We start from the raw sequence: 72,089 nt of genomic DNA on the forward strand, positions 1-72,089 counted from the left end.
TTTTTCTGTCAGGTTCATGGGCCGATGCTCCTCTGACTGAGTGACAACACCACAGTGTTTGGCAAGTAAAGGTTCCTGGGAAACCAGCTTGATGTCTGTCCAGTATTCGGGGAATAACTCGGGATGTGGGATAGAATTAGGAACAGACTGTTATGGCGCCATGCAATGTTTGAGAACATTTGAGTCGGGTCAGGTAATGCTTGTTGGGAGAGGGGTGGCCAACTGGGAGCTCTATTCATTGGACTGCATTATTTTAGGGAATGATAGCTGGCTTAGTTTGAAAACGTTCATAGATAGACATGTCTAGTTTACAATTAACAATGGCGAGGTCATTTAATTATGAGATGTCAGTGAATTGGTCAATAGTATTGCCATGAAGGTTTGCAAACCTCTTAGAGGTTTTACTCCAAATACAATAGATTACTGATATAAAAAAACAGATTAATGTTTGTGGGATATCTAGATTGAGAGTGCACTGGGATTAGACATGTAACACAGTATTCTAAACAAGATAGTGCAAATAAGTCAGCTGTGATTAGAGTGGAACTTTAAGGCTACCCTAGCCAGTGACTATTGGAATAATAAAACAGCAGTTCCACAAGAATACTCTGTACACTGGGTATAATGAACAAGAAGTTTGCAGTATTCATTAGAGTGCAGTAAAGCTGGCGATGTGAATGAGTATAACAGTGATGAAGAAGAAGACATTGATGCACAGATGAATATTGTAACTTAGACTGTTTTTAAAGGATTAATAAAGGGCTGCCCTCATGAACTTCATTGAATATCACATTTCTAGTATGTTACTTGCATTACTGAGCCATTGTTGAAATTGCTTTTGTTCACCTCCTGACTCTGGTAGACTGGTGATTTGAAATCCTGATTGCTCATGAATGTGCAGTGACTTGGGAATATAGTCTATCATCCTCCACAGTAAATGGTCAACTTCAATGAAGACCTCCTGCAAATCTTAAACTCCAATAACGGTCCTTATAGCTCTAACCTCATGGTAGTAGATGTCAACCAATGGCTACGCATCCCAGAGATAAGGAGGCCATTGCCCTAGAAAAGGCTCTTCAGGGTGGTGATTTCAAAGTGGAGAACAACAAGCCAACAGCGATTTCTGCAAATATCCTTCACTGGGTAATCTCTAGAAAACATAGGGTGGACATAAACAGCACTGTGCCATGTATATGGTCTGACCACTCCATAAATGAGTTCACCATACTCCTAGAAGATATAGCCAAATCCCCACATAAACCTGCCACTGTTGTTTACAATCGCAACTTCAAGAAGGTGAAGCCCCACCACCTTCAGATTTGCCTTAGGGATATTATGACCATCACAAACTGTTCAAACTCCCCCAAATTCCTGGTGGAAAATTACAGCAAAGCCCTGACTAACCTACTGGATAAAGTTGCCCCCATGACAAAGAAATTAGTGAGAGAAAAGAGCAACCACAAAAAATGGTTCACCCCTGATCTCAGACTATTGAAAGGACAAAGGAGAAGTGCTGAACTTGTGTTGTGGAAACATTCTCCAGTCCTGAATAAAGAAAAATGGAAGGCCCTTGATGTGGCATACAAAGCAAAAATGTTCATAGCAAAAAACATCTTTTTTGAGGAAGAAATCCAGGGTGCCAATAACAGCTCTAAGAAACTATCTTAAATCTTGAAGCTTCTAGAGAAATCCAGAGCTTTAGTGCAACCTTTTCACACCACTAACCAAGATTGGGATGATGTCCAGCAAGGCTTCGCAAACAAAATTAGAACAGCCCGAGACAAAATTGAGAAGGACCTAGGAAAAGGCCTGGGCCAACAGACCCGTCAATGGCCATCGATATACAACAGAAAAGACAAACAAAGTTTGTGTTCAAACATGTGACCATGCTGAAGATTAGCTTGATAATGTCCTCAATGCATCCCACTTCGTGTCCAGTAAATATTCTTCCCACAAAGCTAATTTTGAACAAGAGAAGTTAACTTGCTCCATTCCTTACCAGACTTGTTATTTCTTCATTCGACCAGTCTTCAATTCCAGAAAAGATAAAAGCTGTCACAGTAAACCCAATTGGTAAAGGAAGCAGGGTTGGATGCCCACAAACATAAGGCCTTTTGTAAACACCAGGTTCTGCATTAATTCTTCATAAAGTAGGGACAAATCAATTACAGGCCCACCTGGAATCCTCAGCTATCCCACATGGTAAGCAATCTGGGTTTAGAGTGGACTAAAGCACAGGGACAGCCTTCCTCAATCTGCTGGCTACCATGTTAAAGATGGTGGACCAGGTGGAAAAGCAGGCCTCTGGTCCTTTTGGATCTGTCTGTGCATTTCGATCTGCTAGACCATGATCGGTTACTCGCCACCCTGTCAGAAACCGTGAATTGTGCTACAAAAAATACAAGTGGATCAAATCCTTTCTGTTGGCAGACAATTCTCAGTTTCCTGGGAAAGTGCCTCTTCAAACCCGCCCCCAATCTTCTACAGAATCTCACACGGAGCTTGTATTTCACCTACTCTCTTTAACCTGTATTTAAGAGCCCTCTGTCATCTGTTAGAGACCCATGTGGTTGCATTTCCAAACTACACAGATGACGCTCAGCTGATCTTGGAAATGTGCAAAGATCATTAAACAGACACAAAGAGCTTGGACACAATCGATGGGGTCATCAAACAGTGGATGACTGAGAACTCACTCTGCCTCAATATTGCAAAAACCAAACTATTACTCTTCGGCAGCCCAGGGGCAAGAGCTAAATTGGGGAAAGCATCTGATAACTTTAACAATACGAACTATCCAATTGCTGTAGCAGAGAAACTGAAAAACTTGAGGGTCTACTTTAATGCCTCCTTGGGAACCGAGACACAGACTAGCTACCTATGTAAACATTTTAATTATTATATGAGGTTCTTGAAGAACATCTAGCAATTTATCTCAGAGACAATTTGTGCTGCAAAAAGACAAGCTAGTATTCTCTCTCGATTAGATTACTGCAACACTTTGTTTATAGGTGCCACAAAAAATGCTTACACCAATTGCAAATGCTCCAAAATTATGTCTTTCGTATCATAAAGGGCATTTCAAGAAGAGATCATAGTTCATCGACGAGGACCTAGTTACATTGGCTTCCAATTGAGGCTTGAGTCCACCTTAAAATAGCCACACTGATTGATATATGCCTCTATGGAAAAGCCCCAGAATACCTGAAGGCTTGCATTTTTCTTTATACACGTATGCATGCCCACCGATCTGCTGATCAGGGAATGATCACAGTTTTGAAGGTTTAGAAGAAGTGGCGGCCTTGGGAGGGCTTTCCACACAAGAGCTGTTCGAATGTGGAAATCCCTTACTAGTTTCATGCGGCTAGGCAAAAATGTGTCCTCCTTCTGTACATCAATACAAACTTTGCTTTTCAAGTGAACATGCAAATTCTGAAGGAAGTTAGATTTCTTTGAGAATCACGGTCTATATGTGTGTCTCGTGTTCTTCTTTGTTGAACCTTTGTGTTTTTGTTTGGCACCCAGATGCCTGCGGGTTCCCAGCACGGTATATGTGAATAAATAAAAAATAAAAAAAAAATAAAAAATAAATGAATACATAAAAAATGATTAATTGATTACAAGTGTGTTATATGTTTCCCCATTAAATTTACTTCAAGGATCAGGTACGTCATTGGATTTAAATGTGCGCTCTGCTGAGGCAGTACTTCTGTGTGAGGCTTCAGTGGTCTCTCATGGTATGAACAGTAAAGACTGAAGACTTGATCAGGAAATAGTAGAAAGTTACAATTACGTATGAGGTGAAAAATGGTGATCCTGATCGTCATTCAGGCGGGAGACTTCCAGAAGAGTCCAGCTCAGTGGATGAGCAGTGCAGAAACATCTGCATCAACGACGGATTTGTCTAACCTATGCGCTGTGGTACCTGCTCTCACACACTCAAAAATAGACCATAGTGTTTGAGGGTCTTCTTTATTTTTTTCAGTTTCACATGGGATTGAGACCTCAAATATGGAGGACAGGTAGGGGGACAAGCTCTTCAGTGATTGGTCTGATAAACTTCTGTAGCATGCCTTTCAAGACAATAAATCCGACCCTGTCTGTTCTCCCTCCTGAGCATGATTGCGTGAGCTCTGTTTTTCTGGCAATGAACAATTTGAGATTACTGTGCCTACTACTTAAAAAATACACTTCAGCAGAGCATGCAATTAAGTTCCCTTGTTAGTCATTCTTTTGCATGTGCATTCTTCTTGGTATGCATGATAAAAAACACCAAATTAAAAAGTTATGACATTAAGTCAGCAAGGAAACATAACCAATAGGACTTTACACAAAACAAGCATGCATCAAGGAAAAGGACAAAATGCAAGAATACATTAACTCTAAATACGCAATAAGTCTTCTCCTGCGAAAGTTGTTACAGCACATTCTATGTGTACTACTTTTCAAGTACTGTTGAACACAATAAGAACACACTAATGACATCAATAAAATGGATCTTTGTTTATCCAGTAGCTTGTGAACTTGCAAGCTATTTGCTTAGTAAGATAAAATGTTGTTTAATGGAGCATATCACTGTTACGCAAACTGAGGAAAAGAGACTTATTTGCATATTTGTATAAGAGCTTGGCTTCATTTTGTCCAAGGCCGACTCTTAATATCTAGGATCTTACCACATTTGATCTCTTGTTAAAACTGCTGTATTTTCATTGCAGATCTCCTATGTATCTTTGCCATTCAAGCCATCTGTTTTCCTGAACTCGTCTCCATGCATCAAATTAGCCCTCACAAGTGAAACGTGTGGGAGGTAACCTGGTTCAGTTACATTCGAGGGTGAGAACCAGCACTCTTCCTCAACGCACTGCTGCCATGGCATCACTCCACCTTACCCCAGGACCCCAAGAAATATTTAATCCTTTGTATCCCTTTTTCAATTCCAAGTGCCAGAGCCCTGGAAATAGAAATATGGTTTAATACGCCTCAATTCCATATGAGGAACTGCCATGCTCTATTATGGAGTGAGGTTTGTTATTGAGCTTTTGGGGGAAAGCAACGTCATGTCCTCCTTCTCGGGTTCCTAATATTTTACCACTGAGTGGCCTCAAACTGTTATAGTCAAATCTCAGATAAAACATGTAAAGTTTCTGAGACTCAAAACATCTAAAAACCGGGTTGATTGAGATATGCCTAAATGGGGCAACCCAACTCTTCTTGTAACGCATCATATTACAGACAACCACATACCTCTTTTGCTGCCATTGGTGACATTCCTAAACCTTTTCAGGACTTTATTTATGAGACCCTAAGATGCCTGTCCTTGTTGCTTGTCGCTTACTCCTCATAACACACAGTGACCCAAGCACTAATTGGCACCCCATAAATGCTTATTTCATACTGAGGACTTCATGACTCGTTTATTAGCACATGGAGATCCTTATTGATCTATCAGTCAATCAGAATGTTTAAAGTGCAGCCAATAATTACTGGTATTGACTGCATGCTAAACATTCTGTTTTCAGAAGCAGACCAGGAAACAACAATGCAATTCCCAAGCTTGATGTTTCTCAGCAGGACACTTTGGGCCTATTTCACAGATGTGTTTTATAATGGCAAAACCCCATTGGAAAACTCTCTGTGAATTAAGCCCTTTCTCTTTGTGAGGAACTTGTTTTGCAGTAACATGCTATTAAACAAGTTAAAGAGAAAGCTCAGAATTGGAAAATGTTTTCACTTTCTTATATAGAAACCGTTTACTTTTACTTGACACATGCTGCAAACTCATTTTAAACTGCTGCAGTTCAACCAAGTAGCAATTAAAATGTTTAGTTTATGGGGACAACCATGTCATTTAAATACTAAAGGATAAAATCACATTTAATTTATCTCACTCTTAAAGTAGCATTTTTACTTGACCACAAAACTCCAAAACAAGGATTCCTACTACCACCATGTGCTAATAATAGTTGTATAGTCTTTTGCTTGGGATAAAGTCCCTTCCCTTAACTTGGCGGTGGGTTATTATCCTGCAGTAACCTTTCCATCAGTCTATAAGGCTATATTATTATCTCTGTTAAAAGCAATGACAGACCTATCGTAGTCAGTTGCAGATACACATGCGTTACTTTGCACGTGATCAGTGTTTATCCATTTTATTTCTCCACGTAGTCTGATTCTATTTGCAAGACGCACAAGTGCGGCAGCACTTGTTTTAATAGCATAGATGACTTTCTAATCATTGATCCAGAGGGAGAAATAACTTGGTACTATTTGCAAGAAGCTTGGAAAATGCAAAGCTGTTTTGGTTTCCAGCCCTATGAGAGACTTCCCTGTCATTGTTTATAAGCGAAAAGGCTCTGTTGCTTGTTATCTCGTTTGCGTACAGCAGAGCATGCATATTAAAAGCTCAAGTCACAAAAGAAGGAAGTAAAACAGACGAGAACATAATTGAGGATTTGCCACTGTGGGAAATGCAATATTTGCTAATTGGTAAAGGCTGACATTTAATAAGGTATTCAAACTGTTAATGTGCCGTGTGACCTAAGCGTTTGTATTTTCCTAGTTATTTTTTCCTCCCATTAGGAAAAAAGGCGTACCTGCAACATTGTGAAACCTTTCAGAAAGAACGTTAACAAGATGAACATTAACTCGTGCAGTTCTCCACCCAATTAAGCGCTTTGAAACACATTGTGTATAGGCGCTATATAAATAAACAATCATATCATATCATATCAATACAGATGTATCAAATTGTTTGTAAATATGTGTGCATTCTTCCCCTGCATCTTATTATAACTTTCAACTGATGATTGTTCATGGACGATGATCCTAACGTATCTTATTTTGTTTATTTAATATGTTTATAGGAGGAATGAAGATAGGCTGAATAATCTTGTATGTGTCAGAACCTATAACACTCGGATTCAGGAATAAATAAGATGCAGAAGTCAGCTGGCATACAATAGCATCCTTCGTGAAGGAACAGAATTCACTGCCTCTTGGAATATTTTTCAATTGGGGAATTTGATTTCCATTTTTCATAAGATCGAAGGAATGAGCAGCGACGTCCCACGTGTTTAATATTTTTGCATGATTCACTCGAACCCCTTTAGTATATAATTTAATGTAGGAATCATACATATTAAAGCAATAGTTCTGCTTGTCCTTGCAGCACAAGCAAATAAGGAAAGACAGCCTACAAGTGGGTTAGACAAGTTCCAAACTTGGCTTGTTTACATACACATAGATTTAATTCTGCATTGCACGAGAAACTCTTCTTAACGAATAACTGAGGCACTATAAAGACAGCTGTTCTTCCTTAACATCTATGAATAAGGATTGAACTGTAATGTGACCCAACATTTTGGGAGCTGGTCAAGTTTAACATTGTTTGGGAACATATTTATTCTATAATGTGTAAAAAAAAAAAAAAAAAACAAGGACACACAGAATCACAAGAGCCACAACAACGATTGAATATTATGAACAACCCGGTAACTTCCACCAGCATTTTTTAATTACTGATTTGGCAAAATTGTAAAATGAATGCAAGGACTTGGTTGCACTTGGGAAGATTACATATTGGGCACTCTGCATTACCCTTCAAGTACCTGATTTACCACTGTTCTTATTCGGTTTGCCATCATGAAAAAGCCCACACATATTCAAAACGTGTCCCCCTTTTCCTTACTTAGTTCTAAGCTTTAAGGACCTTCACAGCCTATCTCACTTTCTGTTGTGTGTAGGGGTTCTCTCAGCAATGGTCCTTCTCCAGCAGGAAAGCCAGGACATAAAGACTGTGATGAGTCGGGAGTACAAGACTAATGTTTAGCACCATCAAATAATTCCCCATTACCTATCACAGATGTTTTGACTCCCTTGATCGATTCCCATTGACTATACATGGTAGGGCTGGTGGGAGTTGTAGGCCAAAATATCAGTAGGCCCCAAGTTGGCCACTACTCACGTACGAACATCCCTTCCTTAGCACAGTCCTTACTATTAGATGATGTTATGTTATCTTTGCATTTATACAGAGCTCTATATATATAATTGGTATGAATGTGGGAGGGTGGCTCCAGCTTCGCAACCATGGCCGCCACCTTCTGGAACACGCTCTTGGCACAGATTAGGTTGATTGACTCCCATGCAGCCTTCCGGGAAAGCCATTAAAACTAGGTTCTTTGTTTGAACAAGCTTTTTATTTTCTGTATGTATCGCTGTGATTAACCATCATCACATGTACTATGCAACGTAACCTTTTGTACCAAGCATTATCCTGTTGGGCCGCATTTTTGTAACCTTGAATTAAGCCTTCTTACGTTCCTCATAGCGCCTCAATGCCTGTGGGCTGCAGTGCGCTTTATAAATCCAAAAAATGAAAATAAAATAAAATAAATAAATGATCTGAAAGCGCTGGTAGGTTGAACGCCCTTGGGAACCACATTTCTGGTCAGTAGAGAGATGGTGTCATAGGGTGCGTGGGTGCACCAGTTATGTGTGCAGCTGATGTAATTGCTGTATGGTAGCTGCATCCTAGCGTTAGGTGTGGTGTTGAGGATATCAGTTGGATGTGTGCATTCTGGTGGGTGGACATCCAGACTGGGTTTGGCTGTGTTAGGCCTGAGGGACGCTTATGTGAGCAACTAGGCCGGAATGACATCGGATTGCTGTGTTTTATTTGGGTGATGAGGTGTTCATGGGGGAGTGTTTGTATGTGAACGGCTAGGTCGAATTTATCAGGGGTATAGCTGTCTTTTAGTTCAGTGATGGTGTATAGTAGAGAGTAGGCGTAGTGATGTGACATGATATGTTGGCTCTTCCTTAAGGGGCCCAACACCAGGCACGTGAACAGGATGGCAGGGAGCACATCAACACACGGACACACAGTGACAGGGGCACAGCTTACGTAGTATGTTTTACAGCAAAAAGACCAAATACAAATATCTTACAAAAAGACATATTGATGTATGCAAACAAAAGGACTATTTTTATGTACGGAGAAAAAATGCAATCAAGATATGCCAGACTGAAAAAACTTGGATCCAAAAATCAATGACAGGCAATCAAAAGTTGCCACATACGTTGCAGCTTTGCAGGCAACGTGAACAACCACACCCTGTGTTGCAGGCATCTATGCTGCCATTGCTCGATGCTTCTGCTCTGATATATTCCAGGTAAAGGAAACACAACGTGCATATAATCTTCGGAAATCACAGATCAAATCGATAGATTCTTGCTATTGTGTAAATCTCCTTAGGCCATACAATGAGACTCAAAACTCCCGAAGCCATTCAACATGTCTTCCTACGTTTTGGAATACTCTGATGATGGCCATTGACTGTCAATGTAATGGTAATTGAGGGTTAGAAACCCCCCACGGGGTACCACATTCTGGTATGAGCAGAACACATCTTTAGCACAGAAAGAGTAAGTATGTTTTCTGAAACACAAGAAGCCCCGATTTTTCAATAATGAAAACTGCAGAATGAAAACGAATTTGTTGAACACACATTTCCGAGCCACTTTGCTCTCTCGTGTGTAGGGTGCTCTCAGGTATTGCCTAATGACCAACGGATTGTCCCATGGCAGTGCAGACACATATCTAGTGAGATAGTGCAGGTTAACTTCTTCACAACATGACAAATACAAGAAGATGTGAATAAATAACTAGGTTCTCTGAGAGGTGCAGATAGCCTCCCGCTGTGACGGTAATGTCAACATAGCCAAACATAATGAGGTGCAATATCATAAGAAATGCAATATTTTTTAGGGTATGCAACAGAAAATAACAAGTTTCTAGTAAAGAAACAATGCCTGAGATAAGCTGCCTCAGTCTAGAGGTCCCAGGATGAAAGTAAGGCCAGCTTCTTGAGATGACATGGATTATTGGCCTGATGGATAGAAGATTTAGGGTTGAGTTTCAATTACATAGGTAATCAACTCTTCTCTCTCTTTCTCTCCTCACATCATGGACCTTGCCTAAAAGGCCCACTTTAAAATTGTAAAATTATTATTAAGTATTATCTGGTATTGTATAAAGGGGTTTAATAATTACTATGTACGGATTTTACATTTCATTTTCTAAATTGGGGAGTTGTGAAACATTAACATTTTTTATATGTTTTGTGAAAGATCATAGTTTTGATCATAACACAATAACAAAACATTTTTTTTTTTAAATGCTCATTTTCAACTGCACCTCCTCAGAGGCATTCTCCCTTTCCTCACCTTCCCCCAGAAACTCATTGTCTCCAGTGCTCTGGTCCTCTCCAGACTGGACTACTGCAATAGCCTCTTTCTCAATCTGCCTAACTCCTCCCTTCTCCCCCTTCAACTAATCCAGAATAGGACTGCAAGACATTCTCGGCCTCAAGCCCAGGCACCACACCTCTCCAGCCCTAAAATCTCTCCACTGGCTCCAGGTTGCTGTGAGGATCAGGTTCAAGACCCTCTGCGTCATCCAAAAGGCTTTCTTGGGCCTGGGACTCACCTTAAATACCTTCCTGCTAAAACCATTCAGTCTTCTAGTTCTCACTCACTGCAGATCAGTCGCTTTTCCAAGCAGAGAATGGGGGGTAGATCTCTCTCCTCCGCAGGTGCCTCCCTCTGGAATGGCTTCCTAGTCCCTCTCAGACTTGAACCGGACCTCCTTAGGTTCAGGAAGCTTCTCAAGACCCTTCTCTTCTATACTTCCTTCACTCTCGCCCTCCCTTGCTAATGACCCCATTTGCCGCTGTGACCAGCGGCTTTATCACTTATGAGTCTTACAAGGCATGAGGCCCACCTTGACCTATCTATACCAGCATTCCCCCAAGCAACCATTGCCCTTCCAGTAGCCCTTCCCTGACTAGCCTGGTGGGTTGGGCATCCCCTTCAAATCTAGTCCACCCTCCGTCCTTGCACTTAGACAGTGGTCCGCCCCCGGCATCGCCTGGCACTTTTCTAGCCCCTGGGTCCATCATTCCTTTTTCCCCTCCCCCCTGCATTTTTATGCCACCTCCCCTGACCTCCACTTACCACCACCCTCCTCCAGCACCCCTTCACACTTGTTGTTGTTACTGCACTTGCACAATCCGAATGTCACAAGGCCAAGTAGGACAGTTATTATTGTTCATCACCCCTGCCCCGTTCTCCCCCACACATTTTGTCTTGTGGCTCCTGGAAACAGCATTTTATTGTATAGTGCACCTTATAGATATTAAATTAACCCTTTAAGTGCCAAGGACGAGGTATCTCGTCCTTGGGATTACCTCCCCAGTGCCAAGGACGAGATAGCTAGTCCTTGGCACTTAAGGGGTTAATAAAGGAGAAAATGTTAGATGGCTTTGCATGGTGAAATACTGAAATGACCAAAAAAGACCTTGGCACTGGGGGGGAAAACCCATGGCAGTTTAAAAATAAATAAATGTATGATCTGGAACAAAGTGCTGAATGTTAAGGTTGTTGCACCCAAGAGCCTGCCCACTGGCTGCAAGTAATGTAATAGTATGTGTACAGAAGTGGACAGGGTGTGTGGTAGCTGGCTTATTGGACTGCCCCGATATTCTTGTGTGTATGACAGTCTGTGCAGTGGGTGCGAGTTATGTAATAGTATATGTACAGAAGTGGACAGGGCCTCAGGTGGCTGGCTTATGTGTATGGGTTGTGGCCACTGGGCAGATTCCTGGGTGCATGGCTGTACTATGCTGTTGTGAGTGTGGGCAGTCACTAGAGTCTTGGGTGCATGGCCAGAGGCCATGGGACGTAGGCCATCCACCCAAGAGTCTAGGGCCTGGCCACAACCACTGCAGCATAATACGGCCATGCACCCAAAAATGTGACACTGGCATATGGATTGTACAAACATGTGTATAGAAAAGCAATGTGCTGATTACAAAGAAGCATGACACCAATATGTGTATACTCACTGTATATATTGTTGAGACACTGTATACCTTTTTGGAACTCAGTGATAGAACACCATTGAAGTGGCAATAGCATATTTGAATATTGTGGCACTTGTAAGTGGTTTCAACCCAGCATTCCACCTAAGTCAATGCCTAGCGTGTGATGCACTTATATATTTGTGTCCATAAGTTCTATTATTTCGGAATGATGTACCATTATATCATGCCCCTCTCTTTGAATCCCCCCCGGTCTCACTGAACCAAGAAGAAGGTTGTTTTGCGAAGTTAAAAGATTTATTTTGTGAATTTGAACAATATATATCACACTTCTATGAATTTGAACAATATCTAGATATCACACTATTAATATTTATACAAAGATCACCAATGGGTGATATCACAATCAATAATCTATTTAATCAGTAGGAGTATGGATGAGAAGAATAATGTATCATAGTATAAAACTTAGCATGGGTTCAGTCAAATACAATGATAGGAAATTAATGCAGCACAGAAATAATACTTGTGTGTGTTCAATCAAATGCAATGTAACCACTCTTTCCCCATGATACTACTCAATCCCCCCTAACATGCAATATAGAGATGGAAGAAGAGAAAACAGGTTTCAGGAATATACACACTCAACAATGCAGTTTCAATCCCAATTCCCCCCAGCAAGCAGAGAGAAACAGGAATGATTTCAAAACAGGTCAAATGCTTTTGAATGTGGCTTTGAATCAATGGGAAAACACTGAAAAATGAATTTAATTCTCTAAATAGGATTCAAAACTAGTGGGAGCCGCTTTATATAGTTCCAGGTCAACACTAGCAAGGATGATTGGATAACTAGCAGATTGAAAATTAAATTCTGAGTTCAGATGCAAAGAATAGCTGTTTTACACGTGATGAAATTGAGCCAAATGCAAATCCGCAGGAAACGTTTCAGCGCACGAGAAACGCGATTACAGAATAACTACAAGGATTGTGGGGTTACTTTGGAAAGCTGAGTATGTTAGCTTCAATTTGACATTTAAATTTCGTTCTATCATGTGCGGTTCAGAAGTTACAGAGGTTTTAGTAGAGGTCCATTTTTCTCAGAAAGAGTCAAGATTTTCAAATGAAAGATGTGCTTTTGAAATTACAAACAGATTTTCTGTACACTAAGGAGTCTATGAGGCCACAAGCTACACTACAGCACAGCCACCGATTCAGTGACGCCCCCGGATGGTTTCTATCTGCCGAGACGCTTGCCTTTCTTCAGCAAATATATTAGCTCAAAGATGAATTTATCACTACAATTAACAAAGGACTATATGGATGAGGGAAAGATTCAGAAAAACAAGAAAGGTTCTACAATGCAGTTCTGGATATGATAGAATGGGTTGGATAGGATTACGTAAGGATAATATATTGGCTATGGACAATGCTATATTAAATACTCACAACTATGGTTTGGAATAGGCCCGTCAACGATCTGGTCAAAGGGTTCTGGACTGGAATTCTGCTAGCCCAACGGACAGGATTCATGTGCTTGGTTCTGCACTCAGCACAACACTTGGTCTCTGCACAGCCTCTGAACTGGATCTGACGGGTTGGTTCTGGGTTACAGCTATCTAGTTACAGCTCTGCTCTACTGGTTTGGATCTCTGGGTTCTGGCAAGAGTTTGTGGCAAGAAGCAGAAACAGCACAGCCAGGCTGTTCAATTTTTTATGTGCCCCTTGGAAGTCTGGGGGTAAAGTCAGGTTGCAAGATTTTAAAGGCCAAGCTGAGAAAGGTTCAGCTTTGAAATTGGGCCTTCTGCTTTCAGAGTTCTGGAGTCTTGGATCTGGGTTCTCCTGCAGAGTGCTTCGCCAGTAAATCAGTTGATGGGTGAATCTGTGTGTCTAGGTCCTAAAATGTCCCTATTTATGTATTTCACAAAGGGGTGGATAGGCTGATTATACTAAACCCACCCTCTAGGAATCTGATTGGTCAGAGTATTTCCCCTCTCCTGATTTGAGAAGGAAATCTAGTGTCATAGTGATGCTGCAATTTACAATCCAGGGAAAAACCTCCCCTTGTTCTACACAGAAAATCTATTTTTCATATAAAGCATATTTACAATATCACCAACTTGCTAATAATACATATTCACATCAAAGATTTAATAGAGCACGTATCCGTTCGAGTCCCATCTTCTTGAGGGTTTTGATTTAAAATTGACAGTTTTTCACGCTTTTGGTTGGTTACCCCGTGTCAGATCTGTACACATTTGTCCACATACATGCACATGACATCTGGGCATAATCCTGTAAACTTTCATATTCCTAGCATTATCACAATTGCTACAACATCAACATTTTGGTAGTCCGGTCTCTGAATATCGCACAGGGTTCAGAGTAGTTTCAAACTGTGTGCAGCATTTTCATATTAACAACCTATAAAACACAGATTTTTTCCAAGTTTTACACAGTTTTCTATGAGTCTTTTTCCAAAAAGATATTTCCTTGGAGTTTAATATACACATGTCTGTCTAGTCCTGCCTCAAAGGTTGGGCTGGGCCAAGAGCAACCTGGGCCTCTCTTCCTTTGGCAGTTGGTTTCTGTTGACACCCAAATTTGCATTTCCTTTCAGTCAAGGGAGTCTTTTGTCTCCACTCAGAGCAACAGGCCAAAATCTCCTCCCACCTCCATTAACAACTCAATGCCACTTCCTGAGCAGAGAGCAGGAGGAAGATTCCTTTGTTTGGGAGAAGCTGTGGAATGTCTTTGAAGTTCAGTGTGGCTGGCATTAGTTCACTTTTAAAACACTGTTTAAAATGGTCTTTTCTAAAAATAAAATTTACATTTTCTACAAATATACACACAGATCTCTTCATTCCAGTCTTTTTAAAACATAGAAATTGAATTGTAACAATCTATATGGCTTTTGATGGCAAGTCTCTTCTTTTCCACAATTTGATTTTAAGACAAAAGTTTTAAACTGACAGTATAAGTAAATGACAGCTTGGACACAGATGAGCGGCAGTACTGCGCCCATATCTGACATATTTTTCCCAGGCAAGCACCTTTTGAATGTGGATTTTTTTATGATGAAAGGTGCTTCTCCTGACATTGTGCTTATGGGGATTCCTTAAATAAGGTGGTGGTGAACACCCCACAAGGATGTTGGATCTTCTCTGCTGTTTGGGGACCATGATTTTGCACTTTCAACAGCCAAGGAAAAAACAGATTTTAAAGCACTTCTGGGTTTTCCTTTGGAATGTAGCACTGCCTTTTCAAGTAGTTTCATTTCACTCTGCGGGCAGCCCAATGATATGTTTTGGCAGTGTGGTCTCCTGTTTTACCACTAACATAGGCAAAAATAGATTTGGCAGCCTATTTTTCAGGTTTCCATGCACACTTCTCAGAGATTTTTAGCGCATAGGGCTTTTTGGCGGCCACTCTGTTGTTTTTGATGAAAGAAGCACACAGTGATGTTGTGGGGCAGAGCCGAGTGGGTCAGAACATGCCACACACTGAGGGCACATATTTTCTTTGTTGCATGTGGAAATGCAGGAGAAATCTTTATTTCATTGTCTGTGATTAAATAAAACATAACTTGTTGGGGAAAGTACTTCATAATTTGTATTGTACTCAATTTTAGACATTTATGTACTTTGTGAACACTCCTAATTAGTGCATTACAAGTACTATGCTTCAAACAAGTTTACTGTGCAATGTGCTCACCGCATCATAATACAGATATGCACTGAACAACGCGGTACTGGTATATGGTTTGTACAAATATGTATACAGAATGAAATTTGCAGATTACATAGAAGTATGACATCAATCATTGTATACTTACAGTTTGTATTGTTCAGGCCCTATGCAGTTTTTTGCATGGTATGTGGACTTGCAGCAGAAATTGTTCTTTCATTTTCTGTGATAAAAGAAAGCATAACATGTTAGGGTAGGTACTTCGTAATGTGTTATTGCATTGCATTCCAGTCATTTGTGTACTTTGTGGACCCTCATAATTAGTACTTCACAAGTAATATGCTTCAAACCCGTGTGCTGTGTAATGTGCTATATTGATGTGTTTGTTTGCATAATCATAGGGTCTGTGGGAAAAATAATCCATGCAGGATTTAAAATAAAAGTCTTCATTCATTTGATGTTATGTGGCACACTCTGTTTTATTGATGTGTGCAGTACTTACAGGAATGTTTACAGGAATGTTTAAGGTGCAAATCTATGTGGTCTTGCTTTTATAAACATTGTTGCAGTAGCAGGAATTGAAATGGTGTATGTGTTTTGCTTTTTGGAAGAGGTGGCGCTATGGTTGCAGTTAGATACCAGTTGGCATATTCTCACTGTTTATCTGTTTCCTCTATTTTAACAGTATCCTTTTATGCTGTTTGATTGCAGTTGGTGTTTTTAAGTACTGTACTATTTCAAACTAAGGGTATGTTTTGTAGCAGTTTGATTGCTGAAGGTCGATATGAGCAGTTTCACCGCTGGAAGTAACATTGTAGTACTGTGGGTGTATACAGGGATGTCGTTTCACCAAAATGCCAGGGGTAACAGGAGTGACATCACACAACCATATACATCTGACATCACAGGGAGTGATGTCATTTGACCCCACGCCAAAGTGGCATCACTGGAAGCGATGGAAAACAACCTTTCACCCCTTGACAAAACAGGAAGTGGCATCACATTGTATTGTTCCTAAGTACTCTAAGATAAATATTGTTACAATACCAGTGTAATGTGATGTGCATTTCATCCAAAAATGAATCGCCATATGTATCGTTAATATCAGTGTGTATAGGCCCATATTACCAAACAACTGCGAATGCAAGCAGATGTTATGTAATTTTGCATTTATATAGTGCTTTATATATCATTGGAATGACCTCAAAGCGCGTGTAGCGTGTAGCGTAGTCCAGGTCAGTTGAAAGAGTACAGTGTCGAAGGGTGCTTGGGTGCACGAGTTAAGTGGGCAGCTGATGTAATTGCTTGATGGTAGCTGCATTCTAGCATTAGGTGTGGCGGTTATGGTATCAGTTCTATGTGTGCTGTCTGGAGGGTGGACACCAAGACAGGGTTCTGGCTGTGTTAGGTCTGTGGGACGCTTATGTGTGCAGCTAGGCCGGTTTCTCGTGGGACATAGCAGTGTTTTATTTGAATGATGAGGTGTTCATTGGAAAGTGTTCATATGTGAGCAGCTAGGCCGAATTGATCAAGGGGCTGGGCACACAGTGGCATCGCGGCAAGCCAAGGGGTTTGGGCACACACATCAGCGGGACCAGGAGGTTGAGGGTGCAGTGACGAGATAGAAACTAGAAACACAGTGAAACATGAAGGTACACAGTGACATCAAGGGGAAACGAGGGGATGGGGCAAACAGCGACATCATGGGAGACCAGAGGGGGCTGGGGGTACATAGTGACAACACAGGGGACCAGTGGGGGAAGGAGCACACAGGGACATCGTAGGGACTAGCGGTGTCTGGCCATACAGTGACAGGACGTGGGACCAGAGGGGAACACAACAACATCATGGGGAACCAGAGGGCAGGGGGTACACAGTGGCAACACAGGGGTCCAAAGGGGCACAGAGCGGCGAGATCACAGGGATTAGAGTGGCAGGGCATAGAGGGCGGGGGCAGATGGAAACTAGAAACACAGTGAAACATGAGAGTACACAATGACATCAAGGGGAAACGAGGGATGGGGCAAACAGCAACATCACCAGATGATGTCGCAACAAGGGGAGCCAGAGGGCAGGTGGTACACAGCAACAACACAGGGGACCAAGGGGTTGGGGGCACACAGGGCACACCGTGACATCATGGGGACTAGAGGGTTGGGCATACAGTGACAACACGAGGGACCAGAGGGGTATAAAGCAACATTCCTGGGAACCAGAAGGGTACACAGCGACAACACAGGGAGACAGAGGGCAGGGGGTACACAGTGAGAACATGGGGGACCAAAGAGGTTGGGGGCACACAGGGCACACAGTGACATCATGGGGACTAGAGGGTTGGGCACACAGTGACAGCACAGGGGACAAGAGGGGTACAGAGCAACATCATGGGGAACCAGAGGGGTATACAGTGACAACACAGGTTACCAGAGGGGTACACAGTGACAACACTGGGAGCCAGAGAGCTGGGGGTACATAGTGGCAACACGGTGGGACCAAAGGGGTTGGGGGACACAGGGCACACAGTGACATTATGGGGACAAGAGGGTTGGGCATAAAGCGAAAGCTAGGGAAACTAGAGGGGTACACAGCGACTTCACGGGGAACCAGAGGGGTACACAGCGACAACACAGGGAGTCGGAGGGCAGGGGGTACACAGCAACAAGACAGGGTGTCAAAGGGGCTGTGGGGCAAACAGCGACATTATGGGGCACAAGAAGGGGGTGGGTGGAAACACACAGTAGTGATAACATATGGGACCAGAGGGGCAGGGCATATAGCAACATTACGGGGAACACGAGGGGGAGGGGGCACCCAGCAACAACACCCAGAAGCAGAGGGGCACATAGCAGCATCGCAGGGTTGGGAAGCCTACCTGAGGAGGGCAGGGAGTTGATGGAGGCTTTGTTGTGGGGCTAGTATGGTGAAGAGGCAGCAAGGTACCGGCATGGATATGTGAATATTAGTAGGGAGGGAGAATTCCGTGGAGTTATGATCTAAAGAGATCATTATTCTACATTTCAGGCAGGTGGTTGCTTAATAGCCAAAATAATGTGCATGTTCATAGATGACAGTGTTGGGAGTTTCATTGAACATTAGTCATGGGGTTGCTATGGTATCAATCACTTCAAAAGGTTGTGGTTGGTATTACGGAAAGAGTCACATTTTTAGACATTTGTGGAATGTTATATGGTCTTGGGTGTGTCGGAAGCAAATTCCACAGAGTCTGGGCCAAGGTTGAGAAGGGGGATCCTCCGATCCTGAAAGAGTTAGCGGTTGGAATCACTAAAAGGACAGCAGGGCTTGATCTTAGGGGGCAGGATGGTGTGTTTTTTTTCTTTTCTTGCAAGTATAATGGGCTGGTCTTGTACACTGCACTGTGAATGATGCACAGGGTCTTGAAAGTGGCCCTTTCTCCAACTGGGAACCAGTGGAGGGTTTGGAGAGCTGGATAGATGTGGTCTCTCAGACCCAGGGCAAGGAGCAGTTTAGCAGCAGCGTTTTCCGTTCTTTGGAGTTTGTTAAGATGGTATGCCGGGGCTCCTAGGTATAGGGAGTTGGCATAGTCCAGTCTCGCATCACAATACACATAACTGCGGCGAGTCTGCTCCGGAAGGAGAGATAGGGAAAGATGCGTCTGAGAAGTTTGAGATGGCAGTGACAACATTTTGACACATTGTTGATATGACGGGAGAGGGTTAGGCCAGAGTCCATAGTGCAGCCTAAGTTTTTTACTGTGTCGGGGGGGCAGTGACAGGGCCATGGGAGTGGAAAAGGTAGAGGGGCAGTGTTGCCGCACACCATGATTTTGGTATTAGTGGGCTTTAAGAGGATGTGGATGATTGTCATTCATTGATCAATATCTCGAAGACAGACTTCAAGGTCAGGCTGGGGGTTGGTGACAGAATTGGTGTTACGCTCACCTGGCTCCCACAGGGGCGTCAATCTGAACTGGACAGCTGTGGTCTCAACCAATGCGACGCGTAGTGACGAGATGATGGACTGGCCCACCTAGCTTTGTTTGCTTGGCCCGTAGGAATATTCTTCTGCAAATGGAGAAAGGGATTTAACCACCCGTGGAGTTGAGCCTTAACCCCCCACTCCCACTGTTCTCCCCACTGATCACCTTTGATGTCCCCTCTTATAGTCTCACCTGATGGTTTGGAAAGATGAGCTCTCCATCCTTCATTGAGCGCAGGGGCGCATATATAACCAGTTGCTTCACTGGCTCGAAGGAATTGGTGAGTTCCATAACAATATTGACTCTGAGATTCCCGGCATGACGCCGTAAGTATGTAGTTCGTAAGAGTTCAAATGTCTGACTTTCACTCTGTCCGATTCCTTGCAGGTTGCAGCTTGACCCTAGCGAAGAGTTCCTCGTGGCAACCGGTAATATTCAGGTAAGGATTTGTATTATCCAACACAGTTCGATAAAAAAATAATGTCAATATGTAATCTGTTGCTTTCTCCTTTATTCAGGCACTGAGAGAAAGTATGAAGTCTCGGGGAATAATGCCTCCGGCGGTAAAATCAGATAAGTCTATTGTGGTGAGGATGTTTCCCCTTGTTTGTCCCTTTGTTTCATCTTGCTGTCCTTTTGTTTCCCCTTAGTGGCTGGGTTTTGGCGAGGATGCAGTGGAAGCTGCGATGACCCGTGAAGAGGAATAGTACCCCCGGTGGTAAAATCAGGTAAGTCTATGGGGGGTAACTAATATTGCCTTTGTGTATTCCCTTGGCTCACCTTGCTGTTCTTGTCTTCCCCTTACGTGCCGGAGTGCGGCGGGTACATTCAGAAGGAAGCGGTGGAAAGTAAAGATGCTGCGAAGGCCGGTGAGTTCAGCGCAGCGCTGCAGCAGGCGAGGCGACGCGCATAAAATAACTTTTTTCTTCCAGCTCGAAGGCGGGATGGATCGGGAATTCAGGTAAGGATCAAAGGTATTGCTGTTGTTCTAACCTTTTCTCCTTCTTTCTCCCTTTTTCTAGGAGCTCCAGACTCGAGGCGGGCGTGGCAGAAGACTGGATGCAGACTTGCAGGCACGGTGAGCGTTACGCTGCTGGATGCAGAGTAACGCGAAAAGTGTGCTGCTCTTCGGGTGTGGTTTAAATAGCCTCCTAAGTAGTCATAGGTAAGTATTCCTCCCCAGCCCCACCCGAGTAAAAAAAATAGTCCCTAGGTAAAGTAGTCCCTTCCAAGCCTCTTTTGGCTTGGAGCTCTTGCAGCATGGTCTGCATCAGGTACGTTTGCAGCATGGTCTGCATCAGGTAAGTTTTAATCTATGAGCCTGGTGCCTATGGTGCCAGGACTGACTCTCCATATGAGCCTGGCGCCATAGACGCCAGGACTGCACAGCAGGGGTTGTTGGGCTTGCTTGGAATAACTTGATGCTTGCTTCCTGGGTTGCTGGACTTGGTCTGGGTCCCCGGGGGTAGGCATCATGACAGCACTCCCCCCAAGTCCCCTCCTAAAGTCATTCTTCCCTGTGGTTTTGGTTTGTCTGGGAAATTTCTGTGGAATTTTTTCACCAATCGGAGTGCATGAACGTGGTCAATAGGTTCCCATGACCTTTCCTGTGGTCCGTAACCTTTCCAGTCATTTAAATAAAAAAGTTTTGACTTTATCAGCCTTGAGACCAGGATGTTTTTAACTTCAAATTCGGGTTCGCCGTCTACAAGGATGGGGTCTGGTGGCTTGGTTAATCTTGTCCCTGGTTGCACTGGTTTCAAAAGTGACACATGAAAGATCGGGTGAATTCGCATATTAGCAGGTAAGTCCAACTTGACAGCCACCGGGTTGATAATGGTCTTAATAGAGTAAGGTCCCAAATATCTGGGGTAAAAGGTCTGTGTTCCCTTTAGAGGTATATGTTTTGTGGCTAACCATACTTGGTCCCCTATCTGGTATTGTGGAGTATCACTTCTATGCCGATCAGCATCTTTCTGGTATTTTTCTTTCACCTGTTTTAAATGTGCAGTTGCTTCCTTAAAGGCTTGTGTAATCGTAGCGTGCAGATGGTCCACTGCGGGCATTTTTAAGTGTTGGTGCGAGTCAAGGTCTGAGGTTCGAGGATGGTGCCCATATAAGGTATAAAAGGGGCTTTGTCCAGTTCCACTATGTACTGAATAATTGTATGCATATTCGGCGAGCCAAAGAATGTCTTTCCAATTACTCTCAGTCTGATGTAACATACAACGCAGGTATTGTTCGAGAGTCTGGTTGGTCTTCTCAGTTTGACCATCGCTTTGGGGGTGGTGATTGGTCGATAAACTCACATCGATTTGCGCCAATTGAAACATCTTTTCCAAAAATGTGACATGAATTGACTGCCCTAGTCAGAGACCAATACGGACGGAAATCCGTGTATGCAAACAAAGTTTTCGAGGAACTCCTTGGCCAGGATTGAAGCTGAAGCTAATCCCGTTAAAGGAATAAAGTGGCCAATCTTGGAAAAAAGATCCACAATAACTAGAATGGTGTTAAATCCATTGCATTGGGGTAGATCATGCATGGGGGTAGATCAGTAATAAAGTCTAACGATAAGGTGCACCATGGTGTAGGCGGAATGTCTAAAGGTTGTAAGAGTCCAGCTGGTTTTTTCTTTTGACTTTTGTTTTGGGCGCAAATGCCACAAGACATCACAAATGATTTAATATCCTTTCACCAGGTGGGCCACCAGAATTGTCTCTTAATTTTAGCTTCGGGTTTTGCAATACCTGGGTGCCCCAAACATTAGGGTATCAAGTTAACGGGAAATGACTAGCTCTTGTAGTTCCTTGTGTGGCAGAAATAGCCGCCCTTGGTAATAAGGCAGGTCATTGGTGACAGAGTAGTCGGGTCCTTTCTTTACCCAGTCCTGCAGGGCTGTAGGATCAAAGAGTTGCTGGATCTTTACATGAATGTCCTCTAGTGTCTGTAGAGTAGTCATGCCAAGAATCCTTTGTTCGGAAATTATAGGTACTGGTTCTGGGTTCACTTCTGCCTCTCCCATCCCTATTCGGGATAAGGCGTCTGCTTTACCATTCTTACAACCTGGTCGATAGGTTATCACGAAATCGAACTTGGCAAAGAACAATGCCCATCGGAGTTGGCGTGACGATTGGGCCTTGGCTGTCTTTAAATACTGAAAGTTCCGGTGATCGGTGATCACAGTAATGGTATGCCTGGCACTGAGAAGATAGTGCTGCCAAGCCTTGAAGGCGGATTTGATGGCTAATAACTCCTTGTCGGTAACTGCATAGTTTAACTCAGGTGCCGAGAACTTTCTGGACCTAAATGCTACTGGGTGAAGCTGGCCAGTTTCAGGGTCCTTTTGAGACAGGACAGCTCCCATGGCTAGACTGGATGCATCAGTTTCCACTATGTATGGAAGTTCAGGGCGCGGGTGCTTTACTACAGGTGCAGACGTGAATTTCGCTTTCAGCTCTTGGAAGGCATTTTCTGCTTCTTCAGTCCACATAAAGCATTTATTTTTTCGCAAGAGTGCTGTGATGGGATGTACAACATGTGAAAAATCCGGATGAATCTGCGGTAGAAATTGGCAAAGCCGAGCATGCTTTGTACTCCTTTAGCTGAACTTGGTGATGGCCACTTAAGGATTGCGTCCACGTTTCGTGAGTCCATTCGGACTCCTTTTGGGGACAGGATAAATACAAGGAATTCAACTTCTGTGGCATGAAAAACGCATTTTTCCAGTTTTGCATATAGTTTGTGCTGGCGCAATTTCTCAAGGACTGCTCCGACGTGCTTCACATGGTCAGATTCTGAAGAGGAGTATACTAGAATATCATCGATATATACGACAACACAAACGTCAATGAGTTCACGAAGGACATCGTTCATGAAGTATTGGAAGGCCACTGGTGCATTGCACAACCCGAAAGGCATCACCTGGTATTTGAATAACCCATACTTAGTGCGAAAAGCAGTCTTCCCTTTGTCGCCCTCTTTTACACGTACCAGATGGTATGCCCTCTGGAGATCTAATTTAGTGTATATGCAAGCGTCCTTCACTTGGTCTAGTAGTTCAGGGATCAGAGGCAATGGGTATCGGTTCATAAGAGTTATCTGGTTCAATGCGCGGTAGTCTATGCACGTTCTGAGGTCACCTTCCTTTTTGGGCACGAAGAACAAAGCTGAAGATGCAGGGGACTTGGATGGGCAAATGAAGCAGTTAGCAAGGCACTGGTCTAAGTATTGTCGTAGGTGAAGGTTCTCAGGTTCCGTAAGGTTGTAGATCCTGCTACAAGGGGGTTGTGCACCGGGTATGAGATTGATTTGACAATCATACGATCTGTGAGGTGGTAAGGTATTTACCTGTTCTTTTTGGAAGACATCCTGGAATTCTTGGTATTCTGGAGGTAGTTGCACGACTGCTATGGTTACTGTGGCCAGGCCTGCATTCAGATTTTTCTTTGGGTAACAGGTTTGTGCACAATCCGGGAAGGTTATTCTCTTCTCTCGCCAAGCAATACAAGGATTATGTGTTTCCAACCAAGGTATCCCCAGTATTATTTGGAACTGTGGTGCTTTTATTAGATCAAACACAATAGTTTCTCGATGCCCATCCTGACCCAATAGTGTCATCTCTGCGGTGGAATGAGTTACAGGCCCAGAGGCAATTTCAGTTCCATCGACTGTGGTGATGACATCTGAGGTGGTTTTTTGTCAGAGAGGTAGATTCATCCTGGAAGCCAATTCGTAATCCACATAGTTTCCTATGGCCCCGCTATCAATGTATGCCCTTACTGCGTGCATACGCGATGGCTGCCTTGGATCTACGAGGACCATTGGTATGATGAAATGAGAGGTCTGAGTATCCTTCTTAAAGCTCGGCAAGTGGACCTCTACGCTTGTCGGGCGTGGTCGTTTCCCGAGTCTGACTCCATATGGCTTTTATCAGCAGCTCCTACCACCTTCTTGGGTGGTTTTACAGGGTAATCCCATAGAAAATGCTCAGAAGTTCCACAATATAGACACAATTGCATTTGCAGTCTCCTTTCTCTTTCCTTCTGGGTTAAGGGTCCTTTAACCCCTCCGATTTCCATGGGTTCTGAAGCATCTGCTCCTTTGGGGTTAGCGTGGGTTTTGACCAACACCCGATTCTCAAACTTGGCTCGATCAGCCTTTCTGTTCTGAAGTCTGTGATCTAACTGGACCACTAAGTCTATATATTCTGCGCAGTCTTGAGGTGGGTTCAAGACTTGAGCCAAGCCATCCTTGAGTTCTCCTCGAAGCCCTCGATGAAATAACGTGATTCGTTTTACCTCAGACCATCCAGTTTCCACTATAAACCTATTAAAGGTTGCGATGTAGGAAAGAAGGTCCTGGTTACCCTGTCGTAGGGACAAAAGTTTGTTATCCAGGGCCTGTCCTTGGGAGTGCCAGGCAAATAGTCTTTCCATGCTCATTTGAAAGCCCTGAAAATCCCAAAGAATTGGGTCATCCTGAGTAACTAGAGGAATTGACCAATCAGCTGCACTGCCGCTGAGATATGACAATACAAAGGCTACCTTGGCTTGATCGTTTGGGAAGGCTCCAGGTCTGCATAAAAAGTGCAAGAGGCATTTGTTCATAAACACGGCAAACCTTTTGGGATCTCCGGCAAAGCGTTCGGGCGGAGCTAATGGAATATTTCCTGGTAGGTTTATTTGCACAGGGTTACTCGATGACACAGGAGCTGGATTTCCCCCGGGAACTGGTAGGGGTGCTTGTCCAGCCTAGCTTTGCAGTAGTTGCCTAGCAAGGTCATCAGTTTGCTCCTTTGACAAAATCAGTTCTCTCCTAAGAGCACTGATTTCTTGACGGGCTGAATACACTTCAGCCCTCAGTTCCCCTAGTAATTGGGCTAATTGGTCAGTTTCTGAGGTATTCATAACGCCCGGGTGGGAATTTGTGGGTAGGCTTTGCATTCTGTTACGCTCACCTGGCTCCCACAGGGGCATCAATCTGAACTGGACAGCTGCGGTCTCCACCAATGCGACGCGTAGTGCCGAGATGACGGACTGGACTGGCCAACCTAGCTTCATTTGCTTGGCCCGTAGGAATATTCTTCTGCAAATGGAGAAAGGGAATTAACCACCTGTGGAGTTGAGGGTAACCCCCACCCCACTCCAACTGTTCTCCCCACTGCTCACCTTTGATGACCCCTCTTATAGTCTCACCTGATGGTTTGGAAAGTTGAGCTCTCCATCCTGCATTGAGCGCAGGGGCGTGTATATAACCAGTTGCTTCACTGGCTCGAAGGAATTGGTGAGTTCCAGAACAATATTGACTCTGCGATTCCCGGCAAGACGCCGTAAGTATGTAGTTCCTAAGAATTCAAATGTCTGACTTTCACTCTGTCCGATTCCTTGCAGGTTGCAGCTTGACCCTAACAAAGAGTTCCTCATGGCAACCGGTAATATTCAGGTAAGGATTTGTATTATCCAACACAGTTCGATAAAATAATGTCAATATGTAACCTGTTGCTTTCTCCTTTATTCAGGCGCTGAGAGAAAGTATGAAGTCTCGGGGAATAATGCCTCCGGCGGTAAAATCAGGTAAGTCTATTGTGGTGAGGATGTTTCCCCTTGTTTGTCCCTTTGTTTCACCTTGCTGTCCTTTTGTTTCCCCTTAGTGGCCGGGGTTCGGCGAGGATGCAGTGGAAGCTGCGACGACCCGTGAAGAGGAATAGTACTCCCGGTGGTAAAATCGGGTAAGTCTATGGGGAGTAATTAATATTGCCTCTGTGCAGTCCCTTGGCTCTCCTTGCTGTTCTTGCCTTCCCCTTAGGTGCCGGAGTGCGGCGGGAACAAGCAGAAGGATGCGGTGGAATGTGAATATGCTGCGAAGGCCGGTGAGTTCAGCGTGGCGCTGCAGTAGGTGAGCCGACACGCATAAAATAACTTCTTTCTTCCAGCTCGAAGGCGCGATGGATCGGGAATTCAGGTAAGGATCAAAGGTATTGCTCTTGTTCTAACCTTTTCTACTTCTTTCTCCCTTTTTCTAGGAGCTCCAGACTCGAGGCGGCCGTGGCAGAAGACTGGATGCAGACTTGCAGGCACGGTGAGCATTACACTGCTGGATGCAGAATAACGCGAAGCGTGTGCTGCTCTTCGGGCGTGGTTTAAATAGTCTCCAAAGTAGTCCCAGGTAAGTATTCCTCCACACCCCCACCCGAGTAAAAAAAATAGTCCCTAACTAAAGTAGTCCTTTCCAAGCCTCTTTTGGCTTGGAGCTCTCGCAGCATGGTCTGCATCAGGTACGTTTGCAGCATGTTCTGCATCAGGTAAGTTTTAATCTATGAGCCTGGCGCCTATGGTGCCAGGACTGACTCTCCATATGAGCCTGGCGTCATAGATGCCAGGACTGCACAGCAGGGGTTGTTGGGCTTGCTTGAATAACTTGTTGCCTGCTTCCAGGGTTGCTGGACTTGGTCTGGGTCCCCGGGGGTAGGCATCATGACAATTGGGGATTCTTAGGATGATTTGGATATCGTCAGCATAGTTGTAGCACGAGATGTTGTGCATACGGATGTTTCCAGGGAGGGTGGTGATATAGCGGTTGAACAGGAGAGCAGATTGACATGCGCCTTGTGGTACTCCAGTGTTAACCAAGTGAGCCGCTCAGACAAATGGGGAGAGGAGAGTATTTGTTTCCTGTTGCTGAGGAAGGAGGCGATCCACTTGAGAGCAGTGTCACGGATTCCAAGGGAGTGGAGTCGGTCAAGGAGGATTAAGTGGTTAACCTGTCAAAGGCTGCAGAGAGATTGAAGAGAATTAGTGAAGCGCATCCTTCAGAGTCTGCAGTGACCTTAAGATCATCCCAGATTGAGGTCAGAGTGGTTGCAGTTCCATGTTTTTGCCTGAATCCTGATTGTGCGGGTCGAGAAGGTTGTTGGATTCAACAAAGGCATTGAGCTGGGAGTATGCTGTTGGGTCAATGTGTTTTGCAAGGAATCTGGTCTTTGAGATGGTTCTGTAGTTTTTGGAGTCCAGGAGGTCGAGGGATGGCATTTTAAGGAGAGGCGTGATATGCACAATTTTGAAGGCATCGGGGAAGATGCCAGAGGTGATGGAGTCATTTAGTATGGCTCTCGCTTGTTCTCATGTGCAGGTAGATGAGAATACTTATTTTAGGACAGCAGCGAAATAAAGAGTTGAAGGTGGGGGAATTGGGGGTCAGGGCGATGGGGTGAGGGTGAGTTGTTGGAGTGGTTGGTTGTGATGGGGGAAGAGGAGGGACAGTTTGTTGTTAAAGGAGGTTGTCCTGTCAAGAGTGGTGGTGTAGAAGTGTAGGGAGAGGCATAGTGATTGAGAAAGGGTGGAATGGGTAGAGATGCAAGTAGGATTAACAAATTCTGATATGATTCTGTGGAGTTCTTTGCTGTGTTGAGAATTTGCCGCAGTTGAGAATTTGTTTGTTGTAATAGACTTTTTTGGCATTTTGGATTTCAGCTTTATAATTACGATGGTGCAAGGCGAATATGGATCTTCTGAGGTCAGTTTTAGATGCTTGCCATTTGCGTTCCAGGGAGTTTTTTGGCATTCCTCAGGTGGGACGTGAACCATTGGGTTGTGAGGGGGTGAAAGGAATTAGTGAGTCATTGAGCCAAGAGTTGAAAGAGTTGATGGTTAAGGCACTGCCTGGTGGGTACATTGTAGGGTATCTAAGAAGTAGGGCTTTGGTGAGGTCAGCAAGGATATTCATTTTGTTCCAGCATTTGAGGACATGGTGGGAGACCAGGGGGGCTGTGGGGGCAGGGGAAGGGATGACAATGGAGAAGGGAATGAGAAAGTGGTCAATCCAGATAAGTGGTTTGGGGCGGGATATCATTGCTTCAAGGCCAAATGATAATGATGTGTTATTACTTACGCTTAAGCACTTTATACAGAACAAAGTAACCTATAATATCCCCCAGCCTGTGTTGGTACTCATTTATATACATCAGAAGGATGAAAGGTTGAGTTTGCCTTGCCGGGATTCAAACCTGCAACCTGTAGATCACACACACATGGCAGCAGCGAGCGCTCAACCCACTAAGCTATCTTACCAGCTGTAGCTATCTTACTCCAGTAAAATGAGCAATTACATGTCTGAATGTTATAAAAGTCAGAAAGCCAAGTACACTCTGTTGTGGATACCAATAAACTGGTAACCTAGATTTAACAGCAGGCCAGTTCACCTGTAGGTCTGGTGCAAGGTTGGCACATGTCAAGCCTGCATGGATCTACTTTTCAGGCTTCAGAGGTTGGCAAAATACATACCATTGGGTTCACAACTATGTATTAAATAATTTAGAGTAACACAGGGAAAGTAGAGCACTCACACTGCATCTCATACTCTGGGCGCTCATTACCTCATACATACAAACAAACATCCTGAACAGCATGCCAGGGAGAAAGGAAAGATAGACACATTACAACGCATTAATGGTGGCACAATGAAATTAAGGGCCACTTGATGAGCCATGGTCAAACATTTCAACACTGTACACAAGATTTTAGGCACCCGGATTTTGTCAAATGACCAAAGACACTGAGATGGAATGTCTTGTGATGATCGTCACAGACAGCGGCAGGAAAATAAATGCTATAACAGCAACTTGCGTAAAGCAAAATACATATAGTTTTTGTCTGCATTGTGACTTTGAGGTGTTTAAAAACAGACTAAGGGCCTCATTACGACTTTTGCGTAATGGGTTAACGGGTTTCGCTAATGGAGGCGCACCCGTTAAACCCATTACGCAAAATTACAAGGTCCCCTCGCGGGACCCGGTAAGGACGCCTGGTAAAACCAGGCGTCGTAACCGGGTCCCGCGATGGGACCAGGAGCTAACAATTGGCCGGTCGTAATCGGCCCATTGTTAGCTCCCTCTCCCTATGGGGGCTCAGATGGGAATGGGGAAAGTCTGGGCTTGGGTTCCCGAGAGGGAGGAATTACCGGGCCCTCCAAACTCAGAATGGCCCGGTAATTCCACATTCTGGGAACCCGGACCCGGTTTTGGTGGCAGCCATGCCATAATGAGGCCCTAAATCACTGACTCAAGCCCTGATGAACCTTTAGTGAGCCTAGCAATTATTGTATAGAATTCCAGAAAGACTATTTTTTATTCCTATTCTTTCTTATTTAGGGTGACTGCTCAAAGTGTTACACTTGTGAACCCTTGTTTTTTTTAAGTGGCCTGAACAAGAAAGATAGCCACTACAGAAACAAAGAGCCACATGGTGCTGGCCACAGCCCAGGACCTTCCATTTTTTGTTTTTACGAGGGGTAGCAAGGGAGACCACAGGGGTTGCAAAGGAGACCTGAGAGGTTGCAGTTGCGACCCCTGGTGACCCCCAAATGACGTCCCTGCTAAGATACCAGTAGTGTATTCTCATTGTTGATACTTAATAAGTCGTGAGGGGTTCCTCAGAAGAACTTTCATTTTTGCTGGTGGATTGTAATTGTGTAGTAATGGGAAGAAATATTGCAGTATTATGTTGGCACTTAGATACAAATGTGTAACTGTTTACAGTTTCACATTTTTGCATGGTATGTTTTCAAGCACCTTCATTCTTGTCAGCAGATTTCCATTATCCACTATTGCCAAGTGTCATTGCAGTATTATGGGTGTAGTTACATGCAGTTGCGTATTTATTACACTGTTATGGAAACAGTTAGACAACTGTTGCCTTATTCTAACAGTTGGTTGTTTTACAGTCATTGAGGACAGTTTGTTGACCCTCATACTCAGCACTTTTATTTTTAAGTAATATGGGTAAAACAATATCAGTGTTTGTTTTCCACAGTTGTTGTTTCTGTGACTATAATCATTGGGTCATTGGGGAAAAAGCTGTCTAGCAGCGCAACTGATGTACTCATGGGCCAGTTTGTGTATGCTAAATTGTTCCAGTTTCACAGGGCAGAAGGTTATTTTTCATTTGCAGTTTCATATCTGTTGGTTCGTATTGGGCAGTAGGCTATGCTACTTTTGTAGATCAGTGAATACATTTGGGTTTCAAAAATATTAAGTAGGCATTTGCAAGATTGCTGGTAATCTCTGCTTCAGAGTAATGGAAGTATCATTGCATTCAAACCACCAACATTTCTTTTCAATATATGTGGTATAGTGACCTGCAGTCGTTGTGGCACCTGTGTGGTAGATTATACCTACTGTTTTCTTGCCAAGTGATACTTGCCCGTGTGTGAAGCTAGTAAGCTTGCAGTTCTTTTTGGTACCATCTGCATTGTATCGTAAAAGCATTACTAGTACTTATTGGCTATGCAAGTTTTATCTGTAAGGTGGAACAATTGTCTGAATTGCAAGTAGTACATAATATGCCATGATTTGCATTTTGTACCAGCTGCTGAAATGGAATGGATTCACAGTTAGGTATGGATACATACACAAAGCACTTGTTAGGGACTTGTTCCTGTGCCACATGGCTGCAGAGAGTGCATGTATGTTTCCACATGTATGAAATCTGGATGATTTCAGTTATATGTATGGTTATAGGTATGATTTTGCTTTCCAGTTCTTGCAGTAAGTACATTAGAAATTATTGTGGATCTTCTTGTGTATTTATAGTGAATCTCACCAGTCAGGCTCAGTAGTCCAATTCCTGCCTTATTCCTGAGACACTGTAAGTGTTGTCAGGATTGTTTGTTGCATTTCTATTGAGTAATAGCATTTGCAAACACAACTGGTATACGCCGTTTAAGTAAATGTTTTCAACAATTAGTGCCAATTGGTAAAGAACATTCATTGCTACACTGGCATAGCAATTTAGACCGGTTGTGTTGGAAAATATGAATGAAGTCATTTGATGGAACTCCACTTGCTTTTTAAGAAGAGGTACTTCTCTTTGTTTGTGCAGTTTGATAGACATGTGCCTTTTCACTACATCCTTCTGTGGTTGTGCGAATTGATGGAGTAGCAGCTGCTTTCAATTTCTTTGGTGGTACTTTTGGCAAATTACTTATAAGTTGTGTTTGCACTAGTTTTCTTTGACCAAGTTCACCTTTTTGAGGAACAGGGTACATTTTGAGATGGGATGTGTAGCGTGCACATAGTCTGTTGTATTCTGCGATGCAAGGAATGTCAGCCTTGACTTTGCTTGCATCAAAATTGACTAGAAATAAATAGTCCTTCAAGTTTATAGGGGCATGACAGTACTGTGTAATTCATGCATTCGTTGAAGACTGTGCTGCCAATGTCAATCAATGCTTGATCTAGGGTTAGACCTTGCAATTTATGAATAGTGACTGCATATGCAAGCGAAAGAGAAAACTATTCTCTGCGTACATACATGTCTTTGAAAAGAAGGAATCGGGCTAGTGACCTTCCTATCCTTATAACTTCTGAAAGTTTGTCAAAGTGGATGTTGACAAACTGCTTGATTAACTAAACCTTGCTCCACAACAAGGTTACACTTTAGCATTACTCTACAGTTTAAACACAATGTTAACATTTTCTCCAAACCAGCTGTGTTGGAGATAGAGTTTTCTAAGCTATTTAGTCGTGCTGTGGCTTTTTGACACATAGGCACTGTCATACAGGTGCATGTCTAGTTTGTCTGTTGAGTAAATTTACACTATTAGTTCAATTTCTTTTTTCAACACTGTTTCATTGAATTGTGAACAGCTTGCTAGGGTTGACATTAAGTATATACATTTTACATTTGCGTGTGATAATTGCTCCATGACATCAGTAGCAGATGTGTTATGCCCGTATAGCTCATGGATGAGTCTGCTATTTAAGATAGACTGTGCTTCCTTAGAAAGCACACAATCCGAATACTTTTCAAAATGATAGCATAGGTGAGGTCTGCAGACTGACACATGTTTTCAGTTCGTTTTCTTTATTGCAGATGTTGCCAGAGATTTCCATTTCCCATGCTTCCAAGTGTGTTATGGCACAGTTTGTGTCCTAAGATTTTGAAAATAGGTTCACCTTTCACTGGTGTTAATTCAAGAAGATCTCCAAAAACAATAACCTGTTTTCCTCCAAAGAGTTAATGGAGGTCCATTTTAAGGACCCCTTGCAATGTGAGGTGAATCAAAGCCAATATTAGGATGGAGACAATGCTCACCTCATCTATTAGGAGCATTTTCATGTGTTTCAAAATTCTGCTCTAAGTTTCTAGGCAGCTAAACCTGTGTGGGTGGTTAGAACATCTGAAATCTTGTTGTTTGTCAATTTTTGGAGGAACTTTCTAATGAGTTTTATTAAGAATGTTTTGTCTGAACCAGCTTCACCACTTACATACAGGAGTATAGGTTTATAGTTTTGACAGGTACAAGTTTTAGTTTCATGTTCAATTTCTTTAGTTACTTTCAGGAAAATGCTACGCTGTTCATCATTCAGTTGTGATTTCAGTAGAGCAAAGTTTTCTTCAGATTCCTCATACTGACACATGGTGTTTTCTACTTCAGTCATGGCTAATTCTGCCTCATTTACTATGAGTGGCTCTCCAAGTAGTTCTTGGCTTCCTATAAGAGAAGATGAACTGCTCTCAGGAGTGTCTACATTTAGTTGTGCTTGAAGTTCTTCCTATTGCTGGCGTTAATTGCCCAACATGTTTTTGTACTGTTTGAAGTTTTTATCTGTTATAGTACATTCACTCGCATTGAAAGCATCTTCATAGGAGGCAATGGTGTCCAATGCATCTTCTTTTCTCCAAGGTTTAAAAGTTGCAGTAGGGACATCTAGTAAAGTTCGCTATGTTGGATAGCTTTATATGAATAATCAGGCTGCATTTGGTAAGTTTAACCAGGCTGCCCTCACAACTTTTGACTTTGTATTTACCTTTTTTCCTCATCTGGTTTAATATTGTGTTTGTAAGAGAGCTTTTGGGCTACGTATTATAGACACATGGTGTCCAAAGCAGTACTCCTCCTCAAGTTGTTGGAAGAATAACTGATGCTGCTTTTCCCAAATGCAATGGTGTCTTATTTGAAATACCACCTAGAGCACAATGGAACAACCCCAATGTCTTTAACCCCCCAGCAAAATGTCGAAAGGGGCCTTGTTAATAGAGGCATGGGTATAGTTTTGCGAGGTGCTGAGAAGTCTGTTTTCTCTAAAGACAACACTGACTCCCTTAGTGTGCACTATTTTACTGCAGACAGATTTTCGTTGTCCATTCTTGGAAATACTTGTTTTTTTGCAATCTAAGGGATGCCCTGCAGAGGTTGATGTAAGACAGTGAGGACAAGAAGAGAAAAAAATACCAAAAAATAGAAAACAAAAGGTGTTTGTTTAGTAGCACCTAAAAAAGGCTCTTTTAACTGTCGATTATGGCCCAAAAGGGCAGAACAGTTTATTAACAAATGGAGATAATTACTCACAGCTGCTCAGCCAATCATAATGTTTGTGATCCAATCAATAGCTCTTGATATTGAATGCATTTTAAACACTCACTTCAAAAGCACACAGTGAAACAACAAGGGCACTTGATTTATCTGAACTGCTGTTTTGCTGTTGTGCTGGAGGTGCGTGGATTTGGCACCGTATAATTTACACCAACAAACACAACGGAACAACAGCACAATTAGGACAGCAGATCCTATATTGGGATCGGCCGGTAAGGAGCTCTGGGTTATTGCTTCTCAGTATCTCCTAGGGTCGTGGGGGAGACTGTTGGAGGTATTCCTCCTTTGATCCCCCTCGACTCCATCAACTAACGTCTAGCAGCAGATGTGTTTATTGCACTCAGCAGACTTTGATTTTGGAACTTTGACATTTATGAGGAGCGTTTGCTGATCTTTGTTGTGTGCTTCGGTGAGCACCTTAAGGAAAGCTCTTTACGGAACTGTGCTTCTATCTTTCGGTTTGTTTCCTCTGTTCTTGGGGACTGTGGGGGAGCACTTGGAGGCTACTCACTTTGACCCAAGTTGTGTTCTAAGTCCAGAATTGCTTTTTTGATCTTTCCTTTTCTAGGGACTGTTTCAGAGTGTCACAGTGTCTTGTCTTTGAGCTGTGACATCTGCCTGAAATACTCTGTGGTGATTTGTGCCACTGTACTCTGAATCACCCTTGGATTACATAATAAGGGAACCATAGTAATAGTTTCTTGATCAGAGTATTATGGTTAACTTGAGAAGTGGCTTTGGGGCCAGCACCTGTGATATGGAACCTGAACAAGCCCATAATTTGGGGGCTAGACCACACTTGAATGCCAACTTAACACAAAAGTCCCTGTCTGTACTTTTATCTGCGGCAAGCGACAGCAGATTGTGCGTGGATGCTGTTATGAAGGGGCCAGTGAGAATGTTACCCTAACTACTGAATTTATTAACCCTGGGCAGGTGGACTTGCCTGTGGGTGCACTTCCTCTAAATATTTCACATTCACATGAAGGGACTTTGGATACTTTGACAAATGTACCGTTACATGCTGGATTGCGGAACTAACAGATGTAGAGTGCCTCCAAGAAACTGAAGTGATGGCAGCTCCTCTGGCTATGAGAAAAATTGTTAGAGTCCATGCTTCCACTCTCCAATCCGTCAGGTCCTTTAAGTAATCTAGTGTTCAAATGGGAAAACTTGGGATGGCTGATGGGCTGCGGGGATCATTTTCTGGATGGGGAGCATCTAAAATGTTGTCTAACTGTAAAAGACCTAATGTTTTTGTTTTTGGGAATTGTAATGAGGGTACGCCCTCTAGTAATGGTTTTCGTCATCTGCCTGTAAGTTACGGGGGTCATTTGAAACAACAAGGCCTCTAAAGTCCCCTCTTGGTATACCACAACAGGAGTTAACTCAGGAGATCTTTTTGGAGGATTCGTTCCACAAGGTGGCTAATGCTACTAGTGATTTGTTGCGAGATAATATTGACTTGGATCCATCACCTGCTATGCCCTCTCCTGGGAATGCTCTCCCTAGTTTGACTACAACAATGAACTCCCTGAGTGTTCTGTGTACTTCTAAATCAGGGTTATCCTCCGAAATTCAGCCGAAGAAGGGGATACCTAAAGGCACGTCTGAGATGGGTAAATGTGAACTAATTTCCCCTTGTTTGTCTAATTTACACATTAGTTTGAATTTGGCATTAAAGGCCCTATGCAATACGCAGGAAAATCTGGGGGATCATGGCAGCAAAAGGCATTTAATGATCTTACTCTTCGTATGTATGGGTATGAGAACCAACTTTTTTTTATCAACTTTATTTAATAACTATACAAAACATAATACAACTGAGTAACAACAGAATGGGAACACGCAAAAGATTACTCCATATACATCAGTGCAACAATGTGCAAATTACTACTAAAGTAACAGCTATTCAAAATGAAATCCGAAAACATCCCCACCCTCCTATCTCATGGCAAGACGTGATAACACAAAACACACAAAAAAAGGACAAAACATACACCCCTACCAATCCCCAACCTCAATATCCTTAAAATAAACCAAAGCCTACACCTCATCCAAATAAATCCCTGAATGGCCCCCATCTCTCCTCGTACTCAGTTTCCCGATGTTGTCGAACTGCCTGAGTCTTCTCATACCAAGAGAGCGTCCGCATATCCGACACCCAGTTCTCGCAATGTAGCTTTTTCCTGGATTTCCACCCCTTCATTATTTGTTTTATGGCCATCAACAATGCTCTATCAATCCATTCCGAACAATCCCACATCTCCACACTTCGACTATCAGTTGAAAGGAAAATCACTGACAGAAAAGTACGAGGCAGTGTCATACTAGTTACCATATCAATGCAATCCAAAACTTCTCTCCAAAAGTCCAGCACTCTACTACACTCCCAGAGCATATGTAGATAGGTCCCTCTCGAGCCCCCACACCCCCAGCACAGATCTACATCAGCCAAGCCTCTCGCCTTCATTTTCACTGGTGTCCAATAAATACGGCCTAAAAGACGTTGGTGAATATACCTCAGATTCAAATCAACCTTGGCCCTCACCGAAGCCCTCCAGCTATTATCCCACAAGCCATCAGAAAGATCAGTTTCCAATTCAGACACCCACTTCATTCGCAACTGACCCCAGGAACTCCTCATACAGTCCTGCAAAGGCATCAACCTAACATATGTAGAAACTGTCCTAGGAGACGTAGCAAAAATCTCACAAATCTGAGGTCTACCACTCAAAGGTCCGCTCAACATTTGCAATCTTTCCATCAGCAACCGCTCCAAAAGCCAATATCTATCTGCCTCTCTATTATGCAGACTATAATGATTAGCAAATTCTTCAAACGAAACCATCCTCCCCCCTCTCCATACATCCCCTATTTTCAGAATGCCCCTGTTAGCCCACCCCTCCAATTAAGCATTTTATTATTAATTTCTAAACCCGGATTCAGCCAAATAGAGGCCGAATCATACAAATACATGGATTGCCCACACCCCAGAATCTAATTAACCAACACTGACTTAGAAATCACTAGAGTCTCCAATTTTGTACCAGAATTTGTCAACCTCCCATACGAATATAAACAGTCCAGGGAAAAGGGATGCAGCATGTCCTTTTCCATTAAAAGCCAATATGGGTCTGATCCCCGCTCTTTCTCAAAGTAATAAGAAACCTTCTTCAATAAAAATCCCCTACAATAATTCTCCAATACCGGATAACCAAAGCCCCATCTTTAACTCTACGCACCAAAATAAATTGTGGAATTTTTGGCCTATTACCTTTTCCCCATAGGAAGTCCATAAAAATCCTATCAATGCTCCGGAGCACTCTTTTAGTAAATTTAAGGGGAAGTGATTGAATAAAATACAGGACTTTTGGCAACAGCATCATCTTGATAGCATTGATTCTTGCCCAGATGCTTAGAGTCAATCTTTCCCATTTTTGTACATCCTTCAGCAGAATTTTTCTCAATTTGTCTACATTGTATTCTACCGTTCTCTTAATATCGCGCCCCAAGTAGACTCCTAAATATTTCACCGAAACATCAGCCCATTGGCAATCCCAATCCAACAACCTCCCATTCACCGGGTTCATCTGAAGCGGGAAAACTACTGTTTTACCCCAGTTCACTTTATAATTCTCCCACCTCTTTCAACATATTCCTCAATAAGGGTCCACCCACCTCCGGATTCCTCAAGACCACCAACTTAATAATCTGAATTATGTGAACAGATCTGCTGCTACGGGATGTAATGCTGAAGATGATTACAATTCTAGATTTTTGATGCTGGATGAGAAAATGTCTGTTGTTTTGGTGGCACTTTTAGTTAGACTCCAGGTAGACATTGTAGAATGTTGACCCAATGGTGGGGAGTCTGTTCAATCTGAAAGAGCTGCTCATGTTCCTTCAATGGACAATCGGGTCGATGAACACATGGACAGTCCTTTAGCTTTGATAGAAGTCATGGGTCGTTTGAATGATAGTGCTGCTGAACAGGAGGCAATTCTGGTGGTTGACTCTAATCTCTCTGTTGCTGAAAATGATTTGGATATCCAGTCAGTGCCTACTAATTTTAGAAGTGGCAAAAGGCGTAGGAAGAAAGCAAAAAATATCAAAAAAACAAAAAAACATGGCCTCTGTGAAGATCAGGGGGAGAAATTCCAACCTCAAGGCCATTCGTAATTTAAATCATCATGAGATGTCTGATAAAGAGGGCTATGTTGCACAGGTTGAGGAAGCTTCTGAGGTTGAAGTCTTGGTGAACGGTCCCGGCCTGGTTTATGGTACTATTAAAGGCGATGGAACACTTTTGGAGACTCCTGGCTCCTCTAGGAGAATTAAAAGGGGAGCTGAGGGTGATAATTTGCTGGAATGGCCGCAAACTAAAGAGACTACAATGACAGCATTTGGTAAAGTGATCAGTACAATGCATGCTTGCACATCTACTGGTTACTTGCAGCCTAGTGTGGCTATTAATGTTCCGACTGCCAATCTGGTGGTGGATACTGGTCTTTATGGGATAAATCAAGCAGATAGATAAGTGGAACAGCCTAGGAGAGATCTGTTGGTGTCCAATGTTGTGGTGGGGCATTGCGGATCTTTGATGGTTGGGGCCACATGTCCACTTCTGGCACAACAGGTTGGTAGCACGGCTCCTAGTCAAGTTTTGGGTGGAGCTGTACTTGTCTCCTCTGGCCCAAGTTTGTGATCACAGGCTGGTTTGGGGATAAGTCTGGTAGATATGAGTGAAGCTGTGCACCCCTGCAGCAAGATCATAGGCTGGATGCCTAATGAGAAAGGTATAAAGGTGACTAACCTCAATAGGGTAGGGTTATTGGCTCTTTTCAAGGCAGTTTTGCTTCTTAGATCGATAACTACAGAAGATATAGATGCCATATCTCTTCCTAGAGAAGCTGATGAAAGAATGGTCAATTTTTTCCACTCAGGTATGGTTGCCACCATGGTTTGGGATCAACAGTGCAATATACAATCCATGGGATTTGACCTGGTGGAACTGCAGAACTCTGCTGATGCAAAAACATTTTTCTCTTTTGTAAAACCTGTGTCATCTATCCCAGAAACAGTTGTGGGGCCTACTGATGTACTTACAGGCGACTCTGGAACTGTAAATCTCTTATTTCTAATCTTCTGGGTAATGGCCAGGATTGGTATTGGATACAACCTGCCCTTAGATCTTTAGAAAGTCTAAGGCTAGGTACGGTACATGCATGACAGGATAGTCATTGAAGTTGTATCATGGAATACTTGTGGCTGTTCTAACGTGTATAAGCTATTGCTTAATTCTACCTGTGCTAGTATTCCTAGAATATACTTACTTCAGGAGACTATGCTGATGGCCAATCCTGTACTAGAGGGGTACCATACTATTTCTTGCCCTGCAGTTAGGGGGATGAGGGGCATCCGAGAGGAGGTCTTACCATTGCTATAGATCATAATGTGGGTCTTTCGTGGGAAGTTCGCTGATTCTCAGAATGGCTTTTGGCAATTGATTTAAATTTGGGAGCTGGTTTCTCTCTGATATTGTTGCTTAATCTTTACTGGAATCCTATGCAAGTTATTTTTGACACTATGGAGGAGGGGATTGGAGAAATTATTTACGAATGGATTCAGACGGGATGTGGTATTCAAGTTATTTTGGGAGGTGATTTCAACTCTTTTTGTGCAGAGGGTGTGAGGTGGAACTCACTGGGGGCTCTTCCCTTGGTGCAGCATGTGAACCTTAGGTGAGGCATTGGAAGATATATTTTTCTCAAGGAGTGGGACGTGTCCTTGTTGGATCATTTGCCATGTTCTCATGCCTCCAAACATAAATGGCATAGAGGCATGTCAACCTCACGAATTGATTACTTTTATGTCTCAGATGGTATTAGGAAACAGTGAAGCTATCTAAGTCATCTTAATTCTAATGTGGGTGATCATTTGTCTATCTTTTTCACCTTGTCTACTCCTGTGTTTACCCGTTGCACTAGGCCTGATCTTGCGGGATTGGAATGCAATAATAGGGGTACTGTAGTGTTGTGGAATAAGAAAAGTGTACATAAATGTAACCAACTTCTTTCTGTGTCTCTTCAAAAGCCTATTTCTGTTTTATATGGGCGTGACCTTGAGGTTAACGGTGGTACTTCTCCATATTATATTATTTTGGCCTGTATTTGCAAAATTAGGGACTCAACTAGTTATATGAGTCTTAACAAGAAATGTGTTGTAAGAGATGACAGAATTCTATCCTCTAAGGCCTGCAAAAGAAAAGAACTTGCTGTTCTGAGGAAAGATGGATTAACACCCTGTGACTGTGGGAGACTCAAACGTGCGATTATCTTGGGGCATAAGAATTATGTCAAATCCCTTAGGAGGGACGCGCATTCTCTTTGCCATCAATAGATGTTGGAGTGTCTGTGCAATGGTAAAGATGGTGGCCACGTTTGGTCCACGGTGAACAGGCTTTTCAAAGGGAGTAGGGATTGCCCTATAGACTCGGCTTCTAGGGTTTCCTTCTATACCAAGAAATATGCTCTACCTGATGCTTTTGGAGCATTGGATGACTTTGATCTGGGTACTCCTGTGAAGGGAATTTTTAATTGAACAAAGAGGAAATAGCTTGGGCGATTGCCAGACATAAACCATCTAGGGCCCCTGGTCCTGATGGCATTCCCACCTTTGTTCTTAAAGAAGATCCTGGAACCTGGGTCGAGCTATTAAAATCTATGTTTGACCATACTTTTTTGTCTCATCCGGTACCTGTTTCCTGATCTAAATCTATCATAGTACCTATTTTCAAAAGGGGCAATAAACTTGATTTGTCCAACTACCGTCCAATAGCTGTAACGGATGCCACTAGCAAGGTTTTTTCTATTTTGCTGTTAAGGGACCTTAATTGTGTTATTAGGGAACTTAACCTTTTAAGTAGGTTTCAGGTTTGGTTCTATGCTGAGCTTGGTACTTCTCTAAATGCATCTATTCTTTCTCACCTTAGACATTATGTCCATCATTCCAATATTGGGGATGTTTATCTGGCTTTGTTAGATATGACTAGTGGCTTCAATGGGGTGATTAGATCTAGGCTCCGGCATAAAATGCTCTCTTTGGGTATTTCTCGTAAGATGGTCCAATTGATTGCTTTACTTCACTTTAAAACATCTGTCTGTGTACGATTAACTGAGGATAGTGTTCTTACTTCTGAGATACCTACCTTTACAGGTGTTAAGCAAGGATGTGCTTGGGTTCCTACGCTCTTCAACCTCTATACATTGGGGGACTGTGGCAGGGTCCCTCCATTGCACCTGCAAGGTTGGGGAGTGTTAGGTTGGAGTGGATGGCCTATGCAGATGATTTTATACTGTTTGATAGAACCCTGCAAGGTCTTAGAGCTAAGATCCAGCTCTGCTATGAATATGCAGTGAAACATAATCTGTGCCCATATGCTTCAAAATCTAAAGTCCTGGTTCTATCAAGAAGAATCAATGACATTTAGTACTCTTGGAACATGGCAACTGATACTGTCGAGCAGGTCAAGACTATAATCTATCTGGGATTTCATTTGGCCAACAGGGTTAGTATTGATCAATGGAACTTCATCTTGAATGATAAAGTTAAGAAACTTACTGCTCATATGAAGTTCCTAAAGCAGAAAGTATGTAAGTTCTCTTTACTTCCCCTAAGACAATATTATTTGGCCAAATTTGAGGCAATTATCCTCTACAGACTCGACCGTTGCTCCCAGAATATAGGTGACCTCTTGAATACTATTCAGGGAACACTATGGAAGAATATACTTGGTCTAACTATGGCTATCCCTAATGCCATCTTTAGACACAAGTTGTGTCTGTTCTCATTGAAGGCGAGGTATGTCTGGAGACAACTTTCTCTCTTCAGAAGAATAATTGCTCCGCCTAGAAATTCCCTTTACGAGAATCTTAAGGTTGCTATGACAACAGGATCTCTACCATCGTTGAATGAGCTTCAGGAACGGATGTGCTCTGTGTTGGTGTACATCTGTGCATCTGAAGAGGATTTGATTCTTAGACCGGAGCATGTTAAAAAGATTCTGTTCTGGTCTGACTGGGCTGAGAAGATTGATTGCATTTATTCTAATACAAGCTTTGTGGAATAGTCTAGGTTTACTCAAGCTAGGGAAAGTCTGCCTCTATATATTCAAAAGTTTCCCTGCTCTGTTATATGTATGAACGTCATGCGTTTCAGGCTTAATCAACTACCTGTTTATGAGAAAGTTAAAAGTTGGAAGAGCACGAATATGCTGGCTGAGTCAAATGGACCAAATAATGAATGTAGGTTTTGTGGGGTAAGCAACACCCATGAAACCCTGAAACACCTGGGCCCTCATTACGACCCTTGCGGAAAGGGGTTTACGCCGGCGTAATGCATGGCGTACCTTTCCGCCTTACTACGAGTTCCCGTAGCGCCATGGTGCTTTTTTCGCCTGCTTTTTCCGGGCGGAAAAATCCATGGCGCTACGGGACTTGTTGTTAATTACGCCACCGTAATTTACGGTGGCATAATTAACGCCTTCCCCACTCCCATTATACCCTATGGGGCAAAAATGGGAATGGGGAAGGGTAAATGGGGATTGGGGACTTACCGCCCCGCCAAGGTCGGAATGGGGCGGTAAGTCCGCCAACCCCCATGGCGGAGTTGGCAGCTTTGCGCCATGGACCATGGTGCAAATTGCACCATGGTTCTCCGCCAGGGTCGTAATGAGGGCCCTGTAGTTGAGTGTACGTTCTTTGATAAAGAACAATCTGGGTTTTTCAAGGACAACACCATGGAATGTTCAGAGGTATCAAGAAATTTGATTTGGTGTTGTTGTATGTGGGGCACTGCTATTTCCTTAGTCTTATTTCTGAATCACTTTCTTATATTTTTAATTTCTGAGTTGAATAAGAAAAAATGAGCATAACATTTTCTAAACTGAATTTATTTTGGTATCTTAATGTTCTTTTTTCTTTGATTTTAGAAGATGTTTCTTGTTGAATGATATTTTATTCTTTTTACTATATTTTATATTTTTTTCTTTTGTATTTTGTTGTGTATGGTTTTTTGTAAACTGTAAATGCAACAATAAAAAAATAAAAAAAAACAACAATGCAAATTTCAGGGCTAGATATTTTTCTAAAACACACTCCCTCTCTGGGAGGATATTTATTTCTCTGCAATAATAAAGTTAACACACCAAAGAGAAAGCTAAAATGAGGCAAATGCTTTCACAAACCTTGGGAGAAATCATTCACTTTTACAGCACACTTAAATCAGGCTCATGTAAAATTGTGTCCAGTTTAACGACGTTAGCAATTAAAATGTTTGATTTATGAAGGCAACCTTATTAAAAAAAACTATAAAATAAAACTACATGTAATTCACTAACATACATTGCTCTTTATTTCAGTTACTATTTAATGTTTTTTACTTCACCACTAAAACTAAAACTCCAAAACATGTAACATTATAACTTCCAAGAGATTTTAAAGAATCTTCCTTCCATGTGAGAGGCGTGCCAGGCAAAAGCAGATTTGAACAAACCCAGCTCCTGGAGAGTGAGGAGTGCAGATGGTCGACAGAAAGGTACAGAATTATGAGTATAGAAGAGAGTTTGGATTTGTGAGTATTACAAAGCAAGTTGGAGACAAGGATGCATGAAGTGCACGTCTCCCTCTACCTCCCACACCCTGCGCTTACCACCTACTCAAGCACTTGCACAGTAGGATTGTCACAAAGCAATATAACTGTTATTTGTTTTTTCTGTTATTCTATGGTCATGATCCCCTTGTCCCCCCACCCCCAATCCTGTCTAGTGGCAACTGGGAACACTTGTGAATAGGAGCCATACAAATGCCTGATAAAGAAATAAATAAGTATCCATCGAGTGGTTACTACGGTAGCCAGATTGAAGTGGATGTCCAAGGCCATTATCCTGAAGGGACTGATGCTTGTATCAGCAGAGGGTTTCTATTGTATGGGAAAGACAGTTGCAGGGTTGAAGGAGACAGGGAAGAGTGTCCAGCAGAGAGTGAGAGGTTGAAGAGATCAGACGAATAAGGGGAAGGGGTTGAGACTAAGGGCTTGATTCATGGAATTATTTGCACGTTAAATCAGGGAGGTGCGCGCGAAATCGCACGCAAGTACCCATTCGTTGATTCATGGAAGACAATGCGTGGGCTTACCCGGGACTTGCGAGGAATCCACACTGGTCCAACTAATCACTGCGACACTACGAAGGTCTTGCGTGAGACTCCAAGTGAAGGGCCTGCCGGGCCTCCAAAGCCATATAAAAAGGGGGCAAAACACGTAGAATAAGGAAGAACAAGCAAAACTGTGAACGTTATGAGGGATGTTACACAGTCAAACTATAGCACCGCCCATATGTGCACAAAACAAATGTATTCACGGAATTGAACAGGGATCGCTGGTGCGCAAAGAAGTATGCGCTAATCCCGAAACACCTATGCCACGCAATAGCAGGCATAAACGTCAACACGCACACAAACGAATAGATAAAAAGGCCACGCGATCAGCAAACGCACTTATACAGCCACAATAAATGCACCATTTCTTGCAGCAGTCATCCTGGGACACCGTAGGAGGAGGAGGACGGCCAAGGCCCAGATCTTCCACCCAAGGACCAGCCTTTTTGTGATGCCTGATGACCAGGTCTATGCCAGGTACAGCCCCCACCCATATCATCCTAGACCTGGTCACATAGTGGGAAGATGACCTCACATCACCTACCCTGTGCTACCAGGTCCTGAGCCCCTTGCAAAAGGTGCTCACTGTGCTGCATTTGTTGTCCTTTGACTCATTCCAGTGAACCACCACCATAGTGGGTGGCATTTCACAGGCCATCCAGTCACGCTGCATACACCAGGTGTTGTCAATAATGACAGCACATGCTTCTGTGCTCTGGCATATCTATATGCCCAGAACACCTGCTGAAAGGCAAGCACTGGTCCAGGATTTTTATGGGGTTGTGCACTTCCCAAAAGTGCTAGGTGCCATTGATTGCAACCATGTTGCTCTACGTCCACCTCGAGCAACAGAGCACATCTACCGCAACCTGAAACACTGGCACTCCATGAATGTTCAGGTTGTGTGTGATGCCAAAGGCATCATTACTGCAGTCTATGCCAACTATACTGACAGCACTCATAGTTACATCTTCAGGCCGTCCCATCTACACCAGCCCCGAGAAGCTGGGAAGCAGGGCAATACATGTCTCATTGGTGAGTAGGAATGGCCATGCACATGCATCTATATTGCACACAGACAAATAGACACTGTCAACAAATGACAACCAGTCTCACCTCTAGAGGGGACAGTGCCTACCCTCTGAGCATATACATGATGACGCCAATAAGCAACCTCAACACACCTGCCCAGACATGCAGAGTATCCATTCGCAGGATGTAATTTACGTTTAATCCCATCATGAGACAAGCGTCTTTACTGTGTTGGCGTCAACTACACCATGGTACCTCCTGCTTGCACTGCTGATTGGATTGCCTCTTCTGACCATGCTTTGCCACAATCACCACTGTAGTTCTGCTTCATATTCAGGTCTGAGTGCCTGCCTGCAACCTGCACTGTCTTCTTGTGCCAGCTGCCACACTTTTGCCTGCAATTCTGTGTTGGCCCTGCAACCACCTCCACTCCACTTCCTGGCACTTACACTGCTGCAAAGACCACTGTTGCTCCACAACACTCATTCAGGACCCAGGAAGCCCATACCTGATTCAGGGGTACTATGTCTGCCCCATCTGCATCATCTGGTGAGGGCAGCCCCCGAACATCGAAGTAGAGGGCACTCAACATTACCGACATCGAAGTTGGGATCCTGGTAGATTGGGTCTGTATGCCTATGATGCACTGTACCACACAGGGATGCAGCTGGGCTGCGATGCCAGGCTGAGGATCTGGGATGACCTCATGACTGCCATCAATGCAAAGATGATGGCAGTCCACACCAGGGACCGGGTGAGGAAACGTTGGGATGATCTAAAGACCTGCAGCAATATCAAGGTGTTGGCAGCCCTGGAGATGGAAATCACTGTGCAGGTTCACCGTTCAGGCTGCCACAGCTTCCACCAGACAGAGCTGCAGGTACTTGCGAGGTTCTACCCGTAACCCCACTCCCAGTACTTGGCCTGGAAGAGACATTTGGATGACGCAGGTGAGTACCCATGTGGTATTATGCCCTACGGTGTATGTGTGGCATGAATGTTTGAATGTGCCACATCCTGTTGGTGTCTTGTGTTTGTTGTGAGTTGCAGTTGATTGTCGTCTCATGCCAATGGTAGACTTTAGTTATGTATGACATAGCATAGTAGCAATTGCGTGTCGTCTGGTGTATGGTGCAGCAATGGCATGTTGTTGGTCACATGCAGGGTGTGTACATGGTGGAGTTGCTTGGATATGGAAGATGTGGAGTGGATGGGTTGTGGCCAGTTGAGTAACATGCATGATGTCCAAGTCTATGGGCCTCATTACACGGATGGCGGTAGGGATTTACCGGTACCGGTAAAATACCGGTACCGGTAAATCCCTACCGCCTTACTACGAGGTCCCTTAGCGGGTTGGTGCTTTAACGCCTGCTTTTTGCAGGCGTTAAAAACCAACCCGCTAAGGGACCTCGGAGCTAATTACGGCACCGCAAAATTGCGGTGCCGTAATTAGCGCCTTCCCCATTCCCATAGAGCCCTATGGGGCAGAAATGGGAATGGGGAAGGGCAATGGCGGAAGGGGGATTTACCGCCCCACCAACCTTGGAATGGGGCGGTAAATCCCCTTTCCGCCAAGGCGGTGCCGGTATTTTACCGGCATGAGCCATGGCGCTAATAGCGCCATGGCTCACCGCCTTCCGTGTAATGAGGCCCTATGTGTGGTAGGAATGGCAGTGCATGCATGCAGATGCATGTGATGGATGTGACACAGGTGCTCAAATTCCTGCGTGTGTCCATTGCGTGTGACTCAGTTCATGGATGTGGCATGATGACTGACGTGCCATGTTTATTTGTTGTATGCCAGACATCCATTGACAAATATGACTGATGTCAATGTGTCGTCTCCTATGTTTGTACAGTTGCTGCAGCTCATAGTGAGGGCGGCGGCGTCTTTGTACAACATCATGGCAGGGACAAGACCGCCAGTGGTAAGTGCACTCCCCAGACAGGCCGACTTGAGTCCAGCTCATCTCATGTTCCATTGGGCGCAGCTGCTGGTGGTACATCCCAGGAGGTTGGCATGGAAGAGGACACCTCAATGGCTGTGGGCCAAGGTGCAGGGACGGAGGGGCCATCCAGGGAGGAAGGTTCTCTGGAGTCATCAAGGGAGATGGAGGTGGAGGTGGAGCAGGAGGAAGGCACCCGCACAGGGTTTGGTAGAGACATCCAAGCATAGATTCAGCCTTCAACCCAGGAACAGGTACAGGCGGATATACAGTTCAACCTGGAGGGCACTGAGCAACCTCCTGTCCCTGATCCATCTGTTGCAGGACAGCTCAACCGTGTGGATGCCTCCACCCAGGCTGGGCCCCTTTTGGGCCCATGATGGTCACCCAAGGGCATTTGCATGCCTGCTGGCTGGGATTGCGTGGCGGGTGGGCATGATCCATGATGATGTGAGGGTAATTCGTGAGGGACTTTCAGATCATCACAGATTAATGACAACTCCCTGTCCCAGCTGGCGCGTGCACTGCTCTCAGGTGGTCTGTGTGCACTGGCACATTCAGCTGCCCACTCCTCCACTTCCCCCTCTGTGCCTCAGTCATCCTCTGGGGGGCCTTCCTTGCAGGCTTCCATCACGGCTCCCTCTACTCCTGTTGTTCCCACTGTCCCCTGTCTGGTGATTGGAACGTCCCTGCTTGAGTACAGTGGAGTTGTTTACTGTACCTGACCAGGCTCCTACACAGGACCGGGCATCAGTGGGCCAACAGACACAGCAGGACAGCGCTGGCACCATACCCCCCATCAACCTCCATCAAAATGGCGGCTGTGCATGTGCAGGGTACGTTGGAACAGGCAGCTGCACTATGGCAGTGGTCAGGGCCACTCTTCCCAGGGCCAATTTTGATGAAGGAGGCAAGATGCACAAAGATCAATGGTGACCAGGCAGGAGGAGAACCGCCGCTCAAGAGATATGGTATGTGTACAGGTGGAAAAGGTGATGCTGCTGGTCACAGAGAGGGAGCGGGCTCAGGAGGCACAAGTTATCATGGCCAGAGTAGAGGCAGTGGAGAGGAGGCCACAGATGCAGGTCCAGATCCTGTGAGAGGCTTGCAGGGTCACAGGGGTGCTTGAGTGGAGGATGAGGGTCAGCCTGTAAGCCATCCAGGACCAGGCAATGGCCTGCCTCCAAGATGAAGAGGAGGAATGTGAGTCAGCCCTGGATAACCTAAAGGACGAACAATGAGCCTTGCTCCTGTGTAAATAGATCATGTGTGTGGCAGTATTTTCAGTTTTGCCCTTGGACATTTAACCCCTTCCTACATCCATGTTTCATTTTGTGTGCATGTTAGTAATACAGTATTCTGTTGTTGCACACATGTTTTTTGTTGTCTCTTTTTTCATTGGCAACAAGTGGTTTGCACTCATTTTGCTATGCCTTTGTTATGTGACTGTCAGGTAGGTTGTGGGCATGGCTGTGGGGATGTTGCATGCACTCATCAGTCATGCATGCGGTGTTGCCTCCTGATGCATGGACGACCACCAACACACAACACTACTGTGGCTTTCGTGTCATGCTACTCATCAGCCACTGTGGTGCCTGGGGGTGCTGTTGGAGGTGAGGGGCCTGGGGGTAGTCTCCCTTGACCACTCTGGTGGTGTGTTGCTATGTGTACCACCACTACTCTGCAGGATCATTGTTGCAGCATGTGCCATGCACAATGTTGCAAAATGGCATGGCGTCACAGTAGTCATGGTGTTGGCACCCCATCCACACCCACAGGCCCACTGCTTGTGTATGGTTGGGCAAAGTGCACGTAGAGAGGTGCATGTACACAACTTGTGCAATTGTATTTCAACTACGATCCCTCCCCTGTGGAGTGCACACGACCCTGCTAAATCCCATGTGCCATTCAGTGATGAAAATGGGCCAATCCACTGTGCCCACAAAACCACCCAGAGAAAGTGCCCTTGGAAGTTTTATATTGCGTGCATCCCTATAAATAAAAGACCTTTCATCATGTGTTTCCAAAATAAACACATTGAGGAGGGAGTACGCCACTACCACAATGCCAAACAAACCATTAAATCACCTCGGTGTCACCTAAACCATCTCATATGTCATGTATAATGATCATCAGACTTTGGTATGGTATGTAATGTTATGTCAAAGTATATACATAAAGGGCTGATACGCAAGCAAGTGTCTTAAAGCGCTCAACGATGGATGGAACAAGGGGAAAAATAACACTCGTTCAGAGCACTTGAATTTCTCGACCCATAATAGTCTGTATAGGCAGAGTAACTGAATAGTATACTATTAACAGTGGATGTAACAGTGAATCTGCTTGACGATGATTCCACAGTTTTACCAAGTGCCTGAATGTGCCACCATGCAGGGAGTGAGGACAGGTTGGAACAGACAAACGATCTACAGGCATGGTGAAATCAGAATGAGCAAGTGCACAGACGTTTACAAGGGGGTGGCAGGTGGAAGTGGGAACACATTTGGAGGGTTGTCCAAGTGCATCCAGTTGGTGGAGGCAGGGGTAAGTGCAGAGAGATGCAACTCTCTAGGGTCATTCAACTAGTGCAGTGAGGATGAGGCTAGTGCAAATCTCTGAGGCAAGTTGCCAAACACTGCCGGGGGTGCCATGGACCTGTGAGACCCTGAGGTACATCAGGCACCAGTCATCGAGCTGTAAGGAAAAAACATGAGAGAGGGATAGAGCAGAGGGATAGTTCATCAGGGAAGAAGGAGAGGGAAGGAGTATACGGGTAAACTCCTCAGGAGTTGCTGGAACTTAAGGAAATGAGACTCCATGCAGAGGACGGCAGGGATGCTATTCCAGAGGGAGGCCCTTGCTGAGGATAAAGATCTTCCTCAAATCTTCAAGAACTGGCTCGCTCGAAGAAGGTTTGAAGTACATGATGGGAGGATTTGGGAGGGAGAGTTTTTAGGTATGAATTGTTCGAAATTAGTAGGTCTCAGGCACCACAAAGCATTGTGGGCAATGCAGAGTTTCTCAGATTTGTCACTTGCAGCCACAGTAGCCAATAGAGGGATTTCATTGCCAGACATATGCAGTCCCTGGTCTTGAGGCCAAGGTTAAGTCTTCCGGTTATGTTCTGGATGAGTTATAGAGTGGGCGGATTAGAAGCTTGTAGGTTAATAAAGAGGTAGTTGCAGTAGTCCAGCCAGGATATAACTAGGGCTATGGAAACAGTGGCCTGCTGGGGGAAAGTGAGAAAATGTACAGGGCCACGGAGAAGGTGTAGCTGATAGTTGTACTCTTGAGATATATCTGAAATGTGACATGAGAAGTGAAGAGTGGAGTTGAAGATGACTACAAAGATAATTATCCTTGCAGGTGGGTGCGGCTGCAGGGCCAAGGGAGTCTGGCCAGAGTGAAGTGGGAAAGCTGGAGCAGGGTTCCCAATGCAAACAATCTCAGTCCTGCTGGTGTTAAGGCAAAGGTTGTTTGCAGCACACAATGACTGAATTTTGGACAGACAGTCAGATATGAGTTATGAAGAAGAAAGAAAGTCTGGTGTCAACCACATAACACTAGAAGTTAGAGGTGAAAGTGCTAATGACACATGCAAAGGCAGACATTTACATGTAGAAGAAACAGGGGGTCGCTCACATTCCTGAGGAACGCCACAGAGCCATGGAAGAAGGAAATGCTTTGACTCCCACCTGGGATTGGTGGTCAGAAAGAAAGGAGGTTAACCACGCCATAGCCTGATCTGTGAACCATGTGCACCATACCCACTGCAGTGGTCCCCTTCTGCAGTGGTGGATCTGAATAACTAACATACTGGTTAAACATGTGCTATTCCACAACAATCAATATAAAAGAAGATCTTACCAGCCCCCTTGGCATGCAGTTGACATTCAAATGTAATTCCATGAAACAGACATCATTACCTGATGTAAGCATCTGCAAAGAAAAACATGAAACATTGTTCATGCACCACATACATGCAAAAAAATAATGGAAGATCCACGGGCACCCCTCAGTGACATCCAACACATGAAAATCACAGGTCCGAATAAAGCCTTCAACATGTGTCCCTGCACAAATGCATAAACACCTGCACACTGCATCTAATTCAAACACACAATACACACACACTGAAACCCAACAACATTACCCACGCTGGCTGTCCCCTTCAATGGCATACAGCAAATGTGCATGCAACATATCCCCATTCATTACACAATGTCACAAACACAATGCAAACTTCACTCACCATGCTGCATGAAAATGTGAAGAAAGCACATATGCAAATCATTGATCACAAACTGAACATGACCCACCCCAGGAAGACTACCAATGCCATGATAAGGCTGTCCATCTCCTGTGTAGTATTGGGGCAGTGCACTGCACACAGTCATAGAAGCACATTATCAATGAACATGTGTTGTTCCTTGCTTAGGCAGTCATCCAATAGCCCCAAATGTTTCAAACTGCACCCAGGGGTACAGGGTGGGGACAGGTGAATCTAGACAATGATGTACTAACAGAGATCAAAAATACAATCAATACTACAAAGAAATCAAGACAAAAACTGAGAGGCGGAGACCAACACACAATGCCTTGTGAGTGTTCACAACGTACCAGTATACAGGTGAGGGTGGTAAGGGAAAAGGTTCTGATTAGTTAATGGAGAACATCTCAGGGTGAAAATGCCAGATGAATAATACATAAATATTCCAGAGTGGCTGCACAATTCACCAGTCTCTGTGAGTCATTCTCTACCATCACCCATGCATGGACCGGTCACATGAGAGTTACCTGACAGCTCTTTGGCCACCCAGCTCACTCAAGCTCAGGCTGTGACATGCCTACCCATTGTCTGTGTATTCTGCTGCAATATTTGCTATGTTTGTTTCTGTCATGGGCACACATTCTGTCACTGTGCTTTGGTGCCGTGGCAATTTTGCATGTGTATGTTGGGGATGATTAAGGCCTGGAAGGGTGTGTGAACAGATGCCCTACTCATGGATGAACCTCTAGTGATTGCAGTTGTTTAGATTTGCAGGATACATGTTCATATACTAATTCATTGTGCAGTGACACTACAGATGTTAAGGTGAGCAAAAGACATGATGTGTCACACTATGAGGGTACTGCCTGTGGGGGGGCAGAGGTGAGGGGAGCTGGGGGTCGGCATCTCATCTGGAAGGGCTGCCGGCAGGGTGTGTCACAGGTGATGGGGGCTGGGGGTGGTGTCCTGTCTGGAGGGTGCTGCCTGCAGGGGGTGTGACAGGTGATGAGGGATGGGGGTGGTGTCCCATATGGAGGGTGCTGCCTGCAGGGGGTGTGACAGGTGTTGGGGGCTGGGGGGTGGTGTCCCATATGGATGGGGATTCCTGCGGGGGGTGTCACAAGTTATGGGGGCTGGGGGTTTGCCACAGGTGATGGTGGCTAGGAGGTATCACACCTGGAGGGTGCTGCCTGCAGGGGGTGTCACAGGTGCTGGAGGCTGGGGGTGCTGTCCCGTCTGGAGGGGGCTGACTGCAGGAGGTGTAACAGGTGATGGGGGCTGGGGTGTGGTGGCCTGTCTGGAGGGTGCTGCCTGCAGGGGGTGTGACAGGTGATGAGGGATGGGGGGTGGTGTCCCATATGGAGGGTACTGCCTGCAGGGGGTGTGACAGGTGTTGGGGGCTGGGGGGTGGTGTCCCATATGGAGGGGGATGCCTGCGGGGGGTGTCACAAGTTATGGGGGCTGGGGGTGTCACAGGTGATGGGGGATGGGGGGTCCTGTCTGGAGGGGACTACCTATGGGGGGTGTCACAGGTGCTGGTGGCTGGGGGTGCTGTCCCATCTGGAGGGGGCTGACTGCAGGAGGTGTAACAGGTGATGGGGGCTGGGGTGTGGTGTCCCATCAGGAGGGGGTCGCCTGCAGGGAGTGTCACAGGTGATGGTGGCTGGGGGAGATGTCCAGTCTGGAAGGAGGCTGCCTGCGGGGGGTGTCACAGGTGATGGGGCAGGGGGATGATGTCCTGTCTGCATGGGGCTACCTGTGGGGGGTGTCATAGGTGATAAGGGCTGGGGGTTGAGGTGTGATGTCCCATCTCGAGGGGGTTGCCTGCAGGGGGTGTCACAGGTGATGGTGGCTGGGGGTGGTGTCCAGTCTGGAAGGGGGCTGCCTGAGGGGGGTGTCACAGGTGATGGGGGCTGTGGGGTAGTGTCCCGTCTGCATGGGGCTACCTGTGGGGGGTGTCATAGGTGATGGGGGCTGGGGGTGTAACAGGTGATGGGGGTTGGGGTGTGATGGCCCATCTGGAGGGGGTTGCCTGCAGGGGGTGTCACAGGTGATGGTGGCTGGGGGTGGTGTCCAGTCTGGAAGAGGGCTGCCTGAGGGAGGTGTCACAGGTGATGGGGGCTGGGGGGTGACACAGGTGATGGGGGCTGTGGGGTAGTGTCCCATCTGGAGGGTGCTGCATGCAGGGGGGTCACAGGTGATGGTGGCTGGGGGGTGGTGTCCAGTCTGGAAGCGGGCTGCCTGTGGGGGGGGTGTCACAGGTGATGGGGGCTGAGGGGTGACACAAGTGATGGGGGATGGCGGGTAGTGTCCCATCTGGAGGGTGCTGCTGGCAGGGGGTGTCACAGGTGATGGGGGCTGGGGGTGGTGACCCGACTGTAGGGGGCCGCCTGCGGGCTGTATTACAGGTGATGGGAGTTGGGGGGTGTCCCGTTTGGAGGAGGCTGCCTGCAGGGGGTGTCACAGGTGATGAGGGCTGAGGGGTGATGTCCCGTCTGGAGGGGGCTGTCTGAGGCGGGTGTCACAGGTGATGGGGACTAGGGGGGGTGTCACAGGTGATGGGGGCTGGAGGTTGTGTCACAGGTGATGGGGGCTGGTGGGTGGTGTCCCGTCTGGAGGGGGTTGCCTGCAGGGGATGTCACAGGTGATGGGGGCTGGGGATGGTGTCCTGATTGGAGGGGGCTGCCTTTGAGGGGTGTCACAGGTGATGGGGGCTGGTGTCCCATTGCGAGGGGTGTCATAGGTGATGGGAGCTGGGGGTGTAACAGGTGATGGGGCTTGGGGTGTGGTGTCCCATATGGAGGGGGTTGCCTGAAGGGGGTGTCACAGGTGATGATGGCTGGGTGTGGTGTCCAGTCTGGAAGGGGGCTGCCTTAGGGGGGTGTCACAGGTGATGGGGGCTGGGGGGTGACACAGGTGATGGGGGCTCTGGGGTAGTGTCCAATCTGGAGGGTGCTGCCTGCAGGGGGTGTCACAGGTGATGGTGGCTGGGGGGGACAAAGGTGATGGGGGCTGGGGGTAGTGTCCCATCTGGAGGGTGCTGCCTGCAGGGGGTGTCACAGTTGATGGGGGCTGGGGGGGTGTCGTCCCATCTGGAGGGGGCTGCCTGCAGGGGGTGTCACAGGTGATGGGGCAGGGGGATGATGTATCGTCTGCATGGAGCTGACTTCGGGGGGTGTAACATGTGATGGGGCTGGGGGATGGTGTCCCATCTGGAGGGGGTTGTCTACAGGCAGTTTATAGGTGAGGGGGGCTGGGGGTTGTGTCCAGTCTTGAGGGGGCTGCCTGTGGGGAATGTCACAGGTGATGGGGGTTGGTGGGGGTGTCACAGGTGATTGGGGCTGTGGGATGGTGTCCTTTCTGGAGGGGGCTGCCTGTGGGGGCTGTCACAGATGATGAGGGCTGGTGGTGTTGTCCAATCTGGAGGGGCTGCCTGCAGGAGGTGTCACAGGTGATGGGGCTCGGGGTGGTGTCCTGTCTGGAGGGTGCTGCCTGCAGGGGGTGTCACAGTTGATGGGGGCTGGGGGGAGGCGTCCTGTCTGGAGGGGGCTGCCTGCAGGGGGTGTCACAGGTTATGGGGCAGGGGGATGATGTCCCGTCTGCATGGGGCTGACTTCGGGGGGTGTCACAGGTGATGTGGCTGGGGGGTGGTGTCCCATCCTGAGGGGGCTGTCTGCAGGCGGTTTATAGGTGAGGGGGGCTGGGGTTGTGTCCCGTCTGGAGGGGGCTGCCTGCAGGGTATGTCACAAGTGATGGGGGCTGGTGGGGGTGTCACAGGTGATAGGGGCTGTGGGGTGTCACAGATGATTGGGGCTGGGGGATGGTGTCCTGTCTGGAGGAGGCTGCCTGTGGGGGCTCTCACAGGTGATGAGGGCTAGTGGTGTTGTCCAATCTGGAGGGGCTGCCTGCAGGAGGTGTCACAGGTGATGGGGCTCGGGGTGGTGTCCTGTCTGGAGGGTGCTGCCTGTGGGGGGTGTCACAGGTGGTGAGGCTGGGGTGTGGTGTCCCGACTGTAGGGGGCTACCTGTGGGCTGTGTTACAGGTGATATGAGTTGGGGGGGTGTCCTGTTTGGAGGAGGCTGCCTGCAGGGGGTGTCACATGTGATGGTCGCTGGGGGGTGGTGTCCCGTGTGGAGTGGGCTTCCTGCAGGGGGTGTCACAGGTGATGGGGCTGAGAGGTGATGTCCCATCTGGAGGGGGCTGCCTGAGGGGGGTGTCACAGGTGATGGGGACTAGGGGGGGTGTCACAGGTGATGGGGCCTGGAGGTTGTGTCACAGGTGAGGGGGGCTGGTGGGTGGTGTCCCGTCCAGAAGGGGTTGCCTGTGAGGGGTGTCACGGGTGATGTGGGCTGGGGGTGGCATCCGATACGGAGAGAGCTGTCTGCGGGGGGCATCACAGGTGATGGGGCTGAAGGGTGTTGTGCCGTCTGGAGGGGGCTGCCTTCAGGGGTGTCACAGGTGATGGGGGCTGGGGGGTTGTATCTCGTCTGGAGGGGGCTGCCTGCAGGGGGTATCAAAGGTGATGGGGGATGGGGGGTGGCATCCCATCTGAAGGGGGCTGTCTGAGAGGGGTGTCACAGGGGATGGGGACTGAGGGCTGGTGTCCCCTCTGGAGGGGGCTGCCTGCAGGGCATGTCACAGGTGGCAGGGGCTGGGGGGTGGTGTCCCATCTGGACCGGGCTGCCTGCGTGGGGTGTCACAGGTGGTGGGGGTGGTGTCCCACCTGGAGGGGGCTGTCTGCCGGGGGAACATGTGAGGGGCGCTTGGGTGGTGTGTGGACTACAGCGGTTCATGTGCAGTAGTGGGCTATGTGGACAGGATGGGTGCCGAGGGTGTAGGGGGAACTCACGTTTTTGTAAGGGGTGTAGAGTAAACTTATGAGGGGGCGCTGGGGTACGGCCTGGGCTTGGGTGGGGTGCAGTCTGGGAATGCGAGTGGTGTTGCACTATTTCGCTGGGGTACTGTCTGACCTTGTGAGCATGTGTTTTATCTGAACAAGGCAATGCATTACTAGCTACATTACAACCTGAATGATCTCTATGGAAAAGGAAGATCTAGGTTTTCAAACATGAAAACAAAATGGCAGTGAGTAACCATAATAAAAGAAAGCAAGAACAACTCCGTTTTGAACAGTAATTCAGAAACTAAGAAATAGACCCTGATCACTACATTGAAAAAATTCTGGATCAATCATCAACCCTGAACTTGAGGAACAATTGTTGATATGGCAACATCCTGCTGGTTCGTGGAGGCGGGGGTGTACAGCCTAATCATAAACAAGTTGGATTTCCTGCCTGCTCTGAAACAGTCCAGAGAGAGGTTGCTCGACGGTCCGTGAGCACAGAAAAGATGGTCCACTGGGGTAATTGTATTACATCTTTTTCCATTGTCTAAATACATGGAGCAAATAAATGTAATATCTATTTTTCTGTTTCTATAACGGGGAAGGAAGCAATCAGGTTCAGGCCCTTTCAATATTATCTAAAAAGAAAATCTCACTGGGGCAAATAGGAAGCAGATTGTTTTCTTGATATGTTTTCTGCGTAAAGTAAATGAAATGCAATAAATGCAATAAACATGTTTCCTTTTTATGGTATGCAGCAAACTGAATATCAAAATAGTTTGATTAATTGTATTGTAGTTGTCATGTATATAGTTCCTTTTCCCATGTGTATGACCTCAGCAAGCTTTGTGGTAGGAACGCCCTTGGGGACCGCAGTCCAGGTATGGGACATTTCTCAGAAAATGTTTTAAGTGTGCGTGTGCATTTGGCCAGGTTTAGGGGTTTGGGGGGCTGGCTATGCTGCAGTAGGAGGTTGGGCATGTGGACAGGTGTTGAGGGTGTTCACGACAGAGTGCTAGGGCAAGAGTCTCGATATGTACCCAGCTAGACGGACAATTATCGTAGGTTGTCACTGTATTCTAATGGCAGAGGTGTTGAGGCAGGTCTGGTGTCAGGGGGAAGCAGTTACGTGTCCAGATAGACCAAATTTGTCATAGTGGTAGCTGCATACTCGAGTGTGTGGATGGGGTATACACGCATTTCGTCGAATGATTTTACATCGTGGGACTTTTCATTGTCAACCCTTTCATCGCCAAAAACTTTTTTGAAAAACTTTTTTATGGGGGGGTGGGTGTTTGGTGCGGTTTGGGGTATGATTATTTAAGTAAGGGGAGGTGTGGGGGGGCCAAGCCCCCCCATAAATTAAAAAAAAAGAGTGTTTGGCGATGAAAGGGTGGCGATGAAAAGTCCCACGATGTAAAATCATTCGGCGAAATAACGTAGAACCGTGGATGGATAGCCGTGCCTGCAGCAGATGTCCACTGAAGTGGTGCATTTGTACATACATTTAGCTCAGATGGAGCTTATCTTTGCTCTCAGTGTGTGATTTGGTTGTCTGTGTGAAGAAGACAAGCAAACTTCATATGCTAATCTAGGCACTATAGACATACGATATCTTCACAGTCCTCCAAGAGAGAAATAATGTGGCTATTTTATACTGTCTTCTAAGCGTAGCAGCCAGGCTGCCTTAAGATCTAGAGTCATAGGATTTTCTAGCGCAATATACAGGCTACCCTTATAGTGTTATTCCATATCTTCTAAGTTCCATAATAGGCTAACCCCAGGCATTTTCTAGTGCAGTATCAAGCACACCTGCATATATCATCATGAGTTACAATGACTGACTTATCAATCTTCTAATTATGATGGATAGACTACGATCATATGTCTTCTAGCGCAATAGGTTGACATAATGACATTGTAATTTCACATTCAAGAACATTCTTAGTGCTTTCTCGGCAATCCCCTGAGATATTTGTCGCAATATGGGCTACCAGTATGGGTCGTGTACTTTTCTTTGTTAAAGTATCGGCTACCATCAGGCTGTCAAGAGCTGTATGCATATGGGTTGCCTGAGCACACCAGTCAGAGGGAAGGAGGCCTTGAGGGCTGATGTGCTCTATGGGTTCAGTGAATAGGGTGGGCTGCAGCAATAACGGCTGCATCCACCTTTGGGTTTATGTATGAGGGTTGTCAGAGTTTTGATGTGTGTAGAGTGGGCTTCCATGCCAACAGCTGGCATCTGCCACACACGTGATATATGAGTGAGGCTGATATATGCAAATGAGACTCTGGTGTTGGAAATAGAGGTGGAGAAGAGGGTTTCAGATTGCCGTAGGCAATAGCCAAGTTTTTAGGGACTTTCTGAAAGAGAGGTGGTTGTCAATGAGGAGGATGTGGAGAGGAAGCAAATTTCAGATGGGAGGGGCTTCGATGAAGAAAGAGTATCCTCCCAATCTAGTGGAGTTGTAATTGGGGATAACGAAGAGAAGAACTGAGGTTCCTGGTGGGGGTGAGGAATTTGGGTCCAATGTTGTAGAGGTAATTGTGAGTGATGCACATGGCTATGTAGGTATTCTGTCGGCAAATAGGAAGCCAGCATAGGAATCTTGAGTGCAGGGCTAATGTGTTCTCTAGGTGAGAGGCCAAGGAGGAGACAATTATTCTTATCTGTCAGAAGATTTCTACCTTCAGTTCCCAGTCAGATAACACCACTGTTCCCCTGGTGGCGGCCAGCAATGTTAATACTGCTATTAATACTGATATTGTTACTGCCACTAATAGTCTTAAGTATGCGTCCAATTCTGTTGCTTTACCTCTTTCTGTACTGAAATCTGTTATGCCTGCTATTGCGTCTGCTATTGTTTCTGCGGTCAATCATTTGTTTTCTTCTGCTTTTATTCCACCTGCTCTTAAACATGCTTTGGTGACCCCTCTGCTGAAAATACCTTCTTTGGATCGCCTTATTCCCTCTAATTGTCATTGTATCTCTCTTCTTCCTTTCCTTATGAAACTTCTCAAACTTCAGGTCACTCCTCTACTTAGATATTTCTGGAGAACTCACATTTCTTTGATCTGTTTAAATCAGGGTTTCAACCAGGCCCAGTTACCAAAACTGATACTAAAATCATCATGCCTCTTGATCTTGCTCCACAGGACAGAGCAGAGCACTGCCACACATGCCTAAAAACCTGTTAAAGCCTGGATGAGCGATAACTGGTTATATATTAACAAAGAAAACAGAGGTACTGGTGGTCGGCCTTTCCTTCAGCAGTTGCACAATGGACACCAGCCTTCTGGCATTCCTCTCTTGGGTCTTTGCCAAACCCAGCTATCGTGGTTAAAAATCTCGATTTTACCCTCTCCGTTTCTTTATCAATTGAAGCACAGGTGAGCGCTGTGTGCCAGTCTGGGCATTTTAAAATTAAGTTTCTTTGCATGATTCTTAGATTTTTGCTCACTCACGTACTTGCTATTGTACTGTCTTCTTTTCTTTTTGAGACTCTTGACTATTGCAATTCTCATTATCTTGCCCAACCTGCCTATCTCCTTCACTGCCTCCAAATTCTTGAAAACTCTTCTGCTCGAGAGGCAACTTCTACTCCCTTACATTCTCATATCATATCAGCCCAATTCGTTGCTCTCTCCACTGGCTCCCTGTTTCCAAGTGCATCAATTTTAAAGTTCTTTGTGCTGTGCACTACAATGTTTATGGCACTGGCTCCGAATATTTTCAGGCTACATTTTGGCTTTATGTGCCTTCCCGTGCACTTCGTTCTGAGGATGCACTTTAAATCTTGGTGCATCTGTTCAATCTGGCCAGAAGGGGGGTAGAGGGGTGGTCGGGGGGCAGGGGGGGTGTCTTGCTTTTTCCAATGAGGCTGCTGTGCTGTGGATTAAGCTTTCTCGTACCCTACCGGATACTGTTAATCATATATTTTCGTTGGCTGCTAAAAACCTTTCTGTTTACGTTTTTTGTTTTTTCCTCTTGCTCTAACTGTCTTTCAGTTCCCAGCACCATGATGCCCTTATCAGTGACAGTTGTGCTTGATAGATTCTGTTATCATAACATAACAGATACATATTCATTGCACAGTAAAAGTGCATTTCCTGGCTATAGGCTATTGCGATGCAGGCAATTGGAACGATGCAGCACAAGTGTAGAAACACAGAGTTGAAAGGGTGTGTGATAGAGTAGAGGTTTATGGAGTGATTGGTGCAAATGGGGTAAATGGGTGAGCAAAGCACTTGCTGGGCTTAGATTTGAAGTATGAGGGGAATATTGTGCGGATGGGAAGATGAAGGACGAGTGAATAGGAAATGTGTGACATAAACTATTTGAAAAGGAACCCTGTAATGGGGTAGAGGTGAACGAATAGTGATATGATATGATATGATTATTTATTTGTATTGCGCTTGTACACAAGTGTTTCAGAGCGTGACAAGGCAAAGGAGGCGGAAACGGGAGAACAAAACACTAATCTTACTAGGCCCAGTGACATTGAGAACGTGCAAGTGCATGGGAAAGGGAAAGGGGAAAAAGTGCATGGAAGAGGGAGTGTGGAAAGTGCAGAGCAGAGAACAGATAAATAATAAATACAAATAAATAGATAATAGAGGCAATACACAGTGGTAGTGCAGGCAACAAGTGGCAAGTGCTGCGTTTACGGCCGCAGAAGTCTGAATAAGTGCAAAAAAAGAAGAACAAAGGAGGCGTGGGGGGGCTGTATGGGTACAGATACCATCAACCGGTGCAAAGGGTGGCCAGGAGGCAGTGCAGGAGGGTGGTAGGGTGAGCAGGAACCAGTGTCCAGGGGACAGAGCTTGGCTAGGTGCACAGTGCCAAGAGAGAACAGATCAGCAGGAGAGAGGGGGGGCAAAGGCAGAAGCAAAGAGGAAGGTCTTGAGGTGCTTCCGGAATTGGAGATGGTTCTCCTCATGTCTTAGAGTGGCAGGGAGGGTGTTGCAGAGGGGGGACCCAGCTGAAGAAAGAGATCTACCCCAACTTCTTTCTTAGAAAAATGACTGACCCTAAGGGAGTTAGAGGTAGAGGATTGAAGAGCTCGGGAGGAAAGGTATTTATGGAGGGACAGCTGAAGGTATTTTGGACCCAGGCCCCAGAAAGCCTTGTGGACAATGCAGAGGGTTTTAAATTTAATCCTGTGGGTTATTGGGTGTGTCTGTTCTTCAATCAGTTGTGACACAAAACAAAGCACATTGGTATAAGGGTGTATGGGTAGAGGAAGGATGAATGGTGAGGTATTGCAATAGGAAAGTGTTTTGAGGAATAAGGAAAGTTGTAAGAGAAGACAAGAAAATAGGATGTAAAATGTGTGAGGGGGTGTGTGGATAGAGGAAGGATAAGTGCTAAAAGCCACTCTTTCACATAAGATCATAAGAGCCCTGGTGAGTAGCTCAGCTGTTAAGAAAATCCCCTGGTTTATGTACATCCAGAAATGCATTAGACAACAGTTAAATTGTGCTAATCTTGTCTGCCCCTCAATCTTCTTGACCCCCTGTATGGTCAGGGCATACAAACAAATGTTTAATTCCATCTTGGTGGCAAATAGGAAGTCTGTTGCCTTGGGCATTCTTGCAAACCGAAGGCATATTGTGTTAACATCTGCAGATGCTATTTAGCCCTACCTGCTCCACAGTGATAATCCTGCAGATTGCTGGGCCTTGACCTGAGCCCGGTTTGATTGCTTATGGCTAGCGGCATGTACAAAAAGCTGGACTCATAATGTGCAACCTACAGCTTACACCTGCTGTCAGTGGCCAGTGGAGGACCTTCTGCACTTTATGTTGTTTTGCCCACATAACACAGTCCTAAGACGAAAAACACTTCTGCCACTACTTAGGTCCTCTGGCTTGTCTCAGGCTAGGCCTGCTTTATGTTTTCTGCTTTCAGCCGCTACGATGCAAGTGGTCTGGGGCATGGTGGACTGCTTGAGAAGGGCCTGGTATCGGAGAACTAAATGCACTGTCCAAAATATGATCGAACCATGACAATTTTATTGAATTATTTGGACGCTTCCTGTGGATTTTATCTTGATTTACACACATGCACAGTTTAATCTTTTATTTTTATATATATATGCATTTCTATTTTGTGTAGGGTTTATGGATAATTTGCTTCCGAATAAACTTAATATGAATGATAAGTGCTGTATGAGTGTGCTAGTGGGAGGGGGATGATACAGATTGGAGGAGGCAGTTAATAAGCATCACATCATGTGTGTAATGATCAACGTTAATGTATTGGTCTTATTTAATTGTGATTTGTAATGCACCATTTGAAATAGGTTAGTTTAGGTCCTCGTGCTCAGAAGCCAGATTTCAAACGCTGTCTAAATAGGAAGCAGGTCTCAAGGATGTGTTCGAGAGTTGGTTAGTTATGTGGCATTTGTAAGGCTCATGGAATGTGTTGTCCCAAGGATAATGGAAAATAAAAATGGTGATGGATGGCAGGTTTGGAATGTTTCATAACCTGCTCTTGATAATCCTAAATATCATCATTTCTCAGCCTGCCTTGCCTTTACAGAAGGGGAAAGACCATATTTAAATCAAGCTTTCAAGGGATATGACCCCTTGAAAGATGGTCACATCCCTCTTTCACAAAACCACAAGCAACCCAAAACCTGTTTCACTCAATGGTATAGCACTTAGTCGAGTGAGTTCTTGTCTTGTAAACCGGTTTATGTCACATGCTCCAAGGTCCACAGTAAGGTGCATGGTCTGCAGGCCATATGAGGGCTAAAGCGGATATACATATGAATGTGTACCCCACTGTTAAGCATGGTTGAATGTATTCAAATTCTGAATCACTGGGATTTTAGCAGATTCTGTCAAACCAAGCATTTCCAAACCTCCTTGGAGAATGGCAAAAGTGTTTTGGGTGAGTGTGGCCTAAATTGTATAAATAGCTATTCACCGCTGGAGTTGATGGTGAGATTTGGAGGCAAGTGCAGCAGTTTCCTAGAGCAGCTGAGGGAGAGCATTGACATTGCATTCATTTGAGGGATAGTTATAAAAGTATTATTTAGTTCATAGTGAGTTGGGCAAAGCTTAATTCGAGGGGAAGGTAGACAATTAAAAAAGTATATATTTCAGGCACGGATTGAACGGTGAAATAGGGCATGCCTTTTTTTTTTATTAGTAGAGTATTTTTATGACTAACTTGCATGACATACACGCATGTGACAAGTGCATTTTTGCATCCTTTCTCCATGCACTTTTTTCTTCGCCCAAACGATCTTGGTCCCAGTTTTTTCGCCTTTGATTTGAATTGATGATTCTTAATTTTCCCAGTAAGAAGTGATACAGGTGTAAACCATTTTAATTTATGGATACTGTGTACTCCCTGTTTTTTACATGTTTGCATTATATAATTGTTTCGATTGGGTTTTGATTCACCCCTTTCGATATTTTCTTGTTGTATGTATAGATTGAGCATTGACGGTGGACTATGTATGAAATGGAATGGCTTCTCTAAAAACTGTTCTCTATCGCGTTGCATATTGCTATGCATTCGAATTCTTGAATCTTCATTACTGCGAATGTAGAGTCCTTACTTTTGTCATGTTTACATGAACAGTATGTTAAATACTTGATGTATGTTTATACGGAAAGGTCCCATTTGGTGAGCAAGCAGCACCCAGGGAGCCTCTTTGTGTATTGTCCATAGGTGACTGAGATTCTATCACCGCAATTATACTTTATGATGAATCAGTAAATACTAGAAGGCATTTTCTATGTAGCACTGCTTCTTACAAATACATGACGCATTCTGGGAAATCATGATTAAGCCCCTGTCATGTTTCTTTATTCAACAAAAAGGAATAGCACATCTTTTTAATTTGTAATGTTCTTTTGATCAAAATAATAGATGTGTGTGTGCGTGTTTTGTTTTCTGTGTTGTCAGTTTCATGTGATTTCATTCGGTAAAGGAAGACAGAAAATCACTGATCTTGAAACTTCGGAAATAAACTTCTCAAGTGTAATTACTCAATGACAGAGCTACCCTTTAATGTGATGGAAGTGTCAGCATTGGCATTCTTGAATGGCAAATGCAAAAGAGCATACGCTGGACTTCTTTGGAAAACCTGGACGCAATCATGCAAGGTGGATACCTGTTTCAAAACCACAAGCAAATGATACAAACCAGAAATGTTGTCGTTTTTTATGGATCTGGAATATAATTTAGTATTAAAGATTATTCCAGTAGTTCATGTATTCTGAATTTAGTGCCATAAAACGTTATACATTTCATCACAAAACGCGCTTATTGCTGATGTTACAGCTGTAATTGTAATTCCCATTATGAGTATGGTGGTACTGGCAAAAACGTGCGTAATTTAAATAACTCATATTTGTAAAATATCACCTGTACTAAATAAGGCATAGTTAGCCTCTGCAGTACCTAATAACAGCACGGGATAAATGGATGTTACTGCATGTGATAAATAACTCATATTTAACCATGACATACTTTATGTGTACTCAATTCCATAAATACCACTGCAGTCCCAAATTATTATTGAATGTTGGTCTGTCTGTTTGTCCGCAATAGAGATTAATGGGGGAAATATCTATAAGGCTCCAAAGGGGTCTAACAGTGGCACCATTTCATGCTGAATATCATGGTGTGGTTGAAAGTTGATTTGGTGGATCCCATGGTGGATAAAATTACACCTACTGCTTATTTTGCTTAGTTTAACGTTGCTGAAGTGGCCTCCCGGTTGACACACTTAGAACGAATACTTATTTTGCTCAATAAACAACCATAAAAAAGCAAAAAATGTGCTTAACAAACAACCACAATACATCCTAAACAGGTGCCATAGATTGGTACAAGAAATCTGAGAAAATTAACAAACAACAATAATAATAGCTAGAAACGATCCAAAGATTAGTGCAAGAAATCTAGGAAAATTAGGAAAAGGAAGTCTGGCCAATTAGTCTTGTCGATACTTACAAAGTAAATATTCCCAGTGATAATAAAATGGTAATTCAATCATCATGCCACCCAAGCAACAATCTACTTTTGGAGACAACGGAACAGAGACAAGCCAGACAACAGGCTGATGCAGCCAGACAGGTATCACAAATAGAGCAGGAGAACAGACAATAAAAAGAAACAAGTCAAAAGATTGAACCAACTAGAGATGCTTCAAAATGCCAGCAAGGGACACACAATCAACATCAAACACACCTTCAAAGTAAAAGGGCCAACTCAGCTGATGCAATATTTTTGTTTATGGCCATATTGTAAAGACAAGCAAAATTGTGCATACTAAGTGTTCAATGACACTGTTAATCATTCATAAGTATGTACATGTATGACCATGCATTTATAAAGTGTACATAACTTTTGTAGCAGGGGCAACACGGGAATATCTGGTAGTCAGTTTGATCTTAAAAATAGGGAATATGTCAACATGTTTATCATTAACATAGTATGTATAATTAAGCCCTATTTGTTTTACCACCCTTACACTCTATTTGTCAGTCTTTCTGTCAGTCTCTATTTCTGTCTCCCTAGTCCTCTCTCTATATTAGGCCTCTGATTCTCCTTGTTCCTTGTTGCCTGCTTCTCTCTTCTGCCTTACATTCTTTGTTCTGACCTTCCCTCCTTCACTCACTCTCCTTTCTGTTCTTTTCTGCAACCCCACCCAGGAGCAGATATTGACAAAATACTGATGAAAGCTCACGGGAGAGGGGCCAACCACACCCAGCATTGTTCAAACTTAGGGGCAGTCAATCAGTGGTAGACACTCCCTCCAAGCATACCCATGATTTCTCTTAATGGTCTCTCACATAAAGGAATTAAAACACACAGTCAAAGACAGGCATATGCCAGTCAGAAATGCTTTCAGGCAAACTAGAGGTCAAAGTCCTGGGACACACACACACAGATCATGTGGCCAACGATGGCCACCTCCTTGCACACACACAATGAGCGACAAAGAATAGTCATGTGACCCACTCAGGTATTTGAGTAAAATATCTACAACATCTATCTTGAGTAATGGAGGGTGGGATAAAAAATGGCCCTACCAGGTAAAATGGAGTCCACAAAGTGGAACCATTTTACAAAGGTGAGAAATCCACCACCATACTAACCACACAACTAAATGAGAGTGGGTAATCTCTCTGGAAGACTATGGGATACCGTTGGGATATCACTGCCTTAGGAGTCATATTGACTCTTATGGCAGAGCAGAAACCACAGAGCTCTGAGTCGAGTTTAAGATTAAGCCTGCCTGGTATAAAAGCAAGACTCAAACCCATGAAAAACAAGAACAAATACAGGGCACTATGAAATGTGGTAAAATGTGATCCTTACACCTATTTCAGTTGAACACAGACACAGAGGCATATTGATCCCTGTACAAATCAAATCTTTTTTATTACATGAATTTGTATACAGTGGTCACACATTATCATGAGTCACCTTGAAGATCTGGTCTTCTCCAATTAGTAATATTCCAGGTTCCTTGTAGTCAGTTCAACAGGGAACTCGAAGAACACTCTGGAATATCAGACACAAAACAGACATACACACTACATGCACAACTCAGACAGCTAAAGAACCAAACCAACAATCCTCAAAACATGACCAGAAAAAAAGAGAATCAAGCTGCCTTCTGACCCAAGCAAACAAAAGAAACACATATTCACCATGACAGTGTATGAATGGCCAATAAGAAAGCTGGCATAAGAGAACATTAACCATATCAGGGAACTACTACACGGAATTCCCAAACTGCATGAAGTCACAACCAGCCTGCACCAAAGTATGGAAGAAACAACCAACCCATTTGTCTCACAATGGAGGGGGAAAAATAGACCAGATGCAAACAGAAATGCACAAAAAGTGGTAAAAAAAAAAGATTATCTTCCAACACTACACCAACCACAAGATCGTCATCACCAAGCCACACTCAGACAATGCCCTATCAGACCGTGGATAGCCACAATGTCAACACTAAGGAAAAGAGCCACATTCAACCTAACCTTTTCCAATTGTTTATGCTGTTTCTTCCCTCTCTCTTATTCCCCTTATTTACTGCATCAGTGAAAGCGAATGAATGCGAATTAATGAGGGATGACCCATCTTCTTAGAACATGTGTATCGCCCTTTGGCTCTCTCTCCCATAGCAATGAGTGCAAGATCTCTGGCAAAACATATAATTAACATGCAGGAGTGATTGGGCAGGCATGCAAAGTCAATGTGTATCTTGCTGCTTCTGTCTCTAGCGGTGGATTCTTTCTTTTCTCTACAATGCTCTTGGACCCAATTTTAAAGTGGCCCTTGTGCATTTGTTGTAGAACATTACATACAAGCACTAATTCTATATTACATACATGTTTTAATGTTATGTCATATCTGATGTATACAGTGCTGTTAGCCTCTCTGTGCTGAAAAGTTGACTGACAACTTAACTCTGGTTTATTGGGAAGCAGGTGTGTTTTTAGGCCTCCTGGAAATTGGGATATCATCGGTAGCTCTCATAGTTACAGGGGGCTTGTTCTTGACCACTGTTGCTGTTGCTGAGAAACGTCTTCCCCAGATTGTCTTATCCTGAAAGTTAGTCGCACAATTGAAAGGTTTGTTATTGGCAGAAGGTTTCAGTGATGTGTATCTTGCAGAAATGGTTTCACTAATACAGCTTGACAGCTTTCCACAGAAAGGCCACATGCAGAGTTTGATAATAACACCCTGCTTAAGTGGAAGCCTATGTAGAGTTCTCAATGCTGGAATAGTAGACTCTTCGCAATACGTGTTGGTTAATAGTCATGCTAAAACGTGCTGCAAGCATTTATGTCAAGAATTGAGACATCCCGACTGATCCAAATGAGTGATTGCGTAGATGATCCACTTAGTAGCCAGATTTAGCGTGCCCTGAATTCTTTATAATGTTTTTACAAAGTGAAATATTCTTCAGAGCATTCTGTCCATATATGAGGGTCTTGTGTGAGTTAGAAATCCATCTGAATCCCCAAATGTCTCACTTGAGTCTGTGAGAGGAGCCAAGTTCTTAGTGGCCCAATCCTATCTGGGGCTCCCACAGCAATAATGTCTCTTATGGCATCATTTAACTTTACCTTGCCTAAACTGTGATACATCAATCAATGTCCAACAGGCAGGTTTGGAATACGCCTGTTAATCATGTGGATTCAGGATGGATTTCATCAAAATGGTTGGTGTTGTCTGCAATACAATAGCACAATTTCAACAATAGTGTTTCTTTTACTTGCATCAAGAGCCTCTGCAACATTGCTGATATGAGCCCGATTTTAGTAATAGACCCTAACTGGTGTGGGAGTTAGGGTAGAAGTGATGTGCTCTTAAAGATGGGGGATGTACAAGCATAATGAGGTGAACAAGATAATTTGCTCAATTCAATCATGAATTTCAATTTGGTGGTGGATATGTTGCCACAGTTCTCTCGCTCTTAATTATTCTTCAAACTACTTTACGACCATTACATCACTTATATACATGTTTGTATGTGATGTCTCAAGATATATAGCAGGCTGTTTGTGAAAAATGGCTGCAAGGCTGTAAGGGATTTCACAGTCTTGGTATGGGAAAATGGTTATTGTATTCATGATTCAAATTCCACAAGTTCTTTGTAGAATCTTTCTGGGTGGCTGTCAATCTCAATCGTGTTATGGTTGCATTGGCAGTTGCAATCATATCTTCATATATTTTTACCCAACTAAATTATATATTTTAAAGCTTGCAGTCATATGTACACCTCTGTCTTTTAGCTGCAACCTCCTAATCTTTGCCTCATGCAACCTCCTAGTCAAAACATGTGTTTCTATTTCTATTGAAAGTTTTAATTCTTGAGAAGTGATGTAGTGGAACAAACCACTGAGGAGCCAACTAAATAGTTGTTCCTGGTGGTTGTCAATTGTTTCTTTTTAATGGCAATATCAGTGAGATTTTAAAAACTTTTAGAAAACGATTATGATGAATTTTGGAGATTTAATTTAGATCAATCGCAAGAGAATAACAATTTGATATGATCACCATTCTCATATTGTTTGTTCAATATTTAATTATGTTCCTTTCATACTAAAGTATTACATCTAATGTGCATCCCTTCTCAACATGTAGGTCTTGAGCTTGTGAACATTGTAGGCCTGCAAGATTCTCTGGTAAGTGTTTGAATTTAGTGGGATTAAATTCAAGAGCTGCAAAAGTGGCTCAGACAAAGGATTAACACTACAATAGCCAGGCACTCATGCAATTTGCAATTCTGGAATTTTTAATTTACCAAACTTCATGGACTATGACCAACACAGGTATCCGAGCGTTGTTGAGTCCATGCAGTGAAGCAAAGGGGCAGAATAAGTAAGGAAGAACAGTTGTCATCATATTTCTAAATAACAGCACATTGTAGTATTAATAACTTCAGTTAGAGAACTGCAAGATTGTGCAACAAGGTTTAAAAAAAGAGCCACCTGAAACTCTGTTTAGCTTGACGTAGGGAATGAAGATATTGTTTCTATTCACAGCTCTCCAAGGCTGAGAAAATGAACAATTATTAGTGCACTGTTTAAGATAGAACAGCGCTTTATCATGTAATGACGATAATAGCAAGCACTGTTCATGTATAAATGGCTTTGATCGGGAGCCAGCGAACACAATGCAAAATTGGAGTTATATGTGCTTTTCTTAATGTACTGGTCACTATACGGGCAGCTGAATTCTGCAAAGCCTGAAGTCCTTGAATAACAAAGTCAGGATGAACAGCATATAGGGCATTACAGTAGTCCAACTTGGAACCATAGTAGCTCTGGCAATGGTAATACAATATTCAGAAGAAATGAGGGATTGCAATTGTCTGCGGTGTGTAAGGTAAAACCTAGTAGAAAAGAGCACATTCATAGTATGAACGCCCATACCAAGGGTGACATCTAAACAAATATACAACAGTAGGTGAAGTGCACACCTTTTTGTAGACAATCATATCAAAACAGTTTTTGCTTTGAAAGGAAAATTCATTAAGTAAGAGAGAAGCAGAGGGTCACACACCGTAGCTTGGTATATCAGCAAATCAATATCACTCTAGGCTTTCCTATTTTAGGAGAGAGTCTCAATGTTCAACTCTTAAAGGCTTAAACCTTACAGAAACAAATGTAATTATTTCTTAAACACATGTCATTGCCATCAAGTACATGTTATTAGTTGCATACGGAATAAAATATGCATCTCCAATAGGAAAAAATAGGCAACCATTTAAATTAAACAATATCTGTTCTCAACACAGCCATCTATGTAGAATTGCAAGCTTAATGCATTTTCAATCACATGACTTTTTTCAGAAGCATCAGCAAGCTGTATCTTCTATGATGCAGTCTTCAACCAATATAGTTTTCTCCCTCATTGACGGGCCAATCTTCAACAATTCTGTGCCAGTTCACAATCTGTGATGACATCCTCAAAAGGGTCCCAGTTCTGCGGGATGGCACAGCTAAACAAATATTTAGGGATTTTACCTTGGGCTAGGTCCTGATCAAGGAGCCAGACAGTATCAGCTTTAGGTCAATTTTAGATGCCTTGCCCAGTACGCCCATAGAGAAGACTAAAACGAGGTAAATTGTATCCTGATTAAAGCCCAGTAAGGATGAAGGATGAAACATCCACCACTGAGTCTGCTGAAAAATAAGTTGTATGCAAGCAATGTAAGATTGGATGTCTGGATCTAGACTTAGAAAAAGCTACATATCATATCATAGCTGTAGTTTTGGAAAACTGTGCCATCAATACATCATGCAGTACATTGATGTTTAAACCATCAGATACCACACATTTCATTTGCTCAAGACAGCGCCCTCCGCAAATTTACATCTAGGTTACCTGCTTCCTATGGACAGCATAAACCAGTGATGTGCACTTTCTGACACCCAAGCTTTTTCCTTCATATATTGAAATAAAAGGGAGCAATCCAACGTATTGAAAGCTCCCAAAATGTTTAACATCATTAGTAAGCCATTATTACCGTGGTCAATGATCTGAAAAAGACATGTTGTTTATCTATACAGGTGAGTTTGCTACCTCTAAATGAACAGAGACCAGATTACCAATCTCACCATAATTCCTTTTCTTTAGTATAAGACTGAATTTTGAAGGTGGCTACTTTAGCAAAGTTTTTCAAAAGAAAAAGAACATTGGTAATTAGCCAATAGTTACCACAAATGCCAGGGTCAAAGGTGTTCTTCTTGAAGAGGGGAGTAACCGAAGATATCTTTATTTTGTCGTGGACACTGGACTCCTAAAAGATGTAGAAATGAAGGCTGTGAATATGGGGCTCAAACCTTCTAGACAATCCTTGATAATACTAGTAGTAGTGGGGCATAGGTCATCTGGACATTAAGTTGATTTATTACCTTGGATTAAAGCCCTAGTTTCTCGACAGAAATGGTGTGTGCTAATAGGTTAATGTATGCACCTCTATTCTCAACTTTATTGAGAAATACAATTTGATTGCATTACACCATATGTGTGGAGGCGGAGCTCTAGCAATAAGGATGATTGTTTTTTTAAAATGTGACAACATCTTGAACAATTGCTTTTTGGTATAAGATGCAGTGTCATTTTGGTGAGCGAATCATCTTTTTCTTTTCAGGACTGAAGACATATATCTTCAAGAAGCTAGTATAAGATTGAGAAAGTGACCTGGCAACGAATTCTCCACCTTATTGCTCCATGATCCTCAGTGTGGTCTTCAAAAGGGTAACAGGAGTTTTCTACTAGATGTTTTCCAAGAATTTGAGTTTAGCAAGTTTAGGTGCAACCTTCTTGATCATATGTTTTATGTAGCTGATTTAGGTTTTGGAAATGTGTTCCACAAAGCTATCTTTCT

This window comes from Ambystoma mexicanum, chromosome 7q (genome assembly GCF_040938575.1).
Source record: "Ambystoma mexicanum isolate Mex_15411 chromosome 7q, UKY_AmexF1_1, whole genome shotgun sequence".
Lineage (NCBI taxonomy): Eukaryota > Metazoa > Chordata > Amphibia > Caudata > Ambystomatidae > Ambystoma > Ambystoma mexicanum.